Source organism: Rattus norvegicus, chromosome 13, assembly GCF_036323735.1.
Source record: "Rattus norvegicus strain BN/NHsdMcwi chromosome 13, GRCr8, whole genome shotgun sequence".
Taxonomy (NCBI): Eukaryota; Metazoa; Chordata; class Mammalia; order Rodentia; family Muridae; genus Rattus; species Rattus norvegicus.
In genome coordinates this window covers 88,175,970-88,248,058 of record NC_086031.1, presented here as the reverse complement: position 1 = coordinate 88,248,058, position 72,089 = coordinate 88,175,970, and the positions used below count along the sequence as shown (strand labels likewise).

Below are 72,089 nucleotides of genomic sequence, written 5' to 3'. Positions count from 1 at the left end.
TATCAAACGATGTTTTGCTGGGGCACACAGGTGAGAGGATGTCTTCCTAGAGCAAACAAGTGTAAGGCTGTTTTCCTGAAGCAGACACAGGTGAAAGGATTTTTGGATATAGCAGACATGTGAAAGGACGCTTGATGAAGGAGTATAAATATGACCCCACAAACAGCAGGAGATGAACACTGAGCCCTGGCTTAGTTTGCTCCTCCTTGCTATTCTTCACTAAAGACACACATGTATTGATTTGCCTTACATAATGTTATTGAGCTCAACTTCTGATAACTTTGACATTGACAGAAACTCACCCGAGAACTGCTCAGGTCATTCCTGAGGCATCTTGCAGCTACTTGCCTCAAGCCAGTTGGCGAGCCTGGAGGTTTCTTCAGGATGAAACTACAGCTGCCTGGTGCTTGCTGAAAGGACTGGACTGTAGCTGCAGGCTCAGCCTGGTGTTTGATGCCTAGAGGTCTGCAGCTGCTGAGTCGTATTTGATGGTTGCTAAGGGACTGAACTGCTGCCCAAGAAGATCAAGCTCACCCCCAAAGAACTATTGCTGAACAGGTCCACGTCCCCCATGTCCTAATAACTTTTCTCTTCCACAATGACTGCTGGTGGTGGGCCAGAGGAGAGGTCAAACCCTTATTAAAAGTGGGTTGCAAAGAATTTATGCCTACGATCAACTTAATAATTTAATCATTTGATAACTAACTTTAGACAATTTTATGATAAAGCATAAGATGCTGCTGCTTCTCCAATAATTTTATTAATTTACCTCTAGTTCATGAAATTTATATTTTGCATGGAAATTTCTTGCATCAGTTTGATGTAAGCTACGAATGCAATAGACACCCAAATCCTGTGTACATTTAATTGTACAACTGCTCTCCCCTTATATTCAGTGAAGGAAGTAAGCACATTCACCTTTGATTTGTTAGTGAAACACGCCTACAAATTGTCATGACCTGAACATCTTATGCAATATGATTAGTATGGATATGAAATGGCAGAAATATATCATGAGACAGGACTATATCTTCAATCTCAAGCAAATGTATGTGATTTCCTAAGAGAGAGAGAGAGAGAGAGAGAGAGAGAGAGAGAGAGAGAGAGAGAAATTCTAAGGATTGCACTCAGAAGAGAAAAAGAAATGATGCAGAATTAAAGAACTTGTTCTGTCCTCTCATCTGGGCCACAAATTTTAAACATTGTTTCCAAATAAGGTTTGCATCCAAGTGAACAACCGTGAATGATCCATGTAGAGCCAAACTGCTTGTGAATTTTTAGACAACAGTGATTTTGCTCATAAATAAATGATACCAGGCTGAACGAAGAAGACTTCTTTAGCCATCTGACTGGAATAGTGAGTATCTACAGATTGGGACTTGGCAGAACAGGAAACTCGATCTTCCCTTTCATTTATTCACTTTATTGTGCTGTATTTCCAGTTAATTAAATTTATAGTTACACATCCCATGTTGAAAACAGTAGAAAGAGGATTATAAAGTCATTTTATATTTTCTGAAAAAGACTGACAGGCTATCAGTCATAAAGGAAAAGAGTCTATGATGCTAATTACCATGGAAATTAACTATAGAATGTGTCCTAGGGGCTAGTTTTCCTAAGCACAAATGCACAGACAAGACTGGCAACTCCAAAAAAGGAGAAAGAGCTGAACATCAAGAGTGGTCCAGTGCTCTCTAGTGCTCTTTAACGTGTACACATACATAGTCTAGACATAGTCATTCACCTGTCAGAAGAGAAGATGATGATGTATGAGGTTGCGGTATCTTGATGGAGCCATCAATGTGTTAATCGTTCACTTATCTCTCTAATAAGTACTTATTGGAGATTTAAACACCCCCTGCATTGTGGTAAGCTCCAGGTTAAAAAAAAGTTGATCGAATATTTGTAAACATTCAATTCAATCGAGTATATGATGAGAAGCCAGATGAAAAAATATGCTATTTTCTTACATTGTGATTCATGCTTTGATTAGTTAAGGCTGAAGCACCATGAGAACAGAAAATAACTGATGGCATGAATTTTAATACACTACGCACACATGTCCACAAGGAACAGAGATGACTATTTTGTATATCTTTACAAGAGCTCTTTTGCTGCAAGACACAGACAAGTGTCTACCTCATCCTTATAGGACACCATTCAGAAACCAAAGTATGACCTTACCAAAATCAAGTTTGGGTAACCTATGGGGTTTTTGCATACTTGGAAAGCCCGTGTTAGATGATACAGGATCATGAGTAGCCCAAAGTAGCTGTACCACTGAAAGCATCACCCAAGCATGGATGCTAGATTCCCACAGCGACACAGTTCAGTTTGCCTTGTGAAACCATGAGGCGATGTTCAGTTAGGGCAGAATTCTATACAATTACCTGGAAGGTACAGGGGGGGGAGTGGTTGAGATATTGGTGATGTTACAACAACACTCTCTGTACACCCCTTAAATGCAAGTGTAATGTACACCCCTTTAATGAAGAAATGTCCACAGTCAACAAAGGATAAATATAAATTTGAATGGCCATGTTACTAATCTGAGTTATTCTGAGCTTTGTTGGAGCCTTAGGCACAGCTAACTCTATTGAGCTCATCTTTATAAATTGGGGCCTATGTGATAGGGACAGGGACTCTTGACCATGGAGACCACACTAATATTTTTAAATATACAACCATTTTTACTCATTCTTTGAGAATTCCAAAGATGTATACAATATATTTCTCTCATATTTATTTCCCACTGCACCCTTCAGCTCTTCTTGTATTTTATCCCTAAGTCCCTTTCTGAACTTTATGCCACCAATTTTCTTATTTTTTTACGATACTCTTAAGTGTTGTTCATATACACATGGGTGTGAGGTCATCCATAATAACAGGAACAACTTACCAGCACTATATCTCTAAAGGGATCCAGCTGTCTATCTCCTAGGATCCGTCATTAGCATCTTAACTGTGGTGGGATTTCATGCAACTCTCCCTCACGTTTGTTGGACTATTGACTGAATTGACATCATGCAGATATTCCACAGATAATCACAGTTAATGTGAGTTTGTGAGTGCAATATTCCTGCCATGTCTAGGAGATAACTTCATCCCCATCCTCCCCAACAGTTGGTTCTTACATCTTTCCGACCCCCCATTTAACATGTTCTCTGAGTCTTCCAGGGAAGGAAAATGATATAGATGCCGCATTTATGGCTGAACACTTGCTATCAGAACTGTAATCTGTTATGGATCTCATTAACTTTTATATGTTGGGCAAAGATACACTTAAGCTCCAATGTTCATCTATTGGACCATCCTTTGTCCTTTGCCCACCTGAAAACTGATGTGCTCCATACATTTGGTCCCTCTCCATCTTGATGCCCTCTTCAGTCTGGGTTGTGTGACATTGTCAAATCCTGGTGATGCTAAAGAGGACTTCACCAGGTGTTGTCAAGGAGCATACAAGGGCTCATTGGCCTATCTACTCTTCAGAGACTATGGTGACTACAAATTTGGTAGTCAAGAGAACTTACTGGTCTCAATAGCTAAATGCACCACCTACTTGTGTTTCATCTCGTCACTCTGACTTAGTTCCTGGTTCCTATCTGTCATGTCTTGTTCATTCTGTTTTTCTCAGTCCTTCAGTGTCTTTCTCTCCACATCATGCTCCTCAGTGCATACGACCACCTTGTCCCTTGTCATTTCTGGGTCCTTTTCATTGTTGCTGCTCTTTACCTGCTACTGATTAACAGGTTAGTTATAAGGTTCCCACAAACTATTCTGTGGTGCCACTCTCTCTCAAATGAAGCCATCTGGATTGGTGGTCACTAAATTAGTTTTCTATGTTAATGTCTCTGCTTTGTTGCTACTTTAGGACTTTTTGGTAAAACCTGAGTAGGAAACTGGAACGAAATCTTCTTCCATACATGTCTTTCATGCTCATATCAACCGTACACACTTTCATTATTCTGCTTTTAACTCCTTTTTTCCTTCAGCTTTCAGATCTGTCCCTACCTCCCACTGCTTTTTTTCCTTTCATCTGTACCAGCTTTGAGACAGAGACACAGAAGGCAAGACAGCACACAGTTCTGTATGTGCTGAACTGTCACCCTGGCAAGTCAGAGAGGAGAATGAAGGACTCATCCACTAGGCAGCCAGAGTTCACTGCTCTTGGGCACCACCACAGTGCCATATTGTTCTCTTGAGGGTCTGTACTCCTCATTGCCAAGGCACACTTGGATGTTATACCCACAGTGGACCTCTGAACACATGGAATCCAACATTCCATTTCATAGAAACACTGTTTTGAAAACATAAACATGAAATCATTTACTTAAAATGTTAGTATTGTGGTCCTGTTCTTATAAGGCAGCTTGTAGAACAATTACACAGTAGTTTAATCACTCTCCATTAATTAAATAGCCCATCTGGGTTAATAAACACAAATACCACAAATATTGAATTTTAAAATTTACCCCAAATTGCTTGCACACTCCAGTAACCTATACTCCTCTACTTGCCTCCGGCATGGCATAAACCTATAATTTCAATGTCTCCTTGTGTATTGGAATGTGGTAGCTCATGCTTGGTTTTTATTATTTTTTTATTTAAAACAATTTCAAACAAATATATTGTGATCACATTTCCCTCCCCTAAGTCCTTTCAGATTTCCCCCTTCCTATCCACTCAACTTTTAGTTCTTTCTCAAACAAACAAAACCAGTGTAACAAAGATCTCCCAAAATCAAAAATACAGAATAAAGCAACACTCAAATAGAAACAACACACACACACACACACACACACACACACACACACACACACACACTCACACACACCCCCCACAAAATTAACCAAATAAAACCATGCACAAAACCACTTGTGGAGTCCATAATATGTTGGTTAACTATGCCTGAAAATGAGGCCTGTTCTGGAGTGGTTGATATAGCCAGTTTTAATCTATTGGCTAAGAAAACAGATTTTCTCTCTCCTAGCAGGTAAAAATGACATTTCAGTTGTTAGAACATTTAAAATAGGTTTTCTTTCTTTCTTACCTTTTTTTCTTTCCCTTTCCTTTCTTTCTTTCTTTCTCTCTTTCTTCCTTTCTTCCTTTTCTTCCTTTCTTTTTCATTCACTTTTTAAGCTATAAGAAAATAAAATATATTAAAATAAAACAAAAACCATCACAATGTGAAGTAGGACAAGATGAACCAACAGAAGGAGAAGATCCTAAGAGAACCCACAAAATCAGAGACCCACTAATTTACACAGTTAGTAGTAGTCCCAAAAACTGGAAGCCATAATATATACCAGAGGATCTGGTGCAGATCAGGCCAGGTCCTGTGCATGCTGTGTCAGTCTCTGTGAGTGCTCATGAGTTTTGCTCATGTTGATCAAGAAGGCCTTGTTTTCTTGCTGTCTTCCACCTCCTCTGGCCTTACACTCTGTCTCCTCCTCCGTGGCGTTCTCTAATTTCTGTGGAGATTTGATGGAGACATCTATTTGGGGCTGAGTGTCCCAAGGTCTCTTACTCTCTGTAGAGTGCTGGCTGTGAGTCTCTGTCATCAGGAGTCATTCTATCACTACATATTTATCTGTCTGTCTATCTATCTATCTATCTATCTATCTATCTATCTATCTATCTATCTATCATCTATCTATCTATGGCCACTGGCATTTGCTTTTACCTCAGGTCCCTGGGCTATTTAATCTCTGTTTCTCAGTCACCCTAGCCATGTTAGATATGGGTCCCATCCCATCAAAATGGGCCTTAAGTCATCTCAGTTGGTTGGTTACTCCTGCAAGCCTTGTGCTGTCATTGCCCTAGCATATCTTATAGGGAGTACATCATTATAGATAAAGGGTTTGAGAGAGGAGAGAACAGAGAACAGCCATCAGCTTCTTGTTTTGTCGTACGTCCTCTTACTGTATATTCTTCCCCCTTTGTAAGTTAAGGTGAAGGAGTAGTGGGGTTTCCCTTGTGTTGGTTGTCATAGTTACTCTAACAGTGATCGCATTTCCTTGCTTACCCATCGTTCACATGTTGTTTTGTAGATGTTCCCTTTTAGTTTCTTCATTTGCATTTCTGTCTTGTCCGTCTCCTTATTTCTAAGAATGATCTAGCCATCTGAGACTCCATCATTTCACTCCCCTCTCAGTGCAGGAAGCCTGTTCCACAGCCTCTCGCTGGTATAGTCCTTGTCAACCACACATTGTCTCTCCTAGGATAAATAGCTCTGAGGCTTGAGATTTCATATCTCACACAGACACACACACACACACACAGAGAGAGAGAGAGAGAGAGAGATACAGAGAGAGAGAGAGAGAGAGAGAGAGAGAGAGAGAGAGAGAGAGAGAGAGAGAGAGAGAGACTATGGAAGAACTAAGTAAATACCACATGAATTTGGACTGCATGTGTCAACTCTGTGTGCCCTTTTGGGGGAATCTATCACTCTTGACACTCTCCTACAAATTCTAGTAGTATTGAATCCTCTGGTGATACAATGCTTGGTAAATACAGCAAAATTTAGACATGAGATTCCAACTTACAGAAGATGGAATGGTTCAATAACCCCAGCTTTTGTAGCAAACATGTTAAAAACAATACAACACACTAAACACCTTCCTATTCCCACACATAGAATCCTGGCCATCCAGACCTTTAAACTTCAATATTGACTCTGTAAGTCATGCGATCTAAACTTCTATGTCTTATGAAAGCCACGGGTGCTAGCAGAGCTCATAGGACTCCTGTGAATCTCAAGTGGGAAAAGCACGGCAGCTGACACACAGTAAATATTCAATAAGTGCTATGAATTAATTATGGCTGCTCGATAATTATTATTTTTACTAAAATATGTTTAAATGTTTTCATGATGATTTCTGCCTACCGAGATTAATATTTTTAAAAAAGCAGTACATTTAGAAAGTAAAAAAACAAGCCCTTCTGTGAATCTTTGTCCCTATATAGTACTCAGTGTATTGCTAAGCACATAGCAGCTGCTTAATGAAGGTTTTAAAGAGCTGCAGTATTGCTGTGACCCAATGTATGTTTATGAAATTCAGGTTAGTTCTTATTTTATTAGCAAGACAAAGGATAATAATACAAGGTGGAAAGCTCACACACAGTTTTTCATTGTATGATAATATATTATACCACCAAGAAAGAATTGCTGAACACAAGCCTTCCTTATACAGTGGAGTACACTAAGTATAGAGTCCCTGAACAATGGGTATTCACTCCAAGGTTTATTTTTTGGTCAAGTTTTGACAATAACTTGACGTGAGAATAATTCACATATTTTCCCTCTGGATCTATGTCTTTTTATCTTGTCTTTTTCTCTCTTATCAACCACTGGGAATGATAAATCTTTGCATGTATTGTTGGTTTTATTTAGCATTTAACTTAGATGTTCAATTATTTGGTTGAAATTAAAATGTTAATGTTAATTGGTTGAAATTAAAATGTGAATGGTCTAATGATGGGTTTTGCACGATTTGAGATCTTTTTCTTACGGAAGTATTCTTTGCAGAGTGTTTTTGCAAGATGCAAAAATAATTTAAAAAATCGTATGCAGAGTACTATGTCAAAAACAACTGTATTTTAATCAGATGGTGAAAACTATTTTTCTTTTCATTTGCAGGATTTAACTCCTCAAGTGTTTACCCACCTCTTCAGCTTACTGGACCTAATTTATAAGCTAAGAGATGCCATCTAAATCTTTTCAACTGAGAACTCACCTTGTTCCTGCATCCTCCAACCCCTCAGCCTACTGGAAAGCTTCTCTGACTTTATCTGTCGAGTTCCTTCTTTCTCCTGTCCTGTTCTCTGTAGCCCACTTCAGCTTGGCTTCCACACGCACCCCTCCACAGAGACCACCATCATTCATTCCCAGAGACCTCCACAGCGGCAGGCCCAGTGTTGTTTATCTTCGCATATTACTTCATCTTTCAATAAGATTCAGAAAGGAACCATTTCCCTAGAAGTGTGCTCTCTCTCCAGCTCTGGTGAGGACGCTCTTATCTTATGAGCTGTTTCCTCTAATAGCTTCTCTGGACCTGTCCCCTGCTCCACTCTTGAGATGTTGGCCTTCCTCAGTGCTCCATCCTGGGATTTGCTTTGTCTTTACTCTTTCTCTCATTTTATATTTTAGCCAACTTTATCTTATGCCAGTGATTTAAATGTACATTTCTAGTCAAAACATGTATTCCTTCAAAACTTTCTAAACTATTTCTCACTAGCAATGTATAAAAAGAGCACGACATTCTTTAAATCAGATCACTTGATTTTTTTTCCCCGAAACTGATACTTTTCTAAGCTGTAGTCCTTCCCCAGGCTTCACAAATGCATGATGTCACCACTCACAGAGTTATGAAAGGTAGAAAACCAGGAACTATCTTTTATGCTTTCTTTATCTTCCAATCTGCCAGTAAATCCTCTTAATGCTCACCTTGGACCCATGAACCCTTTATTACCATCTCTCTAGGACAACTTATTATCATATTTTATTGTCAATTAAATCATATTTTAACAATCTCCTAAGACACTGGAAATCTATAACACATCTGACTGCTGAAATATCTGTGTGCGTATCTATTTCAATATCTATGCATATAAATGTGGGCATACATTAATTATGTATATACATGTATAATATCTATATGTATTCAAAAGCCCTCCAAATGTCTTAATAGAGGGAATACATATTTATACAGGCCACACACATGTCTATCTACATGTGTGTAACTTCCCCTGCTGTGAACAGCTTGTCATGACCATTCTAAGAAATTTTGAGTCTTTGCCTTGTTCTCCAGACACCCACAATCCATCCCCACTCACAGTTCCATCTCATTTTGTGCTTTTGCCTCTCTGCTCACCAAGTTTACATCTTACTGTTCTCTTAATTCCTGGATCACAACGGTCTTTCTTGTTGTGGAGACTTTGAATTCCCCGCTGTTTGAAATTTTCTCATCTCAGCTTTTGGCGTGCGCATCTTATCTCACTGTTTAATGCTGTTCCCATTGAAAGGCTCCCCCTTTAAAATAAAAGGAAAGCACAGGGACATCATTTACTTTTGGAAAACTTCAATGGAAATGAAGTAGTTCCACATTAGCTGCTTTCGTTGTCTCAGTTAACAGAAGACTCATCACAGATGGAAATGATCTTGTCCTTTTACTTTTGGTATCAGCAGTCAATAAAGATGTTTGACACATAGAAATATATAGATAGATATAGATATAGATATAGATATAGATATAGATATAGATATAGATATAGATAGATATAGATATAGATATAGATATAGATATAGATATAGATATAGATATAGATATAGATATAGATATAGATATAGATATAGATAGATATATGCATGATTAACTTTATTCTTCTTGTGAAACTAAATGTTGTGCCGGGTTGAATGGCAGAAGGATCAGGATAAAAGCTGAGCCTTTATTTAATTCATTTCTTTCTTTAGTTAAGATAGTTGAAGCTCAAGAATTTTCCATTTGGAAAAAAAAATGTGGTGTACAACATGGTGTTACTGAACTTCACAGCTCAACTTCTGCTTTTTATTAGATTAAACCACATAATTTATGAAAAAGCTATGTTCAGGTCCTAACTTTAATGAGGCAGACCTTGATAATTATAGGTAGTCTCCTTATTTTACATATCAGTATCATGACATTACTGAGATATTTAGTAAATTAGTAGTATGAATCCAATATGAAAATTAAGAAGACAATTTTGCATTTTATTTTGACTAGCATGCATTGCTTCTAATTAGTTATTGGCCCTTAAGTCGTATGGAAATAGGATTTTCAACATGTATTTTTCTAAAATATGACTTTTTATTAGCAATGGTAAAGAGTACTGTTTTATGTTTGGAGATTCTTAATGGCGGGTTTTGTCTTTTTATCTGAGCATTCTAAGTGCTCCTTCAGAGGTACGATAAGGCAACTGGAATGAATTATAATTAAAAAATGAGAATGCAGAATGGTGACTTATTAACTAATCATGTAAGTAATCTGTAATATTTATACTTTATGCCTTTATTTTGTCGTCAGTGAAAATATGCATGTACTATCATTTTAAATGTGTTTCTATCCTAGGTCCCTGGGCTATCTAGCCTCTAGATCTTAGCTCTCTGGGCTGTGTCAGGGTTGGGTTCCCTTTTGTGGCATGGGTCTCAAGATGGACCAGTCATTGTTCGGTCCATCCCACAATTTCTGCAGCATCTTTACCCTTACACATCTTGCAGGCAGGATAAATTGTTGGTCAAAGGTCTTGTGGCTGGGTTGATGTCCCAGTTCCTCTACTGGAGTCTTATCTGATTATAGGAGGTTGCCTGTTCAGTCTCTGTATCTCCCATTACTAGGCGTCTTAGTTAAGGTCACTTTCACACATTCATCAGACTTTCCATTGCATTAGGGTTCTGGTTTGTCCCAGAGATGCCCCAAAATAGGACTAGAGAGAGAGGTGGGGGAAAGTGTAAAAGTCAATGAAATAGTTTCTAAAGATATTCTGCTATACTCACAGATTGGTGTCTAGTCCAGCTGTTAAATGAGAGGCTTCACCCAGCAACTGATAGAAACAGACGCAAAGACCCACAACCAAACATTAGACGAGGGTAGAGGGATCCTGTGCAAGAGGCGGAGGAAGATTGTAGGAGCCCGAAGAGTCAAAGACACCACAAGAAAACCCACAGAATCTGCAAACCTGGGCATAGAGGGACTCAGAGAGACTGAGCCACACAACCAGAGACCGTGTACGGCACTGACCTAGGCTGTAGATACGGTACAGTTGTGTTGCTTGATCTCTTTGTGGGACTCCTAACAGTGGGAACAGGGACTATCTCTCACTCTGTCGCCTGGTTTTAACCCTTTTTTCCTGCTGGGTTGTCTTGTCCAACCTTATTATGAGAGGTGCCCGGTCTTACTACAACTTGAAAAGTCATGGTTGATTGATATCCACGAGAAGCCTGACCTTTTCTGAAAAGTAAGGAGAAGGGCTTGATGGGGGAGGAGAGAAGGGGGTGGAGAGGAAGGGACTGGGAGGAAAGGAGGGAAGAGGAAACTGGGGTTGGGATGTAAAAAATTAAGTAAATAAATAATCTAAAACAAAACAAAAAACTGGCAAATCATGCATGTAAGAAACATTGGCTTAACGATCTGGCCAAGGAGAGTTCCTGGATATTGTGACAATGACTTTAATTTTAGTAGTTTAGCATTACAATGTTCCACTCACATGTGAGATGCTAAGTTTTCTTTTGGGGCGAGATCCTTGAGATTTTCCTTGAACTTCTACTATCTGTGGGTCTTAATAGTCTAGGATGAGGAAAGCACAAAGCAGTGAGGAATCCCACTGGGCTAGATTGTGTTCAGAGTGTCGTTTAGCTTTCTGGGCCCATTTTCCTTCCGTAAAGTCAGACCAGTGACTTCCATTCCTAATAGGCCCTGTTTGCTCTCATGCACATCATAACACCCTGTGCTGATCTGATATGACATCTACAGATCAGAAACTGCCAAATAGGTAGTTACAGTAAGGTTAATGAGGGTCAGGGCCTCCTGTCTTCTCACTTACAGGACATCTCCAAGGCAGTAAATAAATCTTGTATTTTTATAAATTTTAAGATATCTGTGGTACAGCCAACCATAGGACTGAGCCTGGGGACCCTAATGGAAGAGCTAGAGGAAGGACAGAAGGAGATGAAGGGGATTGCAACCCAATACAAAGAACAATATCAACTAACTGGACCACCCAGAGCTCCCAGGGACTAAAGCACCAACCAGAGTACACATGGAGGGAGCCATGGCTCTAGATACATATGTGTCTGAGGACAGCCTTATCTGACATCAATGGGAAGGGAGGGAGACTTGGTGCCCCAGCATAGGAGGATGCTAAAAGGGTGAGGCGGGAGTGGGTTAGTGGGTGGAGGAGCACCCTCATAGAGGCAAAGGGGAGGAGGGAGAGAGAGCATGGGATGAGAGTGTGTAGAGAGATAACCAGGAAGGGAGATATCATTCGAAATGTAAAAAAATAAAATGATTAATAAAAAAAGAATAAAAACAAAGATATCTGTGGTAGTAAAGTTTTTGTTCCTATTTTGAAAATGTCTTGGTACTCTTGACTGAAAAATATAACATTTTTACTTCGTTCACAGTTTGTGAGGTTTTAGTCCATTTTACCTCTTGCCTCTGAGTCTGTGACAAGGCAGAACATCCCAGCAAGTGTGCCGACCAGATCTACTTGCCTCGTGGTAGAGAGGAGAACGTTAGCTGAGGGGTGCTTAGCTAGGCATTCGTACAACAGTTGGCTCTAGTAGTTCTCACAGGTAGTGATCTACTCCAGTCCGTCCTAGTGTAGGTGTGAGACTCTTCCCCCCAAAGCTGGCTCTCCTGCCTTTCCAGCACAGCGATGGAAGGCTACCCAACACTCTGCAGAGTAATGCATGTGCCAATGCAGGGCACTGCAAATCCGTGGGCAGAGATGGACAGACAAGAATGAAATATCTAACCTGAGAAGCTATTTAGAAAAAACTGTAAGTTTCAGATATGTCTAGTTTCACTAGCAGAAGACTTGAGTTCTTTCAACCTAATGAAAATACAAGTTTGCCCCCATGAAAAGTAGTCAATAATTACAGAATAGAAAATTGTAAATACATCCCAATGTTTTAGCTTTCGTGATGGGATTCAAGCACCCAGAAGCATTAGAACGCCTGTGTGTGCGAGCCCAAGCCCGCAGCTCTACAAACACTAATATCACATGTTGAAATTGCATCTGCCATGCACTCCAGCCACAATAATGGAAAATAAACACTGATCAATGATGCTAGAGGAATGAATTATACTTGTAGATTTTCCTGCTAAAGTGATATTAGAAAATTATTCTCCAATAAAGAGAAGATCAAATATGAAGTAAAAACTTGCAGAAAAAGAAAAATATCATAGAAGAGTGAGTATGAGCAACAAATTAATCTGTGAATTTCGTGTTTGTGTTACCAGGTCTTGCTCTTTGTAGTGTGTTGAGGTTTATTTACTTGTTTCAAATAAGTTGTCATCAAAATACCTAATATTGTATTCATTATTTTCTATTTACTCATTGTTTTTAGGAAGAGATCCCCGAATTACATGAATCCCAGAGTCCTAAAGCTGGATCTACCTCAGTGTAATATCTACACAGAGATACATTTTTAAGCCAGAACGACTCAGAATTTTAAGATGAGAAAGTAATAAGATCTGAACATTTATAAGGAAGTGGGAGCAGGGCGATTAAGTAAAAACCACACAGTCCACCATGAGCAGGCACATGGACGCCGACCGTTGTAGCTGCTGCTGATCTCATTCTTTGGAAACTGAAGATGGAAGGATATGGTTCCAAGAAAGGGAAACAGCATTCCTCCTTCGATATTCATGGCGGCTGCTTTTCCCTAAAATCCGGTAGATATGAGAAAATGCAAAAGCTGTTTTTGCATTTATTTGCCAAAGTCAAGATAAAAAAAATTATAAAATTCAAAACGATGTCCAGAAGCCTTGGTGCCTTGGGTGTTTGGCTGCCTACTCTTCCCACAAATATCTTTCTCAAACTTGTTACTGAGACGAGCAATCACCAACACACACACACACACACACACACACACACACACACACACACACATTTCCCAAGGCTTCCTGTAGATCTTTTTCCCTTCTCTTTTATTTTGTTATTCTTGATATTCTGTATGCGAGTACATGAGTATGCTGTGTGTGCATTTGTGTGCTGCACACAACTCTTTTGTGTGTATGTGTGTATACGTGTGTGTGCGTGCACACGTGCGCCTGTTACAGAGAAACCAGAGGTCAGTATTCAGTTTTTTCTTCAATAATGATCTCCTTATTTTTGGAGACATGAATCTCAATGATTTCTCTAACCATTTCATCAGACAGCCCCAGTGGTCCTCTGCACCCACCTGCTATCACTGGGGTTAAAGCATCTCTATGCCCGGTTTTTATATGGAATCCCAGCCTGTGTGCTTGGAAGGGAAACACTTTACTGAGCTGCTTCTCCAGCCCTATCCATTGCTTCTGTTTCTGTTCGAGACAGTCTTACCTTATAGCCCACGCTGGCCTCAAGAATGCAGCCATCCTCCTATATCTGCATCCTGAGTGTAGAGATTACATCATGAGCTGCCATTGAGAGCTCTCTCCTTTTTATTTTCAACTCCACATCAGAGATAGTTTCACTTCTAAAAACACACTGGTCACCGCACAGTGTAACCACAGTTCTGAAAGATTAGGAATCGTAATTCACTCATCAATATGTAAGTGCTCTGGGCAAGGCCAAGACCTCTTGTCTTATCTGCTGACAGACAAACAAGATTCCTTTAAGAGTAGGCTGTTTCCATGGTTCGGTTCTGTAAGGAAGCATAAAACAACCCAGGCCATACTACATTTGGCCAGTGGGCTGAGAGCATAGCAGGAATTTCTGTCGGGAACCACATCTGTCAGTGACCTCTGCCCCCTGTGCTGTCCCTGCAGGCCTGAGAGTGATGTTGCAGCTGCTTCCTTAGGGTGAGGACAGTATTCCTAAGCGATGCCTGAGTCTAGTGACAATCCCCATCAGCTCAAGTGCTAGTGTCGTCAGTAAAACATTAGGTGCTAGAAATAACCCTTGCCAACTATTCTCCATTCAAATTTTGTTTCCGGGAAAACTTTCACCTACATCTCTCTTCCCTAACCACAAAAACTCCACAGAAAACACCCAGTTTAACAGTAATAGGCTGCTGTCCAAAGGTGCAGTAACTACCATGCTTTGTGCTAAGCACTTTACTGTATTAACTTATTTAACACTCACAAATAAATGCCTTTAAGGCAGGTACCACCACTACCTGTATTTCACAAGAGAGGTTTCAGAAGCATAAGGCAGTGAAGCCCAACTCCACCACACACCGTGTGGATGTGCCAGGCTGTGGGAGCCACCGCTATGGGAGAATGTGCGGTGGAGAGATGGGGAGCAGAGTGTTGCATGCGCTGTTGAAAGAGAAAGACTGGAGACGTGATGATGGTGACAGGCATGAGAGACATTGACAGTGGAACAAGTCTTTAACTCAGTGGGGTCACTAGGATGGTGTGCAGCTGCCTGGAGCTTACAAGAACACACTCAACCCTGAAACACACGGTCTGGCCCCAGGTTCACCCTGGCTCTGGACAATGATAGACACCTGAGATAGAGAAGGTTCACTTTTTAAATTGGACCTTCTGGAAGGATCACCATAGTCTGTGATGCACTGAGGGCCACATATGGGTCAGTGGTCCTGGTGCAGCCAGGGGCCTGGTTGATGTCTGTTGCCTGGATTACCACCTAATGCCATGAGGACATCTGTGGTCTAAGTCATAGTCTGAAGCCATGTTGACGTCTGTGGGCTGTTCCAGCCCCCAGAGCCATACTGGTATGAGTGGCCTGTGATGCCACCTGGGGCCATGTTGATGTCTGTAATCCAGGTTGTTTCTGAGGGCCTTGTCTGGTTCTGTGATTCATCTGTAGCTGGGGGACACACTCTGTGCTGCTACCAGAAACCATGTGGAAACTCATGATCCGAGTAACCCCTGACTGTTAATAACAAGGAAGATATTTTGGCAATGATATCAATGACTGCAGACACACAATTGAGAAAAGGGTATATGGAAGGTTTCCTTAACAACCCCCATCTCCCAAACACCCCTCAAAAAGTAACAGACTAAAAAGGAAGCCATCAGCAAGAACTCTTACAAATTGTGATAAGGATGCTGAAGTGTGGCTCTGCACCCCTGATGGCTCCGGGTGTGGGTGCAGGTAGAGTAGGACTCAGTTAACCAGGCTCCAGTAAGTATAAGGGCAACACAAATTGGTCTTTAAAAAAAGGTCCTGTTGGAGGGGCAAAGGTCACAAGTGAGGGACTACAGACTGCCTGCGAGATGAGTGTGATCAATGTATATGAATTAAAATTACCGAAGAATCAATAAAAGTATTATTTTGGAGAAAAGAAAAAAAGAAGCATAAGGGCATTTTGTACCTTGAGAAAGCAACATAGAGAACTGAGTGGTCTGAGTTGAAAATCAAGCTTGAGAGTCTGTTCATGTCCTTTGTGAACCTAGTTTCTTTGAAATATGTTCAAATAATCTTTATTATTTAAAAAACCCAATGTGGTATTTTAATATTCCAGCAACCTTTCCCCCAATGCACCCCCTTTGCACCTTCCTTAGCAGCCTTAGAATACAGTTCTCCTTGCTCCGAATGCCTGTGAATACTCACCAAATGCCTGTATCTGTAGGAAGACTGGGAGGCAAATCTAAATTCCTTTGTGACTCTTGGCTAGAAATGATGGTCATAGGCAAAGCTAATTGTCAGTTCATGTTAGAACTCAAGGTTCAGACTCCTCCATCAGTTATAAGATGCCACAAGATGCCTCATCTGCAAAGGGAGAGTCTGTTTGTATGTCTTAAAGATAGGTAGCTTAACTCTGTGAAGTACTGAGTGGGAATTTTGGTGAAGATTCCATTGAATCTGTAGTTGCATTGGGCAAAATGGCCATTTTTACTACATTAATCTTGCCAATCCATGAGCATGGGAAGTCTTTCCATCTTCTGAGATCTTCTTTAATTGCTTTCTTCAGAGATGTTGAACTTCTTTGAAGTTCTTGTCACACAGATCTTTCACTTGCTTGGTTAGAGTCACCCCAAGGTATTTTCTGTTATTTGGGACTATTGTGAAGGGTGTTATTTCCCTAATTTCTTTCTCAGCCTGTTTATCCTTTGAGTAGAGGAAGGCTACTGATTTGTTTGAATTAATTTTATACCCAGCCACTTTGCTGAAGTTGTTTGTCAGCTATAGGAGTTCTCTGGTGGAACTTTTGGGGTCACTTAAGTATATTATCATATCATCTGCAAATAATGATATTTTGACTTCTTCCTTTCCAATTTGTATCCCTTTGACCTCGTTTGTATAATTGCTCTGAGTATTATATTAAATAAGTAGGAAGAGAGTGGGATTAGTGGGGGTACTTCAAGTTTCTCTCCATTTAGTTTGATGCTGGTTACTGCTTTGCTGTATATTGCTTTTACTAAGATTAGGTATGGACCTCCAATTTAATTCTTCACAGAGTTAGAAAGATCAACTGCAAATTCATTTGGAATAACAAACCCCCAGGATAGTGAAATCTATTCTCAACAATAAAAAACTTCTGGGGGAATCACCATCTGTAACCTCCAGCCCTATTACAGAATAATAGTAATAAAAATTGCATGGTATTGGTACAGAGAAAGGCAGGTAGATCAATGGAATAGAATTGAAGACCCAGAAATGAATCTACACACCTATGCTCACTTGATCCTTGTCAAAGGAGCTAAAACCATCCAATGGAAAAAAGATAGCATTTTCAGCAAATGGTGCTGGTTCAACTGGAGGTCAGCATGTAGAAGAATGCAGATCGATCCATTCTTATCTCCTTATACAAAGATCAAGTCCAAGTGGATCAAGGACCTCCACATAAAACAGATACACTAAAACTAATAGAAGAGAAAGTGGGAAAGAGCCTCAAACACATGGGCAGAGGGGAAATTTTCCTGAACAGAACACCAATGGTATATGCTCTAGGATCAAGAATCAACAAATGGGACCTCATAAAATTTCCAAAGCTTCTGTAAGGCAAAGGACACTGTCATTAGGACAAAACGGCAAACAACAGATTGGGAAAAGATCATTACAATCCTACATCCAATAGAGGGCTAGTATCCAATATATACAAAGAACTCAAGAAGTTAGACTCCAGAGAATCAAATAACCCTATTAAAATAGGGTACAGAGCTAAACAAAGAATTCTCAGCTGAGAAATATTGAATGGCCACAAAGCACCTAAAGAAATGTTCAACATCTGTGCTGATCAGGGAAATGCAAATCAAAACAACCCTGAGATTCCACCTCACACCAGTCAGAATGGCTAAGGTCAAATATTCAGGTGACAGCAGATGCTGGTGAGGAGGTGGATTGAGGAACATTCCTCCATTGTTGGTGGGATTGCAAGCTGGTACAACTACTCCAAAAATCAGTCTGGTGGTTCCTCAGAAAATTGGACATAGTGCAAACTGAGGAGCCACCTATATCACTCCTGGGCATATACTCAAAAAATGTTGCAACATACAACAAGGACACATGCTCCACTATGTTCATAGCAACCTTATTTCTAATAGCCAGAAGCTGGAAAGAACACAGATGTCCTTCAACAGAGGAATGGATACAGAAAAATGTGGTACATTTACACAGTGGAGTACTACTCAGCTATTAAAAATAACGAAATTCTTAGGCAAATGAATGGAATTAGAAGATATCATACTGAGTGAGGTAACCCAATCACAAAAGAATACATGGTACGTACTCACTGGTAATGGATATTAGCCCAAAAGCTCAGAATACCCAAGATACAATTCAGAGACCACTTGCAACTCAAAAGATGGAATGCCCAAGTGTGGATGCTTCAGTCCTTCTTAGAAAATGGAACAAAAATACTCACAGGAGGAAATATGGAGACAGTATGGAGCAGACACTGAAGCAAAGGCCATTCAGAGCCTGCCCCACCTGGGGATACAATCCATGTACATACAGCCACCAAACCCAGACAATATTGTGGATGCTAAGAAATGAATGTTGACAGGAGCCTGATATAGCTATCTCCTGAGAGGCTCTGCCAGAGTCTGACAAATACAGAGGTGGATGTCACAGCCAACCATTGAACTGAGAGCAGGGTCTCCAATGGAGGAGTGAGAGAAATGACTGAAGGAGCTGAATAAGAACAAAAATATCAACCACCCAGATCCCCAGAGTTCCCAGGAACTAAACCACTATCCCAAGAGTACACAGGGATGGACCTATAGCTCCATCCACACATGTAGCAGAGGATGGCCTTGTTGGGCATCAGTGGGAGGAGAGACACTTGGTCCTGTCGAGGCTTGATGCCCCAGTGTGGAGGAATGTCAGGGAGGAGAGGTGGGAGAGAGTGGGTGGGTGGGTGAGGGGAGCACCCTCATAGAAGCAGGGGAGGTAACAGGTTTCTGGAGGCGAAACTGGGAAAGGGGATAACATTTGAAATGTAAATTTAAAAATCCAATAAAAGACAAAAAAGAATTTTAAAAAAAGGATAGGTAGCTTAAATATCACACATGTCCACCCTACCAGGCTACAGCTATAACATAGATTATGAAACAAACCATATTACTAATTTTTGGTTCAGCGCATGCAAAATATAGTGAATCTCTGCCTTTTTAATATTTTGTAAGTTAGTATCTAAGAATTGTAACAATGGTTAGTAATGTTGTTTTCAGTCTATTGAGTTTTTATTTGAACCCAGAAAAGAACCACATCTTTTTTTTTTTTTAACATTTGGCTTTCACTAATGTCAATCAATTGGTATAACCAGTATAGCTATTTATAAACAGTCTATACTATATGACGGCAGTTCTATTAAGTTTTATTATCCAATTATGGGTACCTTTAAGTTTGAATGGCAGTATTATTTTGTTGTTAATGCATCAGGTGTGAGATACACGTTTTCCAGCTCGTCTCCATTTGAGTATTATCTCTGGGAAGATTTCCACTTGACTCTCCCTTTCTAGTTACAGAGAAATTAATCTTCTAAAGAAGGAGGGAAAGGATCGTAGATGACATTATTTATTAAAGTCTCAGGTTTCTTTTCCCAAAGTAATAATCTGTCTGTGCCCAAGCCAGAGCTCGGATAATCCCCCATCGTTCTCTCTTTCTGAGTGGCATTTACTGTGAGTCCCAGGAGTTTCCATTTATTTCTTTCAGATTTATTTTTTTCCTTGAATCAGAGGTAGGTAACCGTTCAGGTCAAGACAGGAAGTGAAAAATATCAAGGCCACTGACTTCAGTGGGAAACGCGTCAGCTAGCTAGTGCCCACTTAAATGTTCTTTCTCGAGCAGACTCCCGTTTAAGGTGTCAGGAGGAAGACAAGGGAGATGACCTCCTTGCCCTAAAAAAAAAATTAATGATTATGTGGGGTTGACAAGGTTTTTCTGTGGTTAAGACTGTTTACAGGTCTTGCAGAAGGCTAGAATGCAGTTCACAGTACAATTAAAAACCTTTAAATAAAAAAAATTGGGATGAACATACATACAATACCATCATGACAACTATATTGCATGGCTATGCATTCATAAACCAACCCTTGGATTAAGGACAAGAATGTGTGAAACAGGAAGTGCATAAACTACGTCAATGATTCTCTGGGTGATGAGCTCTGGACAATCTAAGCGGTTTTTAAGTAGTTATGACAAATCCTCAGGCACGCAGTGTTCATATAGTGATATGTTGATTGATTGAAAAAAGACACTGGTCTGTCTGGTTATACATGTGTGCTCTCCTGCCAAATTGCCTGAGTTCAAATCCTAAGTATTTAGTTTACCCTTGTGAAGTCCTTCAAGAAACTGCCTAACGTCTTTGTGATGTAATTTCCTCTTTACTAGTCACATAGAATTGGTAAGAGGGACAAAGAGGATAAAGCATTTCATACTTAGCCCTGTCTCTGATCATCAGAGACAGAACGCTGTTCATGAGATGCATACATTGTATGGAGACAGGTATATGACCTTTTCAGCATTTCGTATCCAATATTATTGGACCTTGGGTTTATAAAGCATAGAATAAGCCAGTATATTGTCCCTTCTTGTTCCTGATTTTGGAAAAAACAGGCTAAGCTCTGCCACTTCTCTTTCAGACACATTCCAGGACAATAAAGTTCCAGCTAAAATCTCCTCACTCTAGCTTCAAGGACACCCCATAGAACAAAAGTTCCATCGTTTATGCACAGCCATTAGAGTTTTATGTCTCCATGCCACAAAATGAAATACCGATTAAGTCTTCTGAGAACTGGCAACAGGTTTAAATCTAAGCATGAAATGTCATAATATACATATGTTTTCAGACTCAAAATCCTGTGGTAAGAAATGAGATTCCATCCAGTGTGCCGATTTTGTTACGTACACCTTCTTCCTTCCTTTTTGATTCCATATTTTAACTCTCACAAAACCTTATAAGGCATAGAAGCCTTTTTTGGGTGGGGGGTACCCTGAGCTTTTTGGTCCCTTTCAGAACAATGTTTTCAAATACTCAGAAGAGTAATAATTTCCTGGGAAATCAATTAGTTTAAAATATAATTTCCATGTGCTCTCCCTGTGCCTCAAAGCACATGTTCTTAATGAAGATACACTGAGGACAAGAAATGAGCAGCTATACCATACAGACAGTGGTTATAAAATAAATCTGTAGGCCTCAGAACATCTGCTAAAGTGAGTAAATAATAAAGAAAAAACAAACAAACAAAAATTTGGAAGGAATTTTCAAATAAGGTTAAAAGTTACAGGACCCAAACTATATTAATCAAGATAAGTGAAACTCTTATTTAATGTTGGTGCTTTTTATTTCTTCTGAGTTTTTGTCCTGTTCCTTTTCTCATTTTAGCAATATACTCTGGGCACAAATAGTTTATTCTTTCTGATGTTCATGTTGCTAATCGTTTACTCTTTTAGGGTCAAAAAGAGGAACTATAATTTGTTTTTAAGCTTTAACGAACTTCTGTGTTTTTTTCCTGTTGCCGCTTCTAACAGAACTCCTTCATCTCAGTTTTGGGCGCACAAGTGCAAGCTTTAGATGGTGAAGCAAATAAAAATGATCTCTCTAGCAAACGATCCTCTTCAGACTAAGCAAACATCTCTCAGGGAGTGCACTCCTGCTCCCACAGAAGTAGGAGCTGTTTGGAGAGTGTATAGACTTCAGGGAAAGCCCTTGTAGAAGCCGCTTGAGACACAGTAAAGTGACGGCATCTCAGACAATTTTACTGGAGGACATCTCTCCTGGGAAAGAAGAACCCCCAAATCTCTCAATAAAAGCTCAACAATCTGTAAAAACCTATTTTATCTCTGTCTGTTCCAGGGTTGAGGAATCAAACATTACCCCCCACCTAGCACGTCAAACTTCTCTTTCCCTTCTTGCTTTCTCACTGCAGCAAACTTCTTTCCAGATCTTTCTATTTCCTCAGGACTCGAGGAGACTGAGATCACTCCAAGTGCCCTGCCTTAAGATATCAGCCATTGAATAAAAAGCTTATCTAGGTTTCCTATTGGCTAAACACAGCCAAAATGAATGGTTCTGTTGCCATTTATTTAGCAAATAGTACTAGTAAATGGAAGAATATATATTTATGAATATTTTCACATTCTAGATACTGTGCAATGTGTTTTACATATAAGATTATTTTTATTAGATCCTATAATGAAGTCGGTGCCTAGATATCACTCTTTGCAGTTTAAAAGTAAAACCCAACCACATGGTCATTAGGAGTATTTGACTTCTGCCCTGTAAATATCAACAACATGTGGTTGTCAAGGGCTAAAAAGTCAAAGAAGACATCGGATAGAAAACCTTTGCAGATGGAAAGACATTTTGTCATCCTTTCTATGATCATTGGCAACATTGGATTTTAATCTATACGGAAAGAAACCAAGAAATGAGTCAGAGGGGCCCTGATGAAGAGGACTCAGGTACATTTTAAAAAAACGAAACCTTAAAGTTGAAAGTTGACCAAAGCTGAGATCTAAGACTAAAATGCTGGAATCCCCTAAGTTAGGATTCCCTTCTACCTTCCTTGTCAGGAGCCACATAAGAACCCAGTGGAGCCCCGGAGGCTATCTTCAAAGAACCAATTAGATAGTAGGTCACGGTGAATCAGACGAAACTTGTGAACTGAACAGATGAGCAGGAGACCAAGTAGGAGAGCGAAGGTAACTTAAAGGACCCTCAGAGCATTTTATTTCTTCTTCTCCACGATACGGAGTGCTCTTTAAAAGGGGCATCATGATAATGAAGAGATTGGCTTCTGGGTTATATTTTTACATGTTTAAAGCCCGAATTACCTTTTAAAGTGACATCCGATCTATTTTTCAATGAACAAATTATAGATTATAATCAAATCAAATTAGGCAGTAATATCTAATGAGATTTTTTTCTTGTATGCACCGTATCAGTTATATTTAACATAGAGCCTGGCATTTATCAGGGTATTAAGTATTTGTTTCATTCTACAGTCCTCTTTACTCCGTGGTTTCAAGTCTCAAATCAAATTCTTGGGCACGGAACGTCACCTTAAGAAATCCACATGACTCTGCTTAGGCCCTTGGTTCTCACCTACCAGATTCTAGGTGTCAGCTGAAGGTACAATCGGAGAAAATGGGTGACTATAAAATTGCCCAACTTGGCCAACCCTATTATTATCTCTGGAGAAAGCCAAGCCCAGGCACAGCTGATGAGTTAACCAGATATGATGCAGAAGACATTTCCTTCTCCTTCGTGGTTTCAAGCCTACTTTTGAAGCCGTAGCTCACTGGTGCAGTTAGCACCTGAAGGCACAGGGGCAATGGATACTGGAGGATCTGCCCGGCTGTGCCTAGCATTAGTGCTCATATGTAAGTACAGGATCCTGTTATTGTCCAACCTGAGGGACAAAAATGCACCAACAGAGTGTCATGGTGGGGGCACTGATGGGTTTTGGGGACTTTGCAGCACGTATGCAAACCACGGGGTGCTTTTCAGGCAGTCTGTAATAGAAAGAAGCCGAGGAAAGTGGGTTGAGTACCACGTCAGTGAGAAATCTGGCTAACAGCTTGAATCTTCACAATCCTCTGACGTCTATCAGATTATAGACAGATGCCAATGGAGGAGGCTAGAGGAAAGAGAGCTCCTGCTCCACATGATCATTAAAGCTCCAGGGATGTGGGTCCCATTCCCATTCCGATCCCAGAGCTCTGGCATCGAGGCACACTGGGGACAGACACTAACTTAACCTTTATTGATTTTGCAGCTCTGGGTGTCATGCTAACAGGTAAGTCCTCTGTCCTTCTTCCCTCAGTGTATCTGGACATTGTTCTTTCTTTGGGTTTGTTTGTATCACATCCTGTGTTCTTAGAGCTCCGAGTCTTCTTCCTGGAGAAGTGTGATTTCCAAATCGACCTTGTCTTCTCCTCTTTATTGCCTGTCCCAAACTCCCCCATATACCATTGCCCTCTCGAGTTGTCTCTTCTGCTTAAGCCAACATCCACGTCTGCACTGATGTTCCTCGGCATATCTTCTGTCACCCAACCTTCCTATTACTATTTTATAGTTAAGAACCTTGGGGCTGGGGATTTAGCTCAGTGGTAGAGCGCTTACCTAGGAAGCGCAAGGCCCTGGGTTCGGTCCCCAGCTCCGAAAAAAAGAACCAAAAAAAAAAAAAAAAAAAAAGAATCCTGCAACAGACTACATCACTTTCTGTAGATTTCACAATTGCCAAAAACTACACTCTATCCTAAGTCTCTTGGGTCTAAATGTATTGATTGACTCTATCACTCCTTTGTTATCACCACAAGCTGTTTTTTAGCCTCTGTTTAAATTTTCCCCACACGTCCTTGCTCCTGGAATCCTTTCACGGCTGATACCCTCTTCGTACTTCTCATGACCTTTTAAAATCACAAACATTTCTCACTGTCTATATTCACAATTAAATAGTTATAAAAATCTAGAGCTTACAGTTTTTCAAGTCTATTATATATTTTTATTATCATTAAAGTGATTTATTAACAAATCTTGTATACTAAAATGTACCAGTACTCGGTAGATAATCTAAAAGGACTGACAGTTGCTCCCGGCATGAATTAATGAAACGAAGGCTTTAACATCCATCCATTATTTCTACATTTAGTCTTTCAATAATTATTTAGCAAACATTAATTATATACAAACAATTATGCTAAGAAATGATGCTAAAAATTATTACAATTCATATTTATGGACACCAATACTGAAGTTAGAGTAGGTTTTCACATCGTAAATAAATTGCTAATTGTCTCCAAGTTCCTTGCATTTGTCCTCTATGTTGATGCCTATATTGGTTGCTCCCTGAGACCACATCATTGTTTACTTCTTTTTTTATTGCTTTTCCTAATTATCAGGGCAGAGGATGGTTACTAACAAGATGAAACATTGATTGTTTATAGCTTTGAGACTGGACAATTCTCAACGACTTAAAGTTTATTTATCTTCACAATTTTACCTTCTTTAAGCCACTCAGAAATCTGTAGTGTCCTTGGACCCACCGTGGATTAGAATACTTACAGGAGATAAAGTGACTCTTATATGCAATGGGAACAATTCCTCTCAAATGAACTCTACTAAATGGATCCACAATGATAGCATCTCTAATGTGAAATCGTCACATTGGGTCATTGTGAGTGCCACCATTCAAGACAGTGGAAAATACATATGTCAGAAGCAAGGATTTTATAAGAGCAAACCTGTGTACTTGAACGTGATGCAAGGTACGTTCCAGGGATATGGGAATACATATCTTTCATGTGAAGAGTGACCCACTCAACCTTACTAATTCTGCAATCCTTTGAAATAGTTACTCATATTATAGTGATCCCTAACCATAGAATTACTTTTGTTGCTAATTAATTAACTGTAAGTTTGCTATTATTATGATTCATGAATATCTGTGTTTTCCTATGGTGTTGGGCAACACATGAGAAATTGTTGTTTGAACCCCACAGAGGGTTGTTACTACAAGTTGAGAACTACCGCACTAGAAGATGGCATGGATGTGTGTTATTCTAGGAGACTCAGGGGCATACCACTCAAGACATCTCAGTGTATCCTTCTGCATGGCTCCCTACATTATCTTTCAATATTCTACTTAGTCTTCAATATTGTTCATATGCCCTGTTTTTAAAAATCTATTTTACCTAGGTATACGTACAAATTCTGTGATCAAATAGCATTATAGACTTATGGATATTTCAAAAGGCTGTGTATGTATACTTGGATCATGATGTTTGAGTAAAGATTTGCTCTGAACAATCCATAAGCTGTGAAAGATACCTCTGTTCATTCTGCATGTGCTTTACTGTTACTAAAAACAATTCTACTGCTTATTTTAATTCAAGAAATAGTTTATTACTCTTTTGTGTCAAAACTTATTACAACATATCTAAGTATCATGAAAGGTTGAATGGGCAAACTATCTCTTGAAAGGAAAAGTTACAAGTTATATTTTTCTTTGAGTGAAAAGATATGGTTTTTAACACTTATAAAATTCCAAATACAACCTAAACAACAAATAACAGCCTTTTGTTTCCTGATAATAGATACACTATACTTGCACATGTTAGAAATGTTCTCATTCAAAACTCTGCAATAGTGAATGTTTTACAATTCTATAGAGTGATATTAGTCATAGAGTATGATTCTTATAATTTATAGAATCATTATTGATATTTAATCGCTGAGTGCCTACCAACTTCTTCTTTTTTTTTTTTTTTTTTTTTTTTGGAGCTGGGGACCAAACCCAGGACCTTGCGCTTGCTAGGCAAGCGCTCTACCACTGAGCTAAATCCGCAACCCTGCCTACCAACTTCTAAACATTATGTTAGGTACTACTGACAAAACAGAACCAGATACAACCCTGTATTTTCATAGATCTACATAGGAAAAAGGACAGTAAATAAAAATTAAACAAATAATTAAAATTGGTATACATATTTTAAGGAAGCATTTTGTCCAACTTATGATTATAAAAGAACCGAGAAGCTTCTCAGAAGAAAGAGTGAACAAAAAAATTCTATGTTCAACCTTTTTAGAGTATGTTTTTCTGGTCCCTCTTAGCTAGATCCAGCTAGAACAGATGTAAGGGAATTCTTGCCTTTGGGCTTCCACATGGGGGCTCAGTAACGCAGCACAAGATACTTTATGACTCCAGACTGACTTGTCAGAGGGAAAAAGGATTCACTGGTGTGGCTTGCAGGTTATGCATATTATTTTGTCTATTTTTAAAATAAATTAATGTAATTTTTATTCATTTACTTTGCATCCAGCTCACTGCCCCTTACCCCATCCCATAATCCTTCCCCCATGTCCCCCTCCTCTTCTCCTCTGAAAGGGTGCCCCTGCCATGGGTAACCTCTCCCCATGGCACTTCAAGTCTCTGCAAACCAGAAAAAGGAGCCTAGCTAGAGGAGCATGTCCCATGTATAGGCAACAGCTTTTGGCCTAGCCCCTGTTTCAGTTGTTTGAGACCCACATGAAGACCAAGTTGCACATCTACAGCCTTTGGTCCAGACTGTGTATGTTCTTTGGTTGGTGGTTCAGTCTTGGAGAGTCCCAAGAGTCCAGGTCAGTTCATTCTGTTGGTCTTCCTGAGGAGTTCCTATCACCAGCAATCCTTCCTACTATTCTTCCATAAGAGTCTCCAAGCGCCATCCATTTTTTGGCTGTGGCCACCTGTATCTGTCTGAGCCAACTGCTGGGTAGAGTCTATGAGAGGACAGTTTGCTTCTGTCTGCAAGTATAACAGAATATCATTAACAGTGTTAAGGATTGTTGCTTGTTCATGGGATAGGTCTCAAGTTAGGCAGGTTATTGGTTGGCCATTCCCTTATTTTCCATTCCTTATTCGCCGTGCTACATTTCTTGTAGACAGAATACATTTTGGGTTGAAAGTTTTATTGATGGATTGGTGTCTCTGTTGCTCCTCTGGGATTCTTACCTGGCTATAGGAAGGTCCTGTTCAGGTTCCATATCCCTAATGTAGTGAGTCACAGCAAAGGTCACTCTACTGATTCTTGGGTGCCTCCCTTATCACAGGTCTCTGTCTTGTTCTAGAGATGACTTCCCTCCACCTCTTCACCCCCATCAGTTTCAGATTTCCATTTATTTTCATGTCTAATTGAGCTTATAAACCAAGAAATGAGTTAATGGTCGTTCATGGATTACCCCTTTTTAATCTGTCTGTGGATCTGTCTGCTCATCTGCCCCTGTTCCACTTCTTATAAATAAATTAATAACACTAATTTAATGAATGCTTTTCAGAGTGGCTGCTGCTCCAATCTTCTGCTGACGTGGTCTTAGACAATGGATCCTTTGACATCAGATGCCGTAGCTGGAAGAAATGGAAAGTCCACAAGGTGATCTACTACAAGGACGACATTGCTTTCAAGTACTCTTATGACAGCAACAACATCTCCATTAGAAAGGCCACATTTAATGACAGTGGCAGCTACCACTGCACAGGCTATTTGAACAAGGTTGAATGTAAATCTGATAAATTCAGTATTGCTGTAGTAAAAGGTAAGTTGATAAAGGAGAAAAAAATAGTTCATGGCAGGGGAAGAGAAAGTGGTCTTATGAGCCAGTGTTTGAAATTAGTGCAACAAGGCCATCGTGATTGCCTAGAAAGACTAACAAATTTGTAATGAGGTGATCCAGGACGCATCTCCAAAGCAGAGTCTTCATGTGCTATGTGCTATGTGTAACACCAAAACACTAAATGGAAATCTATAAAGATTAGTCAGATACTTTTGTCAAATTGCTTTATAAACTATAAAAGCTTGTCCAGATATAACACATTATAATTAACATTTGAGATTTTTTTATCTATTGCTGTCTAAAGAAGAGTGTTTGTATTTCTCAAATGTAAAGTGGTCTGGGAAGATGGAGGAAGCAGATTCAAAGAGTTTGAAGAGTCCCTATTAACTATTGATGGTAGGGGAGAAAAGCAGCTCCTCAGAGAGTTGTGTGTGCAGGTCCAGAAGAACGAGAGTGTGCCTGTTGTGGAAAGGCAGGTGGGCTGGCCCCAAGGTTCATAAGAAAAGCTGCTCTTATGTAATGTCATGTAAGAGGGCAACTTTGAAATGTTTGCTTGCCTTTGAAGGAGGAAATCTTGTTTTATTTTGGCATGTTTAGAATTATCTATAAAAAGGCAAGATGGTCAACCATAGAATCATGCTCTGATGTTTAATTATCTCTGTCTCCATGCTGTGTCTTTTCTACATCCAAGTCATTAGATAAGAGCATCCTGTCTCCTATGACTTTCACTGTGTAGAAGAATGGGTGGATGGGAGTTATTGAGAAACATTTCTCCCTCCACAGTGCTCTAGAAATACAGACCATAAAACTCAGGATCTTGAGTATTCTCTCTCTGTTCCTGGATACTCTATTATCCTAATGATGGACCGTTATGCTTGAGTCCCTCTTAAGGAAGATGGCTCTCTGAGCCCCATTTTTCATTTTCTAATGTGAATTGTATGCTTATTGTATCTACATTCCATTCTAGATTACACAATTGAGTATCGTTGGCTACAACTCATTTTCCCATCATTGGCGGTGATTCTGTTTGCTGTGGACACTGGGTTATGGTTCTCAACCCACAAACAGTTCGAATCCATCTTGAAGATTCAGAAGACTGGAAAAGGCAAAAAAAAAGGTTGAAACCTAACTCTTAACCAAGGTATATAAAGGAACTAATGTCATCGCTTAAGAGACAATTCTTAACAATTATTTCCCACAGTATCTTCAATAGCCTTTCAACTGTCAAAGGACACTCATGTTATCCATAGAAATGTCTGTACCCCAGGAATTGCATAAATGCTTCATTAAACCAACAGCAGCTGGTTAAGTGACATGCAATAAATAACAAATACTCAATAAACACTGGTTTAAGAAGTTAAAGAATGAGCTGATTGCTTTGTCTATATCTGTAAAAGAGAAGTACAATTTGAATAAAGTATGGAATCATGTAGAATGGTACTTTTACAGATTCTGGTCTTATTAATTTGTTCGTTTTCTTCTAGATGAACTACCATGAGGGTATATATACATTCTCTCTCTCTCTCTCTCTCTCTCTCTCTCTCTCTCTCTCTCTCTCTGTCATTATAAACAGTAGGTGGCACAGAAGACATGGTAGGTAGGATACTGGTGAGTTTGGTCATGTTTGTATCCTGCCTTCTGTTGCTAGAAGCTTTTGATTCTCAAGAAAAAGTTAAGTTGACTCAGAAGACCAGGATTCATATGTGATCAATTCTTCCCTACGTTCAAATAGATGCAACTTGTATCAGATCTCCATAGACTAACAGAACAAATAGCTTTTGAGGAATCCCAGCAATGATAAACATTGTTTATAGTCTAAAACCAAATAAGTTTTTGGGTAAAAGAAATAGTTAGGTTTGTATGTTTCTATTTTATATCTTTCCTTTTGTTACCAAAGTAGTCACTGAGGGCCAGTGGTCTGTCTCACAATGTGAATGGGATTGAGTTTCCTTGCAGCAAATGCATCCATTATTAAGACTAAATAACACAGTATACATAAGGCATGGATCCAGATCTTGATTCTTTTAATTTCTGGGCTTGTGATTTGGGAAAATCAGCTTATATATGTATGAGACAAGTGTTTCATTTCTAAAGTAGAAATGAGGATAGGTATCAGGTCTAGTCCGGCTCCTGTTCCATGCCTATGTAGACAATGAGCTGGGGCTTAAAGAAAACTCTACGGGGAATGCTGTCAGTGCTGAACACTGGCATATGACAACCAACATGTGAGAGCAGAGGGTCTCAAGTTTGCCCAGACTCTGCCCCTACTTACAGTGTGGAGAAAGGTATGAGGGTAACTTACAAACACTGACTAGATTGAGATTTTCATTCTTCCAAGAAATGTTAGTGGGGTATACATAATAATGACTTCAGATTTTTATTTTTTAAAGATGGGCATATGGGTATATGATGTGAATCTCTTTAGCATCTTCTTCTTCCCCAATATTCTTGTTATTTCAGAGAGTAAGGAGTGACTACATTCCTGCTATATGGGCTTTTGTTGTTGTTTTTTGTAAATAGGTGTGGTCAATTTAGAAGAAATTCCTATTAAAATACAGGCAGGGGAAAGTCCCCACAGGAAACTCTTCGGTGCTTTTATGGGAAACTTTCTTTGCTACCTGCCCAAGATTTATTGCAAGATAAAGCCTTGAGACCACAGTGTTGCCTCCGCACACAATTGAGACCCTTTGTTTCATAGAGTGCCCTACAGTATCATTGTTGCTGACACTGAGCTAAAAAGGAATTTCCACCTTTATCTCAGACTTTGTGTTTATGCCAAATCCTCAGAGATAAGAACTGAGAGGTGCTTGAAGCAGAAAGAAATTCCAGAACTGATCAGCTTGGAAAACTTCTGAAGGAATATCTAAATCCTGAACATTGCTGTTCATGTTTACCTCCCTCCTTCCCCAGTCATTCATGGGAGGGCCATGGACAGAACAGAGGAGAGGGATGGGAGTCCAAGCTGCTTCTCACTGAGTGCTGGACCAGGCCAGGTCACTTGTAAATCATTGAGCTGCTATTTGTTTCTGTATGAGAGGGGATTGGACAGGGGGTTTCTAGAGTCTCCCAAATCTCGCATTTTGCTACTCATTTTCCATGTACTGATCGTTGAGGTGCAGACTTTCAGAAGTCATTTGCCACGCAATGCAAGGCTGGATTTCTTCTCATGCTCTCACACTAGGCACTCAGATCTGTCACCACTTTGATATGTTGGATGTCATATATAACTTCCTAATTAATTTCAGATCGTACCTGACATTTCTGTTTTATTTCTTTAGTTTTCATGGTCATTCACATACTATTCCAGAAGTAACATTGAAAATGAGGTTAATATTCAAATAGTTACTGCCCACCATCCCAAATTAAACCTTCTGTTCCTTCTAATAGTGTCTCATATATATGTACATAAAGTATTTCAATCTGTGACAAAAGAGTCAGTATGTTATACAGGTTAGTCAAAAAATATTCCTTTCTTGATTTACCTGTGGCCTCCTCAGTCACCTCTGATCTGTTCTAAATAGGTCCAAGTCAGAGCATAAAACAACATTTGCTCCCTCAAAATAGATAATCACAAATCTTTATGATTTTCTACTTAGGGAATAGGAAAACAGATGAGCATCTCTTGGCTTGTGACCCATAGAAGATAAATTCCTTGGATGCCTCCAAATAAAGATTCCAACAAAAGATGTATCAGGAGACTGTCTGGAAACTAAGTTCTTAGAGGAAATGTGGGCTTCTCTTCAGATGGGAAATGTGGAACACAGGAGTACCTCTCTAAATCTGGAGTTGCAGTTTCCTCCTGCGGAAAGCAGAAGTGTAAGAGACAGCCCAGGCTTATGGATGACCTCAGAGTCTGTCTTCCTGCTTTAATTCACCTGCCCAGGTCCAGACAGTTACTTACCAAGTCCATATCCCCATCTTGTCCTCCATCAATTACCACAGCATTCACACTGGAAACTGGGTTCTACTAATGAGCACCGAATGGCTGTCAAGTCCACCTGCATCTACCACTTGTACATCCCACAATCTTTCACTTTCAAAACTGAAAAGGCATAGGTGTACCATCAGTTTTGTTGATGTTCAATACAGCACAGGCAGTGGGCAAAATATCTCTGTACTGTTGTGAGGTCAGGGGGCAAAGAATGTGAAATTTCAGAAAATTCAGACAGAAAAATTAGATATTTATTTCTTAACCAATTTTCAAGATCATACAAGATAATCATTAGGTAAATTGTGACGTGGTGGGTATGACTCAGTACTTGTAAACAAAAATATATTTTAAAACTGGAAGAAAAGATCTCATCCACCTGTGCTAGAATAATTTCAGGCTAAAAAAAAGTGCTTTCCACAAATGCCAACTGTTGCAGACACGGGGTTCTAAAACGCTGCCATAGATTGCTGACCCCAGGAAAGAGACTCCAGGACAGAGGCTTGGATGCAGTATCCATGCCTTTGCTAGAGTGGAAAAAGCAAGGTTGAAAGAGAAAGCTGAAATGTGAAACAGTCACGACAGAAACCCTAAGCCATGTCACAGATGACAGCTCTGGACCTGAGATAACGCTTCCTAATCACCATAGAGAGGAGATACCACGGATTAGACAAACCACTAGAGGCAACACGCCCCCAGAATATGTTAAACTCACAGAGATGCAGTTCCTTAGCAAGGACGCTTCCTGAAGGGGACTCACTGAGAGCCTCACTCCAGAGCTCTCAGTTACCTGGGGAGTTTATGAGTGCAAGTCCTTCATACCTTTACTTAAACCAGAGTTATCAGAATTGCCAATTGTCCTTTAGTCAACTTCACAGAACGTAACTGGCTCTACTGTTTCTGGAAATCTGGACACATAGCCCTCCACACTCCTTCCCCGTGCAGACTTCACTTTCTAGTGCTTTTGTCCAAAGTGCTGTGCTCCCTTCATGTCAAACAACAGAACTGACGTTCCTTTCACTGGGATATCTACAGGTTCCTTCCCGCTTCATCCCCATTACTGCATCCTTGAAAGGATGAATAAAGCTCACCTTGTCCATATGTCCCCCTTCTCTGTCTGAATCTTCTTATGTGTGTATAAAAGGTTGTGCAGAGGCCATACCTGTGCTCCCTTTAGCTGATGCAAGTTTCCTTTCTTACATCTGCGACACTGCTTTAAAAACGTACTTTATCGCTCTTGAAAAGTCCTCAAGCTCTCAGACAAATCAACTTCGTATTTGTGAAAACAGAATACAAGGAAATTTTTGACATAAAGACGTGTGCTTCTGTACCAACTAACCACAGCAAACAGGTCTTTCTGGGTTTGCTTCCAAAACTGATATTTATCAGATTTAGAAACTTTATGGATTTAGTGTTTTAATAAATTGAAATCAATGCAGTCTTTCATGACTACCAGTGAGGATCTGTTCTGAAAAAATACATATTTGCAAGCAACTTTGTCATTGTACCAATACCACAGAGCATACCTACGTATCACACATTAGCTCATAGTATATAACGAGCTGTATGGTTTGTGCCAGTATATATGAAGTCTATCATTGGTTAAAAGGTGACTGTGTGACACGTGACAGCAACTCACAATATTCTCATGGAGAGTGCAGCCATATGCACATGTGAACAGTTCTAAACACAAGGCAGTTTAGCTCTTATATTGAGCAAGTCAAGGCCTGAAGGAATTGGGAACATATTAGTTGATCATGACATTCATAGTTGGACAAAAGCTTAGAGACAAAGGGGATATGGGATGAGATGGGATGGGATGGGGATGTTCTAGAGTGGAGACCTGGAAGGCAGACAAGATTTGAAATATAAATAAACAAAATAACCAATTAAAAAAAGCCTACTAAATCTCTGGCCATAGGTAACCTATGTTTATATACTTTCTCTGATGGCATAGAGTGAAGCCTCTAGGTTATCAAACATCAACGTTTTCTGTTTTTGCTGATGCTATAAAGGCATTATTAGAAACAACTTAAAATAATTACACATTCGCCAACTGAAAGTAATGAAATTTACAAATGAACCTGATTAAGACAGAAGTGGCTTCTGCCACAGGGCTCTGCGTAGGGCATCTTTGACCTCCTTATTCCGCAGACTGTATACCAAAGGGTTCAGTAGAGGGGTGATAAGAGTGTAGGTCACTGAGATGAGTCTTTCCTGGCCCAGCAAGCTCTGGGACTTAGGTTTCATGTAGATGATTGCAGTGCAGCCATAGTGGATGATGACCACTGTGAGGTGGGAGGCACAGGTGGCAAAGGCCTTCTTCCGACCTTCAGCTGAGGCAATCTTAAGGATGGTAGAGATGATCACAACATAGGAGACGAAGACCACGCCCATTGGTAGAATAAGAACACAGACACTGACAACAAAGTTGATGATCTCATTGATAGTGGTGTCGGTGCAGGCCAGCTTCAGCAGGGGTCTCACATCACAGAAGAAGTGGGGGATAACAAATCCATCACAGAAGGGCAGGCTAAATACTGATGTAACCTGGACAATAGCCATGCCTAGGCCAATTCCCAGTGACCCAGATGCTAAGTGGAAACAGGCCCTCTTACCCATGATGACTGAATATCTTAGGGGATTGCAGATGGCCACATAACGGTCATATCCCATGACCATGAGTAGGAAACAGTTGTTGATGCCAAACGTTAGATAAAAAAAGATTTGGACCACACAGTCTCGAAAAGCAATGGTGTGGTAAGGATTGAGGAGGTCAGAAAGCATGCGTGGAATAATGGTCACAGTATAGCAGGTATCAGAGATGGACAATACGGCCAGAAAGAAGTACATGGGAGTATGCAGATGATGATCCAGGTGAATGATACTCACAATGATTACGTTGCCAGACAGAGTGAGAAAGTACAATGTTAGGAAAATAGCAAAAAGGGCAAGCCTGTGCTGCCAAGCAAAGCTGGAGAAACCTTCAAAGAGGAACTCTGTTACAGAGGTTGTGTTTGACTTTAGCATTGAGACTAGTATATGTTTCAGGGAATGAGGCAAAGGGAGGAAAGCTTTGATGATTCAAACATCAACCAGAGTAGGCTGGACCAAGATCTTCAGTGAAGAATGTGTCTATCCTGGGCAAGGCTGAAAACTGCAGAGTCTCAGAGCTCTGCTGTTGATAAGCTGTTCAGTCTTCCTTTTTGGACTATCTTTCCTTTGAAATGATAGAATCCTTTACACTAGGACCATGAGATTGAGAGCACAGATGGAGACAAGAAACAACATATATCAAAATTAAGAGATATTTGTAGAAATAGCCTCGCTTCAATTTCTTAATTATATGGTTCTTGTTAAGTCCTGCTATAACCTTTATATGAACTTTCCTCCCCTGGTTTCAACAGATCATATGCTTTGTTTCTAATCCATTAACATTGTATAAGGTTTGCATTCATTTAACTATTTTCCAACACTTGCATATATTAATAACCTTACTTATTATTATTCACAATAGCATACATGTTTAGAGTCTATTTTAGATCATTAAGATGTAAAATTTAATTGTATATTTTAATATGTTAGGTAACTTTTGAATGCATAAACTAAAAGCATAGCATCAAAGTGTTATCTTTATTCACATTTATTACAGCACTATACACAGTAGCCAATTTAGAGAAAAAAAATCCCAGCTGTCTGTAGACAATAAAATGACTAAAGAATATTGACACTTATGTAATAGTTCATTCTGAAGGGAAAGAATTCTAAAATGTGTGTCAATAAAGATTCGTTTGGAGGATGTCACACAAGTAAAACAAGGTAGTCAGGACTGGACACACATGGCTTGATTATATCTGTGTGTTATTTAAAATATTCAAACTAAAATAGGTTAAATTAGCAGTATCAGTAATTATCATTAGCCAGAGTGGAGGAAATGGGTAATTGTTCTCAACTATAATATGTCAACATATAATGTAAATTACTTAAGAGTTTTCTACATAGCATATTGGCTATGCCAGTAACACTGTGCTGTATGTTAAACACTTGAGAGGGTAGAACACACAATAACGCACTAAAAGCCTCTGAGGAATGTTTGAAGCTGAGAGATATATGTCTTTTTTTTCCCTAATTGTGGTGTCCACAATCAACTGGTATATTTGTTCCATATCCATGGGTTATTGCATATCAAGTATGCTTCAGGGAATTTTTCTATTAAGAAATCAAGAAATGGTGCTAGCAAGATGACCCGGTGAGATAATGCCAAGACTTGGTCCCAGTATCCTCTCAATGGAAGAAGAGAATCAACTTCCAGAGTTGTCCTTTGGTGTCTACATGCATATCATCAGATGCATGTGTACACCGTGTGTACGTGTCTGCACACACACACACACACACACACACACACACACACACACGTAAAAACGAAAGAAAAATATTTTTAAATAAACAACTATTTGACCACTAGAGAACTGGATATAGGTCAGAGCAGTACTGATATTGAATGTGATAAGCTCCATTGGGGGAAAAAAAGAATAGTGATTTAGTAAAAGATAACGATAGAAATAAAGCTGTGTGAGACTACTACTCTCTCTATGTATTACCATCCAATACCAGTGTCAGATCCCATTTGTAGCAGGAGCTCTCTAGTCTTGTCCAGACCAGACTAGAGAACTCTGGTTTAGTCCTAGCTTTGCCTCCTTAACCTTGGCACCTATCTGCCCTATCATCTTCAAAGATCCCAGCATTCATTTATTATTTATGAACGTTCCTCCACCGTTTTCAACAGAGCATATGTTCCGCTTCTAGTCCATCGACAGTGCATAAGGTTTGCACTCATTCAACTATTTCCCAACACTGGTATATATTAATAACACCCACTTATTATTCTTCACAATGTCACACTTGCTTATAGTCTATTTTAGATCATTAAGTGTGTCATCTAATTGTATATTTTAATGTTAAGCAACTTTTGGATGCATAAATTAAAGACAGAGCATCAAAGTGTTATCTTTACTTTCCTATTTATCACAGCGCGATACACAGTAGCCAACTAGAGGAAAACGTAGGCCTACTCTTCCTGCAGACCCTGAAACCTCTGTACTCTGACATCAAGAAAATAGTTTCATAATATTTCAATACACGCATTCTGTTGTTTCCTAGAATTCTAGTCAAAGGAGGGAAGAGGGAACAGCCTGAGCCAAGCACCATTGTCTACGAGATAATGGAGTTCCTATGTAGAAGCAACGAGAAAATCCATTTAAACAAAGAAGGAACTGAAATCTCATGGTTCACTTCATTTCTTCACATCCCACACAATGCTAAGAGACAAGAGAAACAGGACCATCTACCGTGTGTCTTTCCCCCAGGTGAAACTAGCATAAGAAACTGTAATAGGGTGGAAATATCCTCCCATATTAATTAGGCATATCCTTTACTTCCATGCAGAAAGCTTAGAGTTCACTGGATTGCTTCCCTTTCCTTCTACACTGCCCTAAAGGTGTAACTTTCTATAACCCTCCCATCTTACCTCTTCTTCCTACTTCCCAATCGCACCCAACACCTGATGCTCCTCCTCCTCCCCTGTATCACTGCGATGGTTTCTATACCCATTTCCTACATTCCTGTTGCATTGATCATTGTCCACACCTGCACTTGAACTCAGTAATTGTGTTTTCATGAGAAACTACCCGGACACTCTTGCATAAATTCCTTCGATCACTTCAAAGTTTTAACCACAATGTTCAAAACTCACTTGCGGGCTGATTACAGTAATAAAGTGCAGGGCCGCCGTGAACACTAAACAGGTTTAATGCAGGTGAGGAATTTGATCTGGTACATGATGAACAGGAAATCCCAAATAAGTACTCATTTTATTAGCAGCTACTCCTTTCTGTCTGACAACTTAGTTTAAATTCAATCGCACCGCTCTGTACTTGTGAGCGATTCTTTGAATATTTCAAATGCAATGTTGTTCATTTTCTAATTTCCCCTTTCCATTCTCCTTTGACATATTTTGGGTGTACATAGAGCAGAATCAAATCATGAATTGCTACATGAACTGTTCTAACAGAGGATCAGGTAGAGACCAAATTTCAGCTTTATTTCTAACTGTGTTTATGTTGCCCAGAGCTTTACTTCCTTCCAAGGCCATAGTGGCTGCTTATTCTAGGGACAACTGGGAACAGCAGGCAGTTTCATCAGGATTGTTGCCTGCTATGCAACTGATAACTTGGAGGTGACTCCTTTACAATAGGTTTCATATATATGTATAAGTTCATGCATTCATGTAAATTCTTAGGATTTAATTCCATTTCCGGGAACAGAGGCATTATTTGGGTCTGTTGTTTTATGCTCATGACCCGGAATATTTTTTCCTCCCTTCTCAAGATCACTTATTCAAAGTTACTAACACCCTAAAATTTCCCCTCTCAGTACCTTTACGTAAGACCCTCTCTAACAGAGAAGAATAGGTAAATCAGAAAGATTGAGGAGAGTAGGGCTACTCACCTTGGCCATGGGAAATGTAAGTAAGGAGGACAGGAGGTAAGGTAGCGAGTGACAGCTGGATGGAAAGCACACGATTCAGAGAATGCTTTCGAGTTTAGAGCTTTCTAATCACCTTTCTTTTTCTCTTGAGTAGATAGCCTAAAAAATGATACGAAGTCGCTGGACAACATCTGAATGAGGGTACCATTTATATTATTTTAGAGACAGGAATGTATTTATCGTGGCGCTTCCTGGATGCTTCAATCAAGAATGATCCGGTTGCCAAAACCAAAATTTGTTTGGTTCTCACCAGGTAAAGCCTGCCTTCAGTAGTACAGTTTATTCAAGGGTTGAAAACAAGCGCAGTAGCAGTGGAAGAGAAACATGGTCAAGGGAGTCTTTTGGCTCATGGAGCTTGCATTCCTGAACTGCTTCAGACATCAGACATAATGCAAAGCCCTGCAAGTAATTCGCTCCCTCTTCGCCACATTATACAATATGTCCATCTGTATTTCCAGATATATTCATATGGGAGGCCATGTTCACCTTGCCTCTGTAGACTGCCCCTGGGATAGATATATAACAATTGAGGGTTCTTGTAAATGTTCCCGATATGAACAGAAAATAAAGTGAGACTCACCAAGTATCTTGCTTCTTACATCTTCTAGGAGAGATGTGCTCAAGCCTGAGTCCCATGCGTTATTCAGAAAATGTTGTCATCTATAGTAATAGATTATTATTTTTTAACTAATAGATACAAAATGTTTCCCAGGGTTTTTCGCCAGGTACTTCTTAAAATTATTTGAAAACCTACCAGTTACTTAACTTTAAACTATTTAGAAAAAAAAACCAATTGTATTTTACCAAATACACAGAGTTTTATGTCAGGTTTACTGATGTCTTGGGAACCCCTGATTTGATGGCAGCTTTCTGACAACCTCGCAGAAGCCACACCTAGAAGTGACTACTGCATAGGAGTGAAGCAGTGCCCTTCTCAGTCATCCTGTGCCTGAGACCAAAACAAAAGTCAAAGGAAGTCTAAGTTCCTTCAGATTTTTCAGTCCTACCCAGAGTGAGCTTGCCTGTGGATCACACAGTAACTGTATATTGGAGGAGGGTAATAAACTACTAAACTTCTGTCAGTATCCTGGGTATCTTTTTCCCAAATAACACTTTTTAATCCCTAATGATTAATGGAAGAAAACCAAATATGTACAGTACAGTGCCTGGAGACCTCATTACTGAGGCAGCTTATTATGTAATCCTGACATCCACACTTGGGAGGAGAGAGAGAGCTGGTTGCGTTATTAGGAGCTATCTCTTTTGGTTAAAAGGTTAATTTTCCATCTTGGAGTGAGCCAGGGTCCTGTTGGGATCTAGGATATGTTTTCTACCCAATTCCCCAGTGCCAATGGAGGGGGGCAGGTGCTAAGGTCTGATGTCTTCTAGGAAGGGAATAGAAGCAGGTATTAAAAAGAGTTTGAGCAAAAAAAAATCTCTATTCCAGACATACACAGAGATGGTCTCTGGTATTGACACTTAAAGTCAGTTTGCAGTGTCTAGGTAGAATCGTCAATCCTGTCCCAGAATATGTCTTTGAACTCTCATACTTTTAAATTAACCTTTCGTGTCTCTGCTTCAATCACCTCACACCCTACACTCATTCTTGGGTCTTAGCTCAAGTTGTCACCAAACCTCATCCTTGATGGTCATCCTCTGTACCCTTTGGTCATTTGATTTCCCATAGCCAAATGAGTTGCTAATACCCATTTACAACTTTAAAATACCTAAGATCAGGATTCATTGTCACATTTGGGAAAATTTTAGAGTCTATTACATTCCTCTCTATTCTCGCAGTATTCTTATAATTGAGTCTCTTAAGCAATAATGACTAAGACCTTTCATATGTTCTTATAAAGTACTACATATAAAGTTGTGCGGTATACCAGTATACAGATATTCACTCATTTTTATCTCCCCCAAAAACTACTTAGAATATAATTATACCTGACTTCTATAAAAGAAAACTGTTAGACTGTGGGATCATCTTATTTTCCCTAGGACATTATCTAATAAATCGGACACCAGCATTAAACACAAGACACCTGATCTCACAAGTTATGAGGGGTGTGTGTGTGTGTGTGTGTGTGTGTGTGTGTGTGTATCTGATTTGAAGTTTTCAACGATGATGCAATTAATTGCCCATGATAACAACCTAAGAAGTAACTATATAATAGTGAACAAAAGGTTAGAGTCCTAAATCAGTTTCCATAGAATGTTAAGTTTTAATTTATGTTTTCCATTGACTACATAGATGCTTAGGAAGCTGATTTCTCTCACCAGGCTCTTTGTCCATTCTTCTCTTAATGATGATATGACAAATGAAATGACTTTGACTATCTGCCAGATTTTGCCTCACATTCTAAGATCTTCACATTTCATTATGTCAGCTCAAACAAACAAAAGCTGTGTGTGTGTGTGTGTGTGTGTGTGTGTGTGTGTGTGTGTAAGAAACTGTGTACAAGTTAGCGAATTTGAATCATAGATCCTTTACCAGAATTATTCTCAGCCTCCCGATTTCCATTTTTTCTACTCTGAAACAATGTTAGCACGGTTAACACAGATATTATTACATTCTTTAGGAGTCAAGCGTTTAGATTGAAAGAGTGTAAATAAATATGTTAGTGTGACATTCAACTCCCTATGGTCTCTTTTAGGAACTGTCATTTGATTGTAATCTTTGGTCAAAAGAACCTAAAAACTGAGCAGAGCATCTGCAATCTCCATATGTGCTTGTACATGAAAGAGAGGGTAGAAATAAATTAACCCTCACAAAGATTGAAACCTGATTCAAATTAACCTAGTCCCTAGTCAGATAAATAGGATGTCGTCCCTACTACCACCTGCCAGGGAGTACAATAAAGTCCCTACTACATGAAGATAATGTAATCTAGAGCTTCAATTTGTGTTCATAATTTATTCATATACCACAGGAGTAAGCAACCATGGTCTGCCAGCTAATATGGCCACTGTCTGCTTTTGTATGGATTGTAAGATGTAGAAGGGTTTAGAATCTCAATCAAAAATAAATAAAATAAAAGTTATTACGTGAAACAAAAAGTATGCATATTTTAATTTTATCAACCACATGTTTAAGTTGGTTCTAAATGACTATTACACTCAATTATATATTATCTATAGCCATTTTGTGTTACCTGTCCAATCTTTAGTGTAACAAAGTTTATGGTCCAAAGCCCTAAATTATTTATTATTGACCCTTATCAAAAAATGTAGACTCCTGATAAAGTGTTCAGAATGCAATAGAGCTATACAGATACATCAGAAGAAAGGAAGAAACTGCTAAATGTCAAATAGAAGGCAAATCACACAATAGGAAGAGCCCGATCACATTTACTCGGTGGGCTTCCTAAGATACAGCTTTAAGATGGCTTTAATTGTTGCAAATCCTTCCAAGGAAGATCTACAATTAATACCACCTCTGTGTAAAGCATCGCCTTTTACCATGGGCAGAACTGGACTTGCCTCTTCCAAATGTAATACAGACAAAATGATAAGATGTCACCCCATGCTAAAATGCATTACATGGAGATTTGTCTTATTATTACGCATTGTAGATATGCACACAGTGACATGTACAGTTAAACTCTCGATAATTTTTAGAAAGTCAAAGATCTATGCAATCAGCTGGAACAAGAGGTAGGTTTTTGGTGGCTTTGAAGAAGTAAGGTGTTGTGTTTTAACATCAGCTGTAACAGGACAATGTGCAAAACACCTTGCCACAACATTCCCACGCTAAAGCTGTACTCTGCTGATGTGTCCGGGGGAACTGTGTAGTTCAACAAACGCCGTGACCAAAAACAAGCTAGGGATGAAGAGGTTTATTCACCTTACACTTTCACACAACAGCTCTGACATTGAAAATCTCTGGTTTCTTTGGAGTCTCAGTTATGTCAGCTGATTTTTTTTCTGGGAGCTCTTATGAGAGGATGTTTTGCTGAAGCAGACACAGGAGAGGATGTTTTGCTGAGAACAGACTTGCGATTTTTCTGGGAGCTACCCTGAAAAGGGGCATGCGATTTTTTGCTGGAGCAGATGCTTGAGGGGACACATGATGTTTGGAAAGGGTATAAGCATAACCCAATAGAAAACGGTCAGTGCGGTTTTTTGCTAGTGTTTGTTGGGCTTTGCTGACACTGGTCTTCACTGACAACACTCTGGCGTTTCTTCGTCTTGCCTTCTTCCTTGGTCTTTGCTTGTCATGACGTCACAGAGAATTATGCACTAGAGAGCTTCCAGTGGTATTCCAGCAGCTTCTTGCTACTTCTCACAGCCCCGTGGGCAGAGCCTCCTGCTTTCTTCTGGATATAACTGCCATTGCTGATTCATGGGAACTAAACTGTTGATATACCAACAACAAAGATTAGAATCACCCCAAAGAACTATTTATAAACAGGTCCACATCAACCTTTGCCCTATTAACCTTCCCTTTCCACTACCTCTGGTGGGTGGTGGGCTAGAAGGGAGGTTAATGTGTTTAAGAACCCTTATTAAAGTAGGTTTTGAAAATTTAAGCCTACAGCAGTTCATCATCAGAGGAAGTCAGGAACTCAAGCAGGACAGGAACATGGAGGCAAGAGCTCATGTAGAGGCCATGGAGGAAGGTGGCTCACTGGCTTGCTCCTCATAGCTTGGTCAGCCTGATTTTGTTTGTTTTTTTGTTTGTCGTTTTGTTTTAATTTAATTTAATATTTTTTTACTTATTCGCTTCACATCCTGCTCACTGCTCCCTCCCAGTTACCACCCCACCCCTGCAATCTGTCCCCTATATTCCTTTGCCTACTCCTCTGAGTGGATGGGGACCCCTCTGGGTATCTCCCACACCCCACCCCTTCAAGTCTATGAGAGGCTGGGTGCTTCCTCGCCCAGTGAGGCCAGAAGAGGCAGCTGGTGTCCCACACACGACTTCTCGCCGGCAAGAAACACGCGGGTACATAGAAATCCTTACTGTGACCAAACTTTATTATAATCTTAAAGAGGAAGCCTCGGCACGCCAACATGATGCGCTTATATACACCCTAGCGCGGCGCATCCACACCTGATTGGTTGTTTACCCATGATCTCATCAGGCACGCCCTGGAGTGGGCAAAGACCTGGCACGAAGGCACTCTTGCACATGCGCACAGTTAACTTCCTGAAAGGGAGTCGGCTGGCGAGGCTGGCGAAGGCTGGCGCCATCATGTAATGGCGGAGGCTATCCTGGCCTTCCACGTGGGGCACAGTGGAAGCCAGCGCCATCTAGTGGTGGCGAATGTTATTGCGGCCCTCTACAGTCTGGCTGGTAGAACATATGACAAGTACACAGTCGGCTTCCTTATAAAACCCGGGACTACTAGCCCAGGAATGGCACCATCCACTATGGATTTGGTCCTTCCGCATTAATTACAAAAATCCCTTACAGGCCTGACATTTTGTTAATTAAGACATTCTGTTCATTAAGGTTCCCTCCCTCAAGATGACTTTAGCCTGGGTGAAATTGACGCAAAGCCATCCCGTACCTTCATTTGCCTCACTTGCATCACGAGCTCTTTCTCTAACACTGGGAAGATAAGCATGCATAAGTGTGGCTCATGAGTGCTGTTTTTGAAGATACTATATATAGTATTGAAGCTTTCTCACTGGACAGTAGAGATACAAGACTGAGCTGAGAAAATAAAAAAAGTTGCCCATGAAGAGAATAAAGACTCCTAGATTCTGATGGGGGGAAAAATCACATTTTTATTTTAAACCAGTTTCGAGGAGATACTGTATTGCCGACATCTAAATTGAGTTGCAGTGAATTCAGCTCAATAAACATGATGAAATCATCTTTTTTTAACGTTTCGCTACAATACATCATAGCTAAACTATTGAGCAATTGTCTTATGCCAATCACTGTCTTAGAAATAGAATGGTAAAATAAGGTTCTGGTAACGGAATGAGCAAAAGACTTAAACGCCTCCGATTCATTGCTAGGAGTTCCCTTCTAACACACCTCAGAGACAAGGAAGAGGGGGTGAGAAGGGAAAGGAATCGAAAAGATAGGCAGTCACAGCAAAATCCTCAGACTCTCTTAGACGAACACTCTGGACCCAGGAGAGCCTTTCATAATCATCGTAGAGCGGAAGTATCCCAAAATAGAAAACCACTGGAGGCAGCATACTTGAAAACAAAGTAGGAACTGAGAGGCTGAGATTCCTTAGTGAGAATGATTCCTGATGGGACTCACTGAGAGCCTCAGTCCAATGTTCTCCCCTCCCTTGGAGAACTGTAAGCCCTGCTGGGTACAAGGTAGGAATGTGTATCAATATCCACCAGATGATGTTAGAAAAAAAGATGGTATTGCATTCGCCACCAGACTTAACACTCGAAAGCTTTGAATTAATTTCACCACAACCATGAGGTAAACATTTTGAATTGTATTTTGACCAACATCACAGAAGTGAACAATTCTGTCATGCAATTCTGGAAGTCCAGGCACTAAAGCAAAGGTATCTTATTCCTGATCAATCTCCACGTGTCATATTTTTTTTTGCAAAGTGATGCATGTTTATTTGAATTTAAAAAACTTGTTCATTTCCACAGACTTGCTTAATCTTCAGGACCTCACAGGTCCAATGACATATTCACAAATGAGCATCGCCCCATGCAGAGTCATACGGCAGGATTAGATGCATCATAAATACCAGAGAAACTGCTCTGGTGAAACTCGGGGAGTGTTTGTTTCCCAGTATAGATGAGCAGAGTGAAAAGGTGAGAGCAAAGCTTCTTCTTCAAGTCAGAATATCCATTCTCTCCTTCTGTGACAGATAGAATAGACATTAAATGCTGTGCCAAACTTTAAAGTGAGGATTCAAAAATGTTCTGAAAATTGACCAAGAAAATAGCAATATATATATATATATATATATATATATATATATATATATATATATATATATATAGAAGTTTTGGCTTTCTCTTCATTAATGAGTATTACCAAAGTTGTAATTAAAGTGTTTACATTTGTAACAACTATGTTTTTCTGGAGTTTCAGTTCACTCTTAAAAATTAAACTACTTTTACTGGGCTTTTTTCAACCTCTACTTCTCTTTACTCCTATGTTGAAAAGTAAGAAAAATCACGTTAAACCTTTTTTCTTTTGTTTTTGAGATTGCAATTTTATTTATTTTTATAAAGAAATTAATACTTTTATTATTACTATTATTAAAACTTTTTTATAGTCCAGTAATTTACCCCCCTTCCAGTTCACCCTCTGACAGTTCCTCAACCCATTTTCCTCCCCCCACTTCTAAGATGGGAATTCATCCCTGTAATTTTATTAGATCATTTCTTCTTTTCCTTTTTGCCTCTAAACCCTCCCGTATACTCCTTCTTGCTCTCTTTCATATATGTGGCCATATATATGAAATATGAATATGTATATACATATTCAGGTAAAAAGCAATTAGCATTTATATTGCTATTCATAATCAACACACACATACATATGTTCTTTTTTCTAAATATATCCTGCACAGTGTGTATAATATACTTCTATATATATTTCTGGGGCTGACCACTTGGGATTGGATAACCAATTGGTGTGCCTGAGTAAGACTATTTCCTCAGCTCTCAGCATTCTTTAATTGTCTGTAGTTCTCTGCATATGGTGGAGGTCTTCTGGGCTTTCCTCCATCTTCTTTGGAGTGTCTATATATGTTGTCCCTTTTCAGCTCACGTTTAGGTTCATTTTAGTGAGACTTTAAATGTGTAGCTTCTGACATTACCATAAGACACAGCAAACTCCCAGAAATTCTGTATCTTACAAATTTTCTTTTCCTTCTGCAATATTGCCTGAGTCCTCGGTGTGGAAGATGTTTTGTATATGCATCCTTTGAGACTGAGCTCCATATTGCTATGCTATTTATACTAGATAGAAATGGAAACAGTATGAATGTTCTTCTTTCATGGTGATGAACAATGAAAATGTGGTGTATGTACATTATGGAATATTATTCTGTAGAGAAAAGTGAAATCCTGAATTTTGCAGGGAAATGGATAGCACTACAAAAGACCATATCCAATGAACTAACCTAGGTCAAGAAAGACAAATGCTGCACTCTCTCATTGGGTGCTCCTAGCTCCAAATATCCAGATATAAGTTTAATCTTCACCCCTCATCAAGGAAACATCTCTTTACAACAGACAAAATCCATTACAGAAACCCACAATTGATCGGAACATGGTCAACTTTTGACATGATGTCCATTTCCACTCAGTGTTCTCAGCTAAGAGTCTCAGGTCTGTGAGCAGCACCATCTCCTTGAAGCTGCTGCATTTTCTCTTCCTGTGTGCACTCACTGTATCTAGGTCAGTAGAGTAGTTCCTCCTTCTTAGAAGGTGTGCCTCTAGGGTTTTGAAGTTATCCTGATTATAATGCTGTATTAGCAACTAACCGAAACAGAATATAAAAAATGATTTTATAGAAAGCTGCATATTTTGTGTCTGCTCGGTTATCACAAAGGCTACACACCAACACCTTTAACCACATCAAAGAAGTTTTGTCAAATTGTGGTCAAAATCATTTATTCATGTCTTTCAGGATCATGGTAGACTTTGAGTATTTCTTCATTTGCATAAGTGACCAAAAACATGTTAAGGTACTTATAGTGGCATACATGTGTATAAAGGTACTAAGGTGTGAGTAGTACAGGTATGCCATTTTCTACCACCTATTTCCATGTATGCTTAGTGTAGAACCCAGACATGTACTCCAGAAGGAAGCTACTGTTTTATCAATCGATTCAAGCTAAATTGTATATATAATTGAAATAGCAGAAAAATACATTTATTTCTATATCATCAAAGAAAATGGCTTCAAAGAATGTCCTATTAAGAGGAAAGGGGCCTAAGACCTATGGCTTTTCGTAGAGCCTCTTTAACTTCTTTGTTTCTCAAACTGTACACCACTGGGTTCAGTAGAGGGGTAATGACAGTATAAGTCACTGAGATGAGCCTGTCCTGCCCCAGGGAACTCTGGGACTTTGGTTTTAGATAGATTATTGAGGCACAGCCATAGTGGATGATGACGACTGTGAGGTGAGAGGCACAGGTGGCAAAGGCCTTCTTCCGACCTTCAGCTGAGGAAATCTTAAAGATGGTGGAGATGATAACAACATAAGAAATGAAGACAAGGCCCATGGGTAAGACAAGGACACAGACACTGACAACAAAGTTGATGATCTCATTAATAGTGGTATCTGTGCAGGCCAGCTTCAGCAAAGGTCTCACATCACAAAAGAAGTGGGCAATAACGAAACCATCACAGAATGGTAGGCCAAACACAGATGTAACCTGGACAATAGCCATGCTCAGGCCAATTCCCAGTGACCCAGATGCTAAGAGGATACAGGCCTTCTTACCCATAATAACCGAATACCTTAGAGGATTGCAGATGGCCACATAGCGGTCATAACCCATTGCTGTAAGGAGGAAACAGTTGTTGATGCCAAAAGTTAGATAAAAGAAGAGTTGGGTTGCACAGCCTTGGATATCTATGGCCTGGCGAGGATTAAGAAGGCCAGCTAGCATACGAGGAATAATGGCGATTGTATAGAAAGTCTCAGAGATGGAGAGCATGCTCAGAAAAAAGTACATGGGTGTATGGAGATGGCGGTCCAGACGAATAATTGTCACAATGATCACGTTGCCAGACAGAGTCAGAAGGTACAAGGTTAGGAAAGCAATAAAAAGGCCAAGCCTGTGCTGCCAACCAAAGCTGGAGAAACCTTCAAAGAGGAACTCAGTCACAACTGTGGAGTTTTTCTTTGGCATTGAGGCACATGTAGACTTCAGGGAGCTGGGTAAAGGGAAGAAAGTTATGATGAATCAAATATAAACTAGAGTAGGCAGGACCAAGACCTTTTAGACCCTTAGCATTACAAGGACTCAGCTATTGGTGCCTTGTTTCATCTTCCTCTGTGCCAACCCTCTTCTTTGAAAGTGCTATTAACGGGGAAGTCTTGGATTGAGGGAAGAAAGAGCAATGATACATAGAGTAAATTCAAGGTAAATTAACATTGACTTTATATCGATTTTTCAACCACATATCCAGAAATTGGGTTGCTGAAGCATTTGGTAATTCTATCTTTAAAGTTTAAAGGACCTTTTTCCTACTGATTTCATCATTTTATATTCCCACCATCAATATAAAAGATTTCAGTTTATCTGAACCATCCCCATCTCTTGCTACATCTTTTTAAGAGGTTTGTAACGCCACCTCACCATTAGCGATTGTCTCCTTGTGCTGTGGATTTTCCTTCCCCTCCTGGTTAGTGATCCTGAGGAAGTTTCTGCACACTTGAATTGAAAACAAAACTTTTACATGGTGGACTCATATATTTGCATTCACTGTGGCTCAGTGCATGAACAGCAACTTATGGAAACCACTTAGACATCCCTAGCCTTGAGAAATGAAAACATGGCATCCATATAGAACAGAGTGCTATCCAGCCTTAACAGAAGGGAATACTGCATCTGTAATAGAATGGATAAACATCCGTTATAATAGAATAAGTTAAATGGGTGACTCACAGAAGAACACATGATTCCATTTATATGCAATTCTTAAAAATTGTCAAAAGATAAAAGCAAAGAATGGTATTTATCAGAGTATAATACCAGGGAATTATGGAGTGGGAATTCAAGTACTGTAATATTTTACCTCTTCAAAAGATTTGGGCTTCCATATTATTCCTACAGAATAGTACATATAGTTGATGATATTGCATTGCCAACTTAAAATTTGTTAAAGATTTTGATCTCACATTAAGTGCCTTACTACCAAAGTGGAGGGAAAAAAAGCATCCAAAGGCACAAAGAAATCCTTGAAAGTAATAAATATGCCTTTACTTGGTGGTGATGGTGATGATTTCAGGAATGAAATATCTATGGTCAAACTTGGTCCCATGCATATATTCAACACATCTAATTTTAGGAGGTAATTAAACAAGTTTTAGTAAAATTTTTGTTTACTTTTATAATAAAACCATTTAAATAAATCAAGACACAGCTTCTTGGTTATTGGATAATTGGATCTAGGTCATGGGAAAGGCAGTTGAAATATTAAATATGACCGGCTCTTTATTTCTTCCACAATACATCTTGAATTAGGACTCCTGGAACCAAATGAACATTTACCTAATGAAAGATAAACATCATCAGATATTGATTTTTTCACCATCCTATTAGCTGTAGTCAATAACAAGTTCCCTGCAAAGACCCTAAGATGAATTCTCTACAGAATCCCACCCTTGTCTTAATTGTCTCCATAATCCTGGCACTGACCGTCCACTGTCTTCCTGAAAGACGGGAAAAGCTGCCTGTCTGCCACCCTATCTTTCCAGAGAGCCTACAACTCATAAATGATCTCATTCTGAAAGACTCTACTGGGGCAGATCCAATCCTGCGCACTCAGCCAAACTCTAGGGAGATAGAGATATGAAGAGATGACCCAGTGCTTAAGAGCACTGAATCCTCTTCCAGAGGACGTGGATTCAATTCCCAGTGCCAAAGGGCAGCTTACAACAGTCGGTAACTCCAGGATCTGATTTCTTCAGACAGACGTATATACAGGCAAAACACCATTGCACATAAAAAAAATAAAATTTTAAAAGGTACATTGGATTGATTTCCTTCGTTTTTCATCCACTCAAAGGCAATTCTTCCTAAAGATTTCTTTTCTGTCTCTACCCCTCTCCTTCCTACCCCCCACCAACACTCAACATCTTTCTCACCAACACTCAACATCTTTCTCACCAGCACGCAACATCTGATGTCTGTTATAATTTCTGTAGTGTTGCTGTTGTCTCTAAACCCATTTTCCTTGTTCGGTTTATCGAAGCTCATATCTTCTTCCCAAATGCTGAAATCACTCTTTTCCAAAAGATCTGCCCATTAAATACTCCTGCATAAATCCTAAGATTGTTCTTTAAACCTTTAAGCATAATATTCAAATTCACTTGAAAATTAATTATAGTAATATAGCAGAGATCTGCCATGGACATTAACCAGGTTAATGTAGGTGAAAAATCTGATCTGGTACTTTACATACAGAGAGCTGTTAAAAATGGGAATTTTATTAGTGGATATTCCTTTTGTACTTTGTAAAAATGAGTTTGAATACATTATGGTAAGGATGGAGGTGAGGGAGTCAGTTAAAAATTCAGAGATTTGTAAACAAACATTTGAATATTGTAAGTTTGATTTACAATTTTTATCATTCCTTTCCTATTGCACATAGGATTATTTTATAGTTAAAAAATTTAAACTTTTCTCTGCCTAGGAGATAGCTCATTGATAAAATAAACTAACCATGAAAATCTGGCTATCTGAATTAGATCTCTGACACCATGTAATGGTAAAAAGAGAGAATTAACACCACAAAATTATCATCTGACCTGGACACATATGCTGTGGCACATGTACCTACATACATACTCACATATGTCTTGTACACACAAACACACGATAATGAATAACATTTATCTAATAAAACCCTCTCTATAATCATATATATACACACGCATGCTATCCTCACTAAGGTGTAGAGTATGTGAAAAAAATTAGTTTTGTTTTAATCTGCTTTCAAGGTGGTGCCAATCATTTCACTTCTCCTTTGGATCAGAATAACCTATCTAGTTAAAATATGTGGGGACATTCTTCAGTGACACTCAGATCCTTTGTTAGGTTTAGGTGAATAGCTTAGAGCCCATTAGTGACAAATCAGTCACACCATGTGTATATAAATTTCACACTAAAATTCATGCATGTTACTCCTAACACTAATCCCACTTTATTTACTAATCAACCCCTTTTGTGCCTATAACCTGGAGGGCCCCTGTTTCCATTTTACACCACTCTGTTAGTCAGTTGTAAATTACTAACATCTTTAAAGACTTAATCCCAGCATAAATATGTGGTACACACGAGAAGACACAGTAATCTGTCAGGAGTGTGGACTAGGATGGTGCATTAAAAGCACCTGGAAAAGGAAGAGTGTGTAATCGGTGTCTTGGAAAGTCAGATAAGGAAGGAAAAAAGAGAGAGAGAGAAGCAATAATGCAGAGATGAAAAGAAACCATCAAACTCATAAAATTGTCTGTGAGCTTGAATTTTGTGTTACCTTCCCTTCTACAAATAAACAACAAAGTGCAAACACAAGGCTTGCCCATAGCCCGATGCTAGGTAAACAAAATATCTCCAGTGTTTCCTAAAGAAAAATCTTAGCCTGTTGCCTCATGAATTTTTTAATGTTTTTGTTTATTTTTGAAGTTATAATTTAATTATACCATTTCTCCCTTCCCTTTCCTCCCTCCAAACTCTCTCACATACCCCTCCTCATTCCCCTCCAAATTCATGGTCTTTTTCTTTCACTACTGAATTTTTAATGTCTCCTATGCATTTTGGTTGCTAAGACCAAAACATATTTTATTTTATACCCCAAAATAATTCCTACAGCAATTAACGTTGTTCAATAATCACAAATAAAAGACTATTTTAGTGGTAGGGAGAGAGAGAAATGACCATGGTGGTCTTCATATGCTTGGGGATTGCATTCTTGAATAATCTTTGGAATGCGACCCAATTAAAGGCCCTTGAAGAGTTTTACTCATCTCTGCTTTATTTAATGATTCATCTATGCTCCCAAATTCCCAGAAATCACTTTCTCCCCTATAAGAGACCTGACTCCTCTTCTCCGACAGACTTCAGCTGTCTGGAACATAGGCCCTAGTGAAGCTCCCCGCCCTAAATACAAAGGGAAGTCAGACTCACCAGGTATCCTCTTCCTTTGGGCATTTAGAGGGCTGTACTCATATATGAGTCACATCCACCACTCTGGAAACGTGAGCACTGGAAATAACAGGCTGCAGATTTTACTGAATTATAAAATGTTTCATGGGGTTTTGTTAATGCCCTTCATAGTATCATTTTAAATCCACCCATTTCTTAACTACAGAATTTAGAGTCTTCTTATAATAGAGTCACTAATGTCTTAGATGCAAAGCTGTGGCCTAATCACTACCTCTTCTTTACTGATAACTCTTTGTGTATCTCCCAGAATATCATACCTAAGGGCATTTAAGGAAGGAGACAATGCTGGGTGTAGCCTTCCTGTGTCTGAGATCAAAAGGAAGAGCAATCAGTTCTACAAGACTTTCAGTCAAACCCAGTGGAGTAAATGAGCAGCAAGCTCGTTACAAGTAACTATGGATAGAATTCTTAGTAAAGTATTAAGCTGCTGTCCCAATTGCTGGGCATCTCTCTCTAAAACAGCACATTTTTCTCCCTAGTGGACAATGACAGAATTCAAAATACAAACCACTGAGTAGTATCTTGAGACCTTGTTACTGAGACTGCTTATTACCTGATCTGGAGATCACATGGGGCAACAGAGCTGGCTGATCTATTAGGGACAATCTCTGGGGTAAAGTGGCTAATTTTCTTCAGAGAGAGGCCCTGGTCCTCTTTAGGGATATGTCATGTGTCCATTTTCTCCAATAGTAGTAGAAGGCCTTATTCATCCTCAGAAGCAAGCATAAACAGTTATTTAATAGAACTTGAGCATTGATCCCTAGAGCCATGGACACATAAGCTTGATATTTTGATACTCTGACACTAGAATCAAGTTTAAAATATTTGAGTGAACTCAAAAATTCTGTTTAGAATGAGTTCTATATATTTTTATGTTCATTTAATTATTTTCATAGCCCAACTTAAGTTTCCCTCCTCTCTTCTCAGTCCCCACCCCCAACAAGCCCCATCCACTCTGTTTCTCTTCAGAAAAGAAGCAGGCCTCCCAGGGATATCAACAGGGCATGACATACCAACTTTCAATAAGACTATGCAACTCCCCTTCTATTAAGGATAGGTGAGGCAACCTAGTAGGAAGAAAGGATTGCAAAAGAAGACAACAGACTCGGAGACAGTCACTGTTCCCACTATTAGGAGTTACACAAGAACACTAAGCTATACAACTGTAAAATATATGCTAAGGGTTTAAGTCAGGATAATGAAGACACCCTGGGTTATCACTTCAGTATCTGTGAGCCTCTATGACCCCAGGTTAGTAGATTCTGTGGGTGTTCTTGTTTTGTTCTTGACCTCCCTGACTTTTACATCCCTTTTTCCCCGTGTTCCACCCCCCCTCCCCTTCAGAACTCCCTGAGCTTTGCCTAATGTTTGGTTGTGGGTCTCTGCATTTGTTTCTATAAGTTGCCAGATGAAGCCTCCCTGCTGACAATTGGGCTAGACAGCAATCTATGAGTATAGCAGAATATCAATTGGAATCATTTCATTGACCTGGAGTTTTTATTGTTTCTCTGCCAGTCATGTTTGGTTCTATTTTATGTTTCTGGGCTATCCAGCCTCTGGCTCCTGGCCCCCTTTCTCCCCATGCCTCCAGTGTCACAGGTAGGCTCCCTCTCATGGCATAGGTATCAAGCCGGACCAGTCGTTGTTTGGCCACTCTCACAATTTCTGCTTTACACCCAACTACATCTTGTACATGGGGCAAATTCTAGGTCAAAGTTTTCTGACTGGGTTGGAAGTCTTGCCTGGTTACAGGACATATCTCTAATCTATCTAATCAGGCACCATATGCTCGATTATTAAGGGTCTTAGCTAGAGTCACCCGCATAGATTCCTGGGAGTTTCCATTGCACCGAGTCTCTCACTATTGATGTGTGGGATTCCATGTATGATTTAATCTTGGTTATGTTTGTTTTACAAATATGGTTGCCTTGGATTTGGGGATTAGATGCTGAGAATAGAAAACCCATCTCAGTAGATTTTTCCTTTGATGAATATGAAGTGTGCTTCCACGTCTCTTTTGGCTAATATTGGTTGAAAGTCTTTTTTTTTTTTTTTTTTTTTTTTTTTTTTTTTTTAGATATTAGAATGGCTACACCAGCTAGCTTCTTGGGTCCATTTGACCTAGCAATTGTTTTCCAGAACTTTACTATGAAGTAATGTCTATCGTTGATATTGAGGTGTGTTTCTTGTATACAGCAGATGATGGATTTGTTGTTTGCTTCTATTATGCTATTCTCTGTTTTTTTTTTAAATTAGGGAATTGAGTCCACTAATGCTAAGAGATATTAATACTAAACATTGTTAATTCCTACTATTTTAATGTTGGTGGTGATAGTGTGTGTGTTGTATGTGGTGTGTGTGTGTGTGTGTGTGTGTGTGTGTGTGTGTGTGTGTGTGTGTGTGTGTGTTTGCGCACGCGCGCATGTGCTTGTATTTCCTTTCTTCTGGATTTGCTTGTGTGAAATAATTATTTATTTTTGTGTTTCCTTAAGTGTGGTTAACCTCATTGAGTTGCAGTTTTCCTTCTAGTGTCTCTTATAGAATTGAATTTGTTTAAATTTTCTTTACTTATGTAATATCTTGATTGAAAGTTTTGCTGGCTATAGCCTAGTCTAACATCTTGGGTCTCTTAGAGTCTGGAAGACATTTGTCCAGGATCTTCTGGCTTTTAGAATCTCCGTTGAGAAGTTGGGTGTAATTCTCATAGGTCTAGTTTTATATTACTTACCCTTTTCCCTTTCAGCTTTTAATATTCTGTCTTTGTCCTGTAGAGTTGGTGCTTTTATTATTATGTTGTAGGGGGACTTTTTCTGGTCCAATCTATTTGGTGTCCTGTAAGCTTTTTGTATGTTTATAGGCATTGCATTTTTTAATTTAGGAAAAATTTCTTCCGTGATTTTGTTGAAAATGTTTTCTGAGATTCTGAGCTATGAATCTTCTCCTTCTATTTCTATTATTCTTAACTTTGGTATTTTCATATTGTCCTAGATTTCCTGTATGTTTTTTGGTTGGAACATATTTTAGATTTAATATTTTTGTTGACTGATATATCCATTTCCTCTTTGTATCATCTTTGTCCGAGATTCTTTCTTCCATCTCTTATATTCCATTGGAGTTGCTTGTATCTGTAGTTCCTGTTCTTTTTCCTAGGTTTTCCATCTCCAGGATTGCCTCTGTTTGTGATTTCTTTATTGTTACTATTTTGCTTTTCAGGTCTTGCACAGTTTTATTAATTTCCATCAACAGTTTGGTTGTATTTTCTTATATTTCTTTAAGGGATTTATTCATTTCCTCCATCATCTTCATAAGATTGGACCTGAGTTCAATTTCCTGTGTTTTGGCTATGTTGGGATATCCAGGGTTCGATGTAGTAAGATATCAGGGCTCTGGTGTTGTCATATTGCCCTGTCTGTTATTGATTGTGCTTTGGGGTTGCCTCTAGCTATCTGGCTTTGGGGTTAATATAGGTATAGGTGTTAATTTTTGAGTTTATCCTTAGATGGACATTTTACTCTTGGTTTTTGATTCCTTCTCTGTTCTTCTGACCTGTGTGGCCTGGGGTTCAGATAGCCAGCAAGTCACCAAGTCCAGTAAGATGTTCCCTCTGATGTTGTTGCAGCCATTGTGTCCTCTTAGGATTTGGTTCCCAACATAGCCTCTGGGTGTCCAGGTACTTGTGTTTTCTCTGGGGTTCTAGGTACCTGCTTGTACTCCGAAGTTTCTAGTATGGTGTGGCCTCTAGTAAAGGAGAAGTCTTCCGTGAAAGTTGTGGGCTAGAATATGGAGCCCTGAGGAGAGAGTACTGTTGTGGGGCACTTTATGAAGTGTTAGTAGGTAGTATGAGGTGTTTTACCAGTAGTCCTTAGAACTGGATGAGCCTTTGATAAAACAGCCAGAGTTGTGGACAAGAATATGGAACCCTGGGAGTGAAGTGCTATTGGATGCTATTGCATGGCCTTTCAGGAGTACTGGCAGGCTGTGTAAGGTGTCTTATCTGGGGTCCTTAACACCAGAATGGTCTCCAGTACAGCAGAAGACTCCTGCTGGAGTTGTGGGCCAGAATAGGGAGCCCAGGTCAGGGAGCAAAATTTTTATATTTTTGAACTGTTTTTTTTTTACACTTCTGCATTGATTATCTCATATCTTACACCAAGTCTCAAGCCTTCGGTTCAGTTGGCCTTGGGTATCAGATCTTTCGTCATCTACTACATACACCTACATTTGACTTTTCATGGCCTTAATATAATTTAGTAGGTCTTTATATCTTCAGAATTTGAAACAATTTTTAATATGTTTACCTCTTTACTCATGTTTTACATGGACCTTGTACCTTAATTGTGATCAACTTTTTATGGAAACTTTTCTCCTTGCTCATATTTTGTTACCTTATTTCCCTTAAAACTAGTTATTCTAAGAACCATTGCTAAGATTTATCATATGTTAGATATAAAACTATGAAATATATGTTTTTGTTTTCATTATATGCTTAATTAAAGTTGTTGAGGCAACTCTGGACTTTGTCTTACATTTTAAAATTTCAATATTTAACTTTATTTACTCTCTTCGGTTTATAAATAGAAGTTACTGTATAATATAATACTTAGGTCTTCTTAGTTGCTTATTAGCACCACCATTGTTGTTAAGCCTGGAGTACAAGGAATTTCCTTGTGACTACTTAGTTCAGTAGTCAGTTGATAGTTTGGGCAGATTACACACCAACAGCTGGAATCCTTCAGCATTCACCTTAAAGTCAACCTGGGTGCAGATAGTTGCAAGAATGCAAAGTTCTAGCTCCATTTTTAGTTCCTACTGTTTGTTTTTGTTTTGGAAAACCGTATTTTTGTATTTTGAAAGTTCCATACAATTATGCATATATATTGATAACATAGTTTCCCTTTGCTTTCATGTTTACTCGGGCTCTTGCAACACTCCATTGTACATGAATTGTTTCTACACAGCGAGAAATTCATGGGATGCTCAACTGTGCTCATCTTATTTCAAGATTTCCCGGCTAAACTTGTGTGGCTTATTAGGGGCTTTATCAGAGTACTGATGTTGATGATTGTCTCCATCCACTCCCAAATAAGTGGATCGCACTGAGCCAGTATATCTACAGATTTTACTCAGCCTCCACTTCAAATAAAGACTGATTCCTCTGACACCAAAGCACTATTTGGCAGAGAAAGTCAAAGCAACAAGAACAAAATATTCTCATCCCTGAACTATGTGGGTAAGAAGATTGGTGGCTGGCCATTTAATATTGAATAAACAATTGGAGGACTCTTTCCTGCAGAACACCATTTTTCCTACCCTAAGTATTCATTGGTTGTCTGTGGCTTTTGTCTAGGACTGGGGTCTCTTGAGATTTGCCCCTTGTGACTAGGAGCCTGTTGTTGTCATCCTTGTCTTTTTAGGCAACCACTTTGTTGAGACTTCACAGGTAAAACTTCACAGGTATAGTTTCTAGGAGAACTAAACCCATTTCCAAATCTCTGTTCCTCTGGCTCCTACCCTCTCTCCAGTCCTCTTCCATGGTGTTTTCTGAAACTTAGATGCATCAGTTGTATGGATCAGATGGGGCTTGATCATGTAAATCAGATGGGCTTGGCTACCACAGGATTTTTTTTTTTTTTGCATTTGCTCTGTTGTGGTTTTCTGCAATGCTCCCCATATGCTACAAAGAGCAGTTTCTTTGTTGAGGGATGAGAGCTACATTTATTTGTGAGTATAAGGATAAATATTTAGAAACTATATGAATGCAATTAACATATGCCCTAATCAGATCAGATTGTTTCTATATATTTAGGAACATCATGGTAAAGTGTATATGTATTTATGTGATATGTATGTATGTATGTATGTGTATATATATATATATGTATGTGTGTATGTGTGTATGAAACAACAATATAGGAAAAATAGAGGCCATGAATCTGAGAAAGTCTAATAGGGGGGTCTAATAGGCATGGCTGGATGAAGGAAAGTTAAAAATTAGATCATTGTATTTTAATTTATAAAAATTTAAATAATGGATGGCAGAAATTCCCATAGATAAAATATTTACAGACTCTTGATATTCCAAATTCAAACTCTAATACTTTAATTTCACATAGTTATTTGCCTTTATTGAGCTTCTATTTCTATTTCTGGACAAGTTGTTTACTAAAAAGTAATTTTATTTTGTACGTTTGTTTGCTCTCTTCTCTTCTCTATAGAAGTTTTATCAGTTCTATCATTTGTAACAGTCTGAATCCTCAACTGGCTCTAAGCCACAGAACCATCAACCTGGTAGATTTTAAAAGATATGCTTACTTTCAGAATATTACTGGTCAATGCTTCTGAACTGACAGTTATTCAAGATAACGAGCAGAACTCTGCCTGAAGATTCTTGAATGTCACATTAAGAAATAGGATCTTGGCTTTAATGCTTCTACAGTCAACACTTTACAGTGAGTACATTTATCCCTAATCATGTTCTGGTTTATTTTCTTATTTCTAAATGTGTCAAATGAGATACCATGTGGCAATGTGTTTCATATCTACCACTTTAACCAATTTCCTGAGTGAGCCATGACACTATCAGTTGCGAGTAAGATGCAAAACAAGACAAAGCTTTGAAATTAGTCCAGTGTAAAGAGTTCTACAACCAATGCCTTATGGTACTACATTTCATACTTACATGTGTTTCAAGAGTATATTGCAAGGAGAGAGAACCATTCCTTCATTCCTTATATCTGCTTTGATAATTTGAAGAGACTATTCTTACTCTCCATATAATGAGTTAAACAGTATTCTATTAAGCTGACCCAAGAGGCCTGCACTGCAACTCCTTCAGATTTATATAAAAAGCTGTTATAAATAATCACTTTCTGGGAATTGGTTCATGGATCACTGCTGGGTCAAGACAGTTTTCTTGATCATGTGTTTTAAGATTCCTATGGTGGATAAGATTTTGGGGTCCCCAAAATTCAGTGTTATCACCTTGTCTTCCACCAGAGCTCTGGCTTCAAAGCATTTCCATAGGACAGTAGCTTGCATCCCCCATTGTCTTTCCAAGGCCTGAACTGCTTGTCTTGATTTCACTCTTTTATATTTTTTATATTGTGAATTTTATATATGATTGCACCATCACTCCATAGAAGCTTTTGTAGCTCAGAATATGCCTGAAGTTGTACAAAACTTTGTGTATTTTCAGGTTCTTTGCCTCCAACATGATCTCTTCCTCGCAATCTCCCTCACAATGAGGAGTGTTTCACATCATGAAAGGAGTTAGACCAGCAAGCGCAAGGCCCTGAGTTCGGTCCCCAGCTCCGAAAAAAAAAAGAAGAAGAAAGAAAGGAGTTAGATAAATTCATCAAGTAGTTCATGCATCTTCTCTTTCTCTACATTGGCTTCATCTAGTTGACTGACATATGTCTTCAATATTCCATCTCAAATTTTGTGACTCAGATAAACATTGAAAGGCACAGTTTGGTAAACTAGCATAACCTTGCTCCCCCCCACCCTATGTTTTTCCTCCTAGTATTTATTTTTTTCTAGTACTACCATTGTGATATTTCTAGTTTGAAATTTGCTTGCCTCAATAGACAGTGTATACCTTAAACAATACTATCCCCTAGTGAAGAAGACAGTAAGAGACAGGATCCAGTCACGGCCCACTTCATAAGCTCTGTGTGTCAGAGAGAGCTCTCTCTAGGTAAATTGGTGAACTACCTTTACTAATGACATAAGTGCATTGTCTGGTGACCAAATGCTTGTACAAAGGCTACATGTGTCCAGAAAATACTTCCTTTGCAAACATGTGCATACATACTAATGGCTTAACTACACATTTCTTTGTGTTCTACTGCTTGATAACTCTATAGAAGCAAACACCATTACTGGTTTTATTGTGCTATGATCCCCAGACAACATAATGCCTTGCACATGAGTGGATGCTCAATAATATTTGTTTATTCAACAAAAGAGGAAAGCATCATCAGACATACACTAACAGATAGTTACTTTCTTGGTGTGTTTATTCTGGGTTTGCTGGTTTGCTAACAAAACATTTTCAGTTTCTAAAATACAAGCTGTTGCTGAGACTCTAACCAAAGGCAAGGAGTTTCACTTTACTAATTGCCCAAATTTCTAACTAGGCCCCTGAGATAAGGTGTCACACTAGTTCTTTGGTGCCCCCTGTGCCCAAGAATGATTCTCAAGGTAATTCTTCAGAGTATCAGAGTTAATAGGCCAATTTCTCTCTGGGTAAACCTAAGAGAGTGTTCTTAGATTTAGGGTTTCCAGAGTTTTCTGCTCTTCAGAGAGACTTTCTGAGGTGAGCAGAGTCAAAGTGTTAGCCTGGAAATTGTCACTAAATTATGAAATACCTTCTGACACTCTGGAAACGCTTACCTGCTTGCCTTAGGATTGTTAACTTCTTCCACTCTTGCTTCCTGGAGCATCCAATCTGAGGTCTTTCATTTCCACTTGCAGGTACATCAGCTCCTAAGGAATTTCTATAATTCCCTTTTTCAAGTTTTCAAGAAGTGTATTTGAATCAAAAATTAAAATGAAAAGCAGAAGAGAATTGATTTTTAACTTTTCTGGTTTTCATCTACCTAATCTACTCTCTTTCCGATAATTTCCTCAATATTGAAGTTTCAGACTTTCTCAGTAAGTTTTGCAATGGCTGGTTGACACCTAAAGTGAAATATAGTATTCCTGCAGGTTTCATTTTAAATAATGGAAGAATCTGCTGAAAGTCAGGGCAAAGACTGTAAATAAGATTACCTTTACAATGCCAGTGTTGTCATCTGCTACTAAGGGCGCTCTTGCCTTTGGCAGCAATGAAGAGAGATAGGCATTTCTCCTCCAGCCAGTGTCTCCTCTTTTAACCCAAACCCCTTGCTTGCATATTCACCCTGGAGAGGAAATACTTGAGGTGTCTATTCATATCTGCCTGAGCTTCAGACCTGGCCTGCCAATTAGTAGAAATGTGAGTCTGGCAAGTGGTTTATTCCACTGGGCTTCAACTTATCCATTAATAAAATAAGATCAATTTGTGTATTTTCAGAGTAATTTTGAAGATGTAAATCAAATAGCTTGTCTATACAAGATAGCATATTTTAAGCAAATGCTAGTTTCTGTACTTTGTTTCTAACTATTTCAGACATTTCAAGGTGAAGGGCAAAATTTGTACTTCCAACAGTTTTTGATATCCATATACTAGGTTGCTTTCATTTTTTTATGATTAGTTCTGTGTCAGAGGAATTATTCTATATCTCTCAGGAACATAATCTGGGCATCTAGCTGCTCCTTACAGAAAAATGTACCTCTATCTCTGTCTGTCTCTCTGTCTCTGTCTCTCTGTCACTCACTCTCTCTCTCTCTCTGTGTGTGTGTGTGTGTGTGTGTGTGTGTGAGAGAGAGAGAGAGAGAGAGAGAGAGAGAGAGAGAGAGAGAGAGAGAGAGAGAGGAAATAGAGATTGCTTCAGGGATTCTATATATACTTGGAGCAGAGGATCAAAAAAAAAAAGGAGTACTATTCTTCCCTGAGCCTTTCTCATTCAGTTATTAACAGTTTTCTTTTTTTTTTTTTACAAGTGCATGAGCCTTACCAAGTCCTTGAATGTTACTCTCAACAGACAAGATCCAAACTAAGACCTAATAAATATGCAGTTTCTTCTGTCTTGCAGTGCTCTCCTAAGGAGAAAGCATTCCCTACCTGGTATCAACTTTCCATCTGGCAGTCCGTCAGCTGAGATGGATCTTTTTTCTTCCAGAGTTGATAGTTTCAGTAGCAGAGGGTTTGAACCTAAGGGTCATGATCTCAAGGCCTCAGAGGTAGCTCTGCCGTATCTGTGACACTGGAGAACTGTTTTGTATATTTTGAAAATAGTTCTTCACATGTCCACCCTGTGGCCTCTTCTTAAGTAAAATGGAAGCTCCTGTATGCAAAGCTCACCGTACATGTTTCTCCTCTCAGTTTTAGAAATGGAGCTGCTTACCTAAACGTGGCCTGGGATCTGAAAAACGTCAAGATCCACTTGTGTGTGCCGCCTGAAGGAAAAGCGGTAAGCCAGCATTAACATCATCTGGCTTTCTCTCTGCTATTCCTTTGTGTCCATTCTCTCAGGCAGCCTTGCAACTTCTCTCCTTATGAGTCCTGAAGAGATTAGTGTTTCCTACCTATCTATAGATCCTGCCGTGTCTCGTGTTCCATATGCCTACAATGTCCCTAAAGAGAGGAATCCCATGCCCTACCTCTCATAGCCCAGAAATTCTGAAGTCCAGGTTTTTACTTAATTACACTTCCTGGTTCTGGGTACCCAAGGCAGAGCTTCTGTGGACATCCAATGAAAGGATGAGTCTCTTCCTGTGGACTGGAAGTACTCAAAAACGTTCCCTTATTCACTGGCTCATTTAACAAGTATTTGTCAAAAAGATAAAGGAAGCCAAACATTGGGTTCATTCTATAGATATGGAAATAAATGTGTATGACCTCTGTAATCAAAGAGCCCATTTAAAAGTCAATACAAATAATTGTAATTACAAGTTACTAGAGTGACCAAATAATAAACAAAATGTAAAGCATATGACAGAGATATATAAATGGAAAAGAGTAGGAAGAATAGCATTAAAGAGAAAATTTTTAATCCCTTTCTATGATCAAATATGTATTCGTTATCCTTCACCACTCATTTTTCTTCCTCCACTATGATTGCTTTGCCCTGTTTTAGCATCACACCATCTTAATTATGAATTTCTGACATTATGATAAGTATTGATAGGTGAAAGATAAATCCCCTTTTCTTTGGTTGCTCCTGGGACTTGATCTTGTGTATAAATATTAGTATTAGTTGTTAATCCTATAAACACATAATTAAAATAATCAACTTGAGTCCTGAGTGATGTGGATTGACTCTGTAGGTCTACCTGGGTTAGGTAAAACTGACAGTATTGTCTTGGAATTCATGCACATAACCACTTCTTTTAAACTTCTTTAGAATGCTTCATTAAGGTTTTGACAATTTCTCCATAGAAGTCTTTATTCATGAATACTTGATATTTTCAAATGATGATAAATGATACATTTTCTAGACTTAATTTGGTATAGGCTTGTTGAAAAAAGAGATGCAGGGAAGTTTTACATAATAACTTTTGTGCCAAACAGCGTGCTAAGCTCTCATAATTCTCAAAACTTGTCAGTACCATCTTTTGAATTTTCTATGAATGTAATCTTTAAGAAATGTCTGGTTTTATCTCTTACTTCTCAATCTTCATTTTCTTTTTCTTACTGGGACGGCTGGAATATTCAATATAATGTTGAGGAGACACAGATAAAGCCATCAGGTTTGTCTTGTTCTTAATCATGAAGAAAACCATTTAATACCTTGCACCAAGTGTGATGTTGACTATAGGATTGCTGCCTGTGTTTATCAGCTTGGAGAAAATGTTTTATTCTCAGCTTTCTACAGGTTCTACTCAAGTGCAAATATTGAAAAAAACTTTAAATCTGTGTTAGTAGCAAATCAAATAATCACATGACTCTCCCCTCTTTAAACAGTGTTTTCATGAAACACATAATCGGAATCTTAATTTTAAACAAATTTTCCATTCTGAAACAAACTTTTGACACCTAACTGTTTTATATCCTGGTGTTTTTAATTTGTGAATATCACATGCAAGAATTTGCCATCTATATTTTCAAGGGATTTGGTCTTGAAGATATTTTCTATGATAATAACATTAAACTTTAATAATATTGATGTTTTAAAATAATTTCCTTATGTTTTTAATTCTTATTGAAGTTATTTATCTTATTTTTGAGATTATGATGTAGATAAATTATTTCTCTCTTCTTCTTCCTGCCTCCAAACCTGCTCATTTACCTGCCTCTGTTTCCTCTCAAATTCATGGCCTTTTTTCTCATTAATTGCCATTAGATGTGCACACACACACACACACACACACACACACACACACACACACGCAAATATATTGCTCAATATAACCAGCTCAGTCCATATAATGTTAGTTTTATATGTGTTTTCAGGGCTGACCATTGGCACCAATTCATGTGCTCCTCTCTGGAGAAACCTCTCTCTCTCAGCACTGATTCATTGATTGTCGCTTTTGTGTATGGTTGAAGCCTTGTGGCCCATTTTCCTCTATCTTGGCATGTCCATTGGTGCCACCCTTATTCAAATCATGTTTGGGGCAGCCATATTGGTAAGCCTTTATGGGTGTCGATTCTGACAGTACTAAAGGACAAAATGTCACAGCAAACTTTCTGATCCTCTGGCCCCTCTTCTGCAATGAGCCTTGGATAGAAGAGTGCTTTGTACATGTATCCACTGGGGCTGGACCCCACAGATTGGATTTTACATTTTGATTGCTTGTGGGTTTTTCCTACTTGAGAACTGGTGCTGCCCTCTGTGGGATAGGCTGTCCTGCATCAATGAACAATTAAGAAATTCCCACAAAGACACCATCACAGACCAACCTTACCTAGGCAATTTCTCAGTTGAAACTGGTTCTCTTAGATGACTCTAGGCTGTGTCAATTTGAGAATTAAGTCTTACCAAGACACAGAGTTTTTCATGGGTGTTTTTTATTTAGTTTTCATTGGTTCTTTGAGAAGTTCATTCGATATGAATTGTTCATTTTCATTCCTCTCCAGCTCCCACACTCCTTTCCTACCCACCCAAATTTGTATCCATTTTTTTGAACTCATGAAATTAAATTTCTGTTATTTATATATTCTTAAATGTGTGTCCTTCTACTGTAGCATGGTCAACTTACCAGGACCAAGATTAAAAACTGACTCTTCCTCTCCCAAAGGTATTAATTCCTAATCGCACCATGCTTGGGGTGGGATTTCATATTTACCTCCCTTCTCTGTGTTGAGATTTGGTCCAAGTTTGCACAGGATTTATGCATGTAACCGTTGCTATGACTTCTGTGCAGTTGTCCTGTTGTGTCTGGAGGACACTGTTTCCCTGTGTTCATTGACCACCTCTGCCTCTTCACCTCCTGCTGCAGTGATCTCCGGGTCTTGGGAGGAGGAGAAGTGATAGAGATAAGCATTCTCTGAGCTGATTCTAGACCTTGGCCAGATGTAGATATCAGTACGATTCACTGTCTACTGCAAATAGAAGGTTCTCTGATAAGGATTGGGATATTAATTAATCTATAACTATAAGTCATTAAGACTCAATTTAATATGCATATTTAAAATAATGATTTATTTTGTTCTCATCTACCACTTATAACCTGTGTAGCCACAGGTTTTGGCTCACCAATGGTTTCAAGTATGAGATTTTTGAGTAAATAACTTATTCCTAGCAGTATAACCATTTTATTTTACTAAAAATATCTATAAAATTGTGAAGCTACATTTCTTCTTTTGTTCTGAAACTTCTCTAATTATGTTCCTCTATTTGTTAATAAGAAAATTATTCATGTTCTCAATTATTTTTCTTTTGTCAATTTCACTAGCATCTAACATGTAGGCATGTAAACATTTACTTTTCTGTGCCTTATCATTTATTCTTCCTTTATGCTACTGTCATCAAATTCATTGTGTTCTCTTTCTACCTTACACTTGGCCTTGTTTTTTTTAAACCCAATGAGATCAACACTCTGCAAGCCTCCTTTTAAAATAAACATCTTAAAGTATAAATTTGCATCTAATTATTTCCTGCATGTATCACACATATTTTTGTTATATCATTTTTTATTACTATTTGGTTCTGAATAGTTCCCAGCTATCGTTCCTGTGACCATGGGCTAGTACATCAAACAGTGTCCTTTTTCAGCCTATATTTTTTTAATTCCTAATTTGGTGGTTACCTTTTAAGCAATAATCTAATTTTAAGAAAATTTCAAAACCAATTTCCTGTGCTATAGGTAATCATTATAGGATCAAGATGCACTCGAAAAGAATGCTTTCCAACAGCTTCTTAGGAAAAGGCTAAACAAATTCTATCTTGTATTTCTAGTTCAATTTATGAAGGATCTGAGTTCATCTGTTGGTTCTGCTTTTTAATTTCATTTTAGTGTATGCTCTTGTTTGTGGAAGTGCAGTTGTTTATGTAATCGTGTGTGTGTGTGTGTGTGTGTGTGTGTGTGTGTGTGTGTGCGTGTGTGTGCGTGTATGCAAGTGTGGAAGCCAGATGTCAACATCAGCTCCTGTTGTTTAGATGCCACCGACTTTGATTCATATTTTGAATTTTCTATGACAGAGTCTCTCATTGGCTTGGAACTCATGGAAACTAACCTGATTACCTTCTAAGGCCCAGGGGTCTGACTGTTATCAACTCCACAGTGCGGGGATCACAACCACACACCACTACCTGGTATCCTTTACAACTCCACCTAGGGAGTGTGGACTGAGTCTGCTATGCTCAGTGTTTCTCTACAGTGTACTCAGGGTCAGGGTCATGTCTTTACTAAGACTAGTATTGACCTTCTCTTTAGAGTTCAGATTTGAGATCCTCAATGAAGAGAGCCAACTACACACCGGTAAGAGAGTTTGTTTTCCAAGGTTTCTCCAATTTGCAAGAGCATTGGCTCACGCTCTTCATTGTCTTCTCTGCCCTATACATCCTGACTCTGACTGGCAATCTCATCATTGTGACCATTATCCGCATTGACCACCACCTTCACACCCCCATGTATTTCTTCTTAAGTGTTCTCTCAACTTCAGAGACTTTCTATTCTCTGGTCATCATCCCACGCATGCTTGGTAGCCTTGTGGGTCTTAGCCAATCCATCTCCCTGGAGTGCTGTGGGATTCAGCTATTTTTTTTCCTTGGCTTTGCAATCACCAACTGTCTCCTGCTAGCAGTCATGGGTTATGATCGCTATGTGGCCATCTGCAACCCACTTCGCTATAGCATCATCATGAATTGGAGGGTGTGTGTCATTCTAGCCTCTTCAGTCTGTGCCATGGGGTTCTTGCTCTCACTAGCCCAGGCTGTGGCCATATTCAGGCTGCCATTTTGCAACACACTGATTGAACATTTCTTCTGTGATGTCCGACCTATTTTGGATTTGGCCTGTATGGTACCAGTCATCAATGACATCTTGACATTGGTTCTCAGCCTCATGGTCATCACAGCCCCTGCCACTTTCCTATGTGTCTCCTATGTCCTTATTATTTCCACTATTCTCAAGATTGCCTCAGCTGAAGGCCGGAAAAAAACATTTGCCACCTGTGCCTCCCACCTCACTGTGGTCATCATCCACTATGGCTGTGCCTCTATTGCCTACTTCAAACCAAAATCAGAGAATACTAGTGACCAGGATCAGCTGATCTCAGTGACTTACACTGTAATAACACCTCTACTAAACCCTGTTGTGTATAGTCTGAGAAACAAAGAAGTCCAGAATGCTCTGCGAAAAGTGTTGGGTAGAAAATCCTTATCATAGTTGTTCATATCTCTCCAAATAATTTCATCTTTGTCTCACATGAAATCTGATAGGTTAAGGTGTAAAGCCAGTGTTTCATGTGTTTAGAAGACTCATACATCATAGCCAGGAACAGGGCAAAATGAATCTGGTAGCCAGCCTCTAACAAGTGAATTTCATTTCCTCAACTTCTTTGTTAACATAATAAAAACACAAGTGACTTCCAAGACCTGTACACAGACAGCCATTTGGCCCTACTCCAGAAGATAATTACAAGGTTAAAGTATGATCTTATGTCCATTTCAAGCTTAAATTTAGAGGGAACAATCTATTTCTTGCTGAATTATGAACCACACATTAAACATTACTCAATGGAATATTCTCTTAATATAAATTAGATGCTTGAATAAGTCGTGCAATGAAATTTAGATGCTTTGTGTTTTAATGAGATAAGCAATGCAAAACTAAAAAGATCTTTTTAAAGAAATGAATACGGAATAAGCTAAAGCTTTCCAGACCAACTATCTTCAAGCAGCCACACGTGGAACTCTAAAAGAGCTTCACATTTCCTATCTGCCACAGGTAGAATTTCAAATGAAAGGGATATAAGGAAAGGCTGTGAATAGGAAAGGGGATATTAAATAAAAAACAGAGGGTAGCCAAGGCATTCTGGCCATATCATTTGATGCAGTGACCATTGGTCTAGTTCTTTGCTTATCCCTGAAGATAAGCCAAATGGAGAAGTGCTTATCAAGCTACTAATAAAAACATCCTTCATAGAAAATAAGTTTTGTAAGTCTCAGAAAGTAAAAGGGTGCTGTTGAGGAAGAAGATTGCTGGAAATCACTGAAAATTGGTGAAGAAGAGAAGGTCAGGAAGAAATCTTCATGGGAACTTCCTGATTGTTGAGTTGATCTCTGAGTTAACATGGTGAAGAGGGGAAAGAGGAGAGGAATTGATTCAGAAATAGTCTTTCTGGATGAGCCTTCCTCTTCCCCTTGTAATCCAAGGCACCAAGGCAGATAAAGGGAATTTAGTAGAAAAGTAAGTCAATACAACACCTTTCTGAAATAAATTAGATGATCCCACTACCACTGAAAAACTGAGAAATGTAAATAATAAGGAATTCTCACATGCAAACTTCCATAAAATTCAATTAACTGTGTGAGAAAGGAAGTAATAACCTTATCTCAAAAAAAAAAGCCGCCAATGAACAAGGGGAGAAAATTTTAGATTCAATTTATGAGAAAAAATAAGTAATGAAAAAACAGTAATTAGCAGGTATAATTATTGAGCAAATCAAAGTGTTTTACTGAAAATTAACTTCAAAATTCACAAAGAATACATGAGTGCACATTTTCTTTTTTGTGAAACATTGTCAAAATGCAGAAATATCAAATAAAATATGTAAAGCAATTGTGTATTTGAAATGTGGCATATTCAGGTTAGTAAATCTAAGATAGTTCTATTCTTCAATCTGCTTTGTCACACAGCTCCTAATACTCTTGATGGAAGAAAAATTACCTACATATATTTTATGTAAACCAAGTCAATTAATCACAAATAATCTAGGTTATGAGTAAAACCAATAAAATTTGAGGTTCTTTACTTTCATTTTCCCTCGGTGTATTCTTGTAGCGAATCCAGTTATAATCAGTTTCTTTCCCTGGAGGAAAAAAATCTTGTCCATGATCATTTCTTGCTCTACTTCTTTGATTTCAGTAATATACAAGACCCCACAGGCAACCTAGTGTCACACATTGAGAGGGATTTGGTGTTTTCATGTTCTTTCATCAATGTGAGTCCAGCATTTCATTTCTTGCTTGTGGCCAGCCAAGGGCCATTCTAGGTTGGGCATCCTCTCATGAACCTCTTATTAATAATCTTAGACTGTCCAGGTGCATTATGGTCCTGTAACATAGTGAACCAGAGTCAACTTGGCATCTGCAAACCATCCACCTATCTCCTCACTTGCCCCACCAGGACTCAAGCCTTTCTGAGAGTCTTTTCTGGAAAGTGAAGAACATTAATATCTTCCTTGTTTCAATGATTCCTTTCTTTCCTTGATGAGGGAACTAAGGTTTAGCTGGGGATAGGGGCAAGGATATGCCTTCCCCAATATCCTGCTCACTGTGGGGCTGCCTTCTCCATAGGATGCATGTTTTTATTTTATTTAAACAAAAAAACACTGAATTCTTCTCAGCTCCATGGTTTACACTTTATGTTTCACACACAGAATATCTTAGTACTCAGACTTTTGATATTCAAAATTTTTCTCTCTAAACTATGAGAGGCATTACTCTCCAGAAAAGTTTGCTAAACTTAAAAACTATTTCAGTTTTCAATATAAATGTTTCAGTTATGAGTGTTTAAAGGTCTATTTGAGATGCAGTTGACTTCTCCCCCATGTAGTCTTCTGATCTTTCCCTGGGGCAAATAAAGTCCCCTAGAACAATGTAGAATAACAATAACAATTTTAAAACAAGGAAAAGCATTAAATTACTATCCACAAGACCTCTACCCAGAGTTCAATTTGGAAATTCAGGTATCATTTACTTGTCATATGGAAGCTTTAAGTAAAGAGATGCTGTCATTAAGCTCCCTGCCACAGAATAGAAAATCCCATTTTAAAAGTAGAGCTCTCCAACAGGACCTAAGTCTGCATTAGAATGGAGCTAGAATTTTCCTTACTGTAGGTTAATCCTGTCTGCTAGCAACATCCCCATCTGACATGTAGGGCAACTTTCCCCCTCTTAATTGTGGGAGAGAAGGCCATTTCTGTTTTATCAAAGGTCTAGCTCCTCAGAGTGACCAACACACCCATTGATTTGACAGAGATTTATTCTCTTTCTAAAAAAAAGAAAAAGAAAAAAGCCATAACCAAAAGACTGTTAAAACATGGGTCCTCTAATCAGTGGTTCCTACAAACAACACAGCAAAAGATACAGTGTGAGGAAGGGAACTATAGAGACCAGGGAGAGGGTGATAGGATGGGAAGGAGAATGGAAAAGTTGGCGATTATAGTAAAGACAACATACTTTTCACGTAATTGAGGTTGTCAGATAACACATTCAATAAAAGCTGTGGAAAACCAAAGCATCATCTATCCATGCTTTTATCCCAGAAACAGTCTTCACACTGGGTACAGACCATTATACAAGTACCTGTAGGAACAGATGAGTTTTCTGACATTTGAAAGGATGATTGAATTTCAGAATTGTTGACTAGACACACACATTTAGAAAGGCCTCATTTTCTTTAAGAAGAGACTTGGTCTAGAAATACCTAATATAACATAGGCATGATACCCACCTACTCCTTTCTCATTGCTCTCCTCTAAAGTGGCATGGTAAGCCCACAGTGGGCAGTTTCATTCCTTGCATCCTACTGTCTTGGTATAATTTGAGAAATTGTCTAATATGCCAGGAGCCATCAAGGAGAAGCTAAAAACTAGCAGGTGATTTTCCTGAGATGGTTCTGCATGAGCACATTAGATGGCCTTTAGCAACTCTCTGAGATCCTGTGGGTATACTTGTTTTTTTGCTTTGTTTTGTTTTATTTGTTTTTTATGTTTAAGTCATTTATTAACTAACCTGAACACAGCCATCTTTCAGTAGGTGGGTCTTAGTGTGAATACTCTACCACGTGTCTTTCCTCTTTGGCAAGGCACTGACTGCTCTTCTTTTGTGTATTTGTTTAATTTTTGTTGGATATTTTATGTGTTTACAATTAAAATGTTATCCCCTTTCCCCCCTCTCCAACCCCCTCCCCTCTTCCTCTGCTTCTATGAAGATGCTCCCACTCCCACCCACCCACTCCCACCTCATTGCCCAGGCATTCCTCTTCTCTGGGGAAATAAGCCTTCACAGGACCAAGGGCTTCTCCTCCTATTGATGCCATCCTCTGCTACATATACAGCTGGAGCCATGTGTCCCTCCATGTGTACTCATTTGTTGGTGGTATAGTACCTGGATTGGGGGTTGAGGGATCTGATTGGTTGATATTGTTCTTCTTCCTATGGGGATGCAAACCCCTGCAGCTCTTTCTGTCCTTTCTCTAACTCCCCCATTGTGGTCCCTGTGCTAAGTCTGATGGTTGGCTGCAAGCATCCTCATCTGTATCAGTAAGGCTCTGGCAGAGTCTCCCAGAAGACATCCATATCAGGTTCCTGTCATC

General features: G+C 39.0%; 4 protein-coding genes across 5 annotated transcripts; 2 read left to right on the top strand and 2 right to left on the bottom strand.

Moving 5' to 3' along the window:
- The first annotated feature begins 23,335 nt into the window (after window positions 1–23,335).
- On the top strand, window positions 23,336–29,632 carry Fcer1a (Fc epsilon receptor Ia). Of its 2 annotated transcripts, NM_012724.4 has the most exons (5): window positions 23,380–23,481; window positions 23,877–23,897; window positions 25,114–25,368; window positions 27,917–28,174; window positions 29,160–29,631. In NM_012724.4, the coding sequence occupies exons 1-5, from the start codon at window positions 23,433–23,435 to the stop codon at window positions 29,312–29,314; spliced, it is 738 nt and encodes a 245-aa protein (NP_036856.1). In that variant the 5' UTR covers window positions 23,380–23,432; the 3' UTR covers window positions 29,315–29,631. The 2 variants fall into 2 exon arrangements, with proteins under 2 accessions (XP_038946301.1, NP_036856.1); XM_039090373.2 differs by lacking the exon at window positions 23,877–23,897 and having other exon boundaries at window positions 23,336–23,481; window positions 29,160–29,632.
- A 4,576-nt stretch (window positions 29,633–34,208) lies between these two features.
- On the bottom strand, window positions 34,209–35,150 carry Or10j3b (olfactory receptor family 10 subfamily J member 3B). Its single transcript, NM_001000080.1, has one exon. The coding sequence runs from the start codon at window positions 35,148–35,150 to the stop codon at window positions 34,209–34,211; it is 942 nt and encodes a 313-aa protein (NP_001000080.1).
- Window positions 35,151–47,537: 12,387 nt separating this feature from the next.
- On the bottom strand, window positions 47,538–48,479 carry Or10j3 (olfactory receptor family 10 subfamily J member 3). The gene has a single exon (NM_001000079.1). The coding sequence runs from the start codon at window positions 48,477–48,479 to the stop codon at window positions 47,538–47,540; it is 942 nt and encodes a 313-aa protein (NP_001000079.1).
- Window positions 48,480–67,001: 18,522 nt separating this feature from the next.
- On the top strand, window positions 67,002–67,934 carry Or10j7 (olfactory receptor family 10 subfamily J member 7). The gene has a single exon (NM_001000533.1). The coding sequence runs from the start codon at window positions 67,002–67,004 to the stop codon at window positions 67,932–67,934; it is 933 nt and encodes a 310-aa protein (NP_001000533.1).
- The last annotated feature ends 4,155 nt before the right edge of the window (window positions 67,935–72,089 follow it).

Coding starts and splice junctions, on each gene's coding strand:
- Or10j3 (NM_001000079.1), bottom strand. CDS start 48,479: ATGCCAAAGAAAAACTCCACAGTTGTGACTGAGTTCCTCTTTGAAGGT.
- Fcer1a (NM_012724.4), top strand. CDS start 23,433: ATGGATACTGGAGGATCTGCCCGGCTGTGCCTAGCATTAGTGCTCATA. Junction 23,898..25,113: donor TCTGGGTGTCATGCTAACAG/GTAAGTCCTCTG, acceptor ACCTTCTTTAAG/CCACTCAGAAATCTGTAGTG. Junction 25,369..27,916: donor GTACTTGAACGTGATGCAAG/GTACGTTCCAGG, acceptor AATGCTTTTCAG/AGTGGCTGCTGCTCCAATCT.
- Or10j3b (NM_001000080.1), bottom strand. CDS start 35,150: ATGCTAAAGTCAAACACAACCTCTGTAACAGAGTTCCTCTTTGAAGGT.
- Or10j7 (NM_001000533.1), top strand. CDS start 67,002: ATGAAGAGAGCCAACTACACACCGGTAAGAGAGTTTGTTTTCCAAGGT.